General features: G+C 39.8%; 1 long non-coding RNA gene across 1 annotated transcript; it reads left to right on the top strand.

Annotated features, from left to right (window-relative positions):
• Positions 1–14,946: 14,946 nt before the first annotated feature.
• Positions 14,947–46,258, top strand: LOC138164781 (uncharacterized). Its single transcript, XR_011169175.1, has 4 exons — positions 14,947–15,137; positions 41,091–41,186; positions 42,208–42,383; positions 46,125–46,258. It is a non-coding gene; the product is annotated as an uncharacterized lncRNA (long non-coding RNA).
• Positions 46,259–66,643: the final 20,385 nt, after the last annotated feature.

The raw sequence follows: 66,643 nt of genomic DNA on the forward strand, positions 1-66,643 counted from the left end.
TGTGTGAGAGAATGTGTGTGTATGTGTGTGAGTGTGTGAATGTGTGTATGTGTGTGTGAATGTGAGAGTGAACATGTGTGAGAGTGTGTGTGTGAATGTGCACACATGAGTACTATTATCTTTCTACAAACACTGAACTAATTTCCTCAGCCCGTCCAAATCATCTGGAAGTATTGATGGAGGAAGCCAAGGCAGCATCTCTCTTTTTGCCTCACCCAAAGGCAGGCACCGATCTGCAAACACTAAGGAGCCCTGACCTCCTTCCTAGTCATTGAGGGGCTCCAGTCAGACCTGATAGAAGGAAGAAAGTCACTCGGTGAGTCAGCTCCACTGCTTCCTGTTCCTCCCAGTTAGCTGGGGATGAACATACAAGAATTATCTTCCTTCTAAAAAGAGCTTGCTAGAAATTCAACCAGGTCAGCACTAAGTCAAGAGGAGTTCGTGGATCTGCAGATGGAAGGGACCCCGAAGGCATCTAGTCCAACTCCCTAATCTTAGAGAGAAGGAAACTGAGAACCCCTGAGGGGCCTCTCATACCATTTTCAAATTATTGCTGTTTTTCTCCATCACCAGAACCAAATTTGTTTAAATCAAGTAAACTTGGAGCTGCCAGAGTTCAAATTGTTTTTTAGTTCCTTTGCCTGTGGCAGGGGATAGAGGTCCAAGGCACGCCTGTCTTCTAGGCTCCCTGCCACCTCCACCTCCACGCCTCCATACCCTCGAGTCTCTCTCACCAGTCATGGTGGGCAGGAAGCTTAGGTGTTATTTGTGGAGTGTTGAACTAACCACATGAAGACACCAAGGCAGGAGCAGTAGCTTGACAGGCAGGGATTACAGGAAGGAGCATTGTGACTCGAATATTTTCCCCAGAGTTTAGGAGCGTAAAAATGAAACAAAATCATGGGTGGAATCCAGAATTTCTTCACTTCCAGGCTCTCTCTTGTCAGCGCCATTGGACTTGGTCCTGCCCTACAAATCCTTTAGAACTGCCTACGCTTCCTTTCAGCTACTGCCCCCAGTTTCTCTGTCTGGAGACAGAGCATGGCCAATGAATGAGATCTGTTGTCAGACACAGAGATGGGGAAGCAGGAAATCAATGCTCCACCGCTGCAGGGAAAGTCTGGCTTCTCTTGGGGAAAACCATTAAATTAAAAGAAAATTGAAAGAATGTGATGGAGTAGTATCACCCCACTAAACAATGATAGTTTCAGGGGAGCCCCAGCTCACTCCAGATGGGACACCAGAAGGTCAAGCCAACCAGACCCACTAATACTAGTGATAAAGATGCCTAAGATTTACACGGATCTTTTGAGTTTGCAGAGCATCATACAGATGTTGCATCATTTTATCCAAACGACAACCCAGGGAAGTAGATGGTAGTGTTTTACACTATTCCTGCTTTACAAATGGGGAAAATGAGGCAGCTAGAGGTTTAGTGACAAACACAGGTCACAAAAATTATTAAGCAGGATTTGAACTCAATTCTTCCTGACTGTTCTTGCCACTGCATCACTTAATTACCTAAAACCCTTCTTCGATTCCCCAGCCTTCCTTTTGCTCAGATCAGACCAGGCTCTCCCCTTCCCAATGGTCAAAGGAGAGGCTGCTCCAGGATACTCACACTCAAATTGCTTTGATGAACGAGAGGTGGTAACTAGCTCCTTGTGGTAGGATAAAGAAGTATGTGCCCTTGCTATTTGCTTGGCCACCTTAGGGATGGAAATTAATGGATCCTGCAGGCAAACTCTCCTTTACACATTGTCCCCCTCTATTGCCAGTGGTGTGGTCATTAGGCCTGGAGTCAAGAATGCCCCAGTTCAAATCCAGCCTCAGATACTGGCTGGGTGACCCTGGGCAAGTCCTCTGTCTGCCTCCATTTCATGTAAAAGCAAGATAATAATAGCACCTGCCTCTAGGGTTCTTGTGATGGTCCAAGGAGATAATAAAGTGCTGGGTACACAGTAGGTGCTGTATTGCTAGTTATTATTGTACTAATGTTAAGTCTTGACAACCAATAAAACGAGTCAAACCCTGATTAGTGGTGTCTGTGGATTTCTGCGTTGAAAATGTTACTTCTGACAATTTAACAATTGACTCTTGAGAGCTGGTGCAAAGTAACTGCATCATATCCCTTCTCCATGGACATTTCCAATCCTGAAGAAGTAAGCCAGCCTTTCTCTAGTGCTAACTTGAAAACGTAGTTATGAAATCTCAGCCCCAAAGAGTCCTTAAGCCGACCAGAAGGGAACTCTCTAGATTTATCTTACGTCATTTAGGATCCAGCTCAAACATTCTATTATTCTGTGATTAGTCTATAATTAGGCTTTATTATGCCCCATTTCTTCCCAGGGGATTAAAAGATTAAATAAACAGGTTTATAAAAAAGCCTTTCTTAACCTCAATCAGGTTGCTGATTCTCTGCCTTCTCTCCTTTGCCAAAGCAAATCAAAACTAGCAAACTCCATCTGGACACCCTTGTTTACAGCGCTGTGGTTTACCCTCTCAGGTGAAATGCTGTGTTTTCACTGCTATGGTATTGTGAAAGGACTTTAACCCTTTCTATGCCATGGACCCCTTTGGCAATCTGGTGAAGCATGGTTTAAAATAAGGGAAGGAAATCACAAACTTCAGTTAGAAGTTAGTAAAATTCAAGATCCAGTTTTCTTCCCATTCAAGTTTACAGCCCCCTTCAATCTGTTCAAAGACCCTGGGGCACAGGGACTCCAGATTAAGAGGCCTAACATAGGGATATGGCTAACCCTGAGGACCCTCACGCCTTACTTGTCTCATCTGTACAATGGAGATGCTGATACTTTCGTGATGTCCCATGCCGAAATATTGTGAAGAAAGGTCTTTGTAAAGGGCTGTTTGAGAGTGTTGTAGGAATAATAAATGAGGGGTGTTTTAAGGTGCCCCTTTTCTTCCACTGAGTCTAGGACTTAGGAATTTTCAGGAAAACATGAAAATGATTTGGCAGTTGTAGGATTGGTACTCAGCTAATGCCCAGAGGATCAGAGGGAAGGGAATGATGGAAACTAAATAAACTAGGAAATACTTCCTAGAGCTCTCAGGGGATCTTACCCAGGTTACATTGACCTTTTGCAGTGGGAAGCAAGGGCGTGAAGATTCAGTAATGGCAACTTGGTCTTAAGTAGAAACAGATCTGGACTCTTATAATGTTCTAATGCCATAGACTTTGAGCTGGTAGGTACCACCAAGATCATCTAGAATACCCCTCTGTAATGATAATGGACATAAGGTTTTCCTTACCCATCAATAGGCCTCCCGTGGAGCCCATTAAGGGAAGCTTGCTTGCAGGAAGGCTTTCACACCTTTTGCTAATTTCTAATTAGTCCCCAAGTCACAGGCTTGTGATGCCTTCTGGCTCTTAGAAGGGCATGTATACCTTGAGCTGGTATTTTGCTTTGGGGGCTCGCCCATGAGAAGGATCTTGGGATTTCCACTCTCCACAGTGCCTACTTCAGCCCCCTTCATTGCTGTTGGTACAAATTCTTCTCACCTGCCCATTGTACCAGAAGAAGTCTTCACATGCTTGGGGAAGATAGGCCTATGGGCTTCCCTAAATCTGATTTAACCCATCTGCTAAGATCATTTACCAGGTTGTGGCCACTGTGCATGCTACAGCTTCTTGGGAGCCACAGGTGAGTGTCGGATGGTCAGGTGGGCACCAAAGATGGACGAGTAGCCCTGATAAGGGGTTGGTAAACACTCACACCAGAGGAGCTAGTCCTCCTGAAGACCCCAAACACCCCAAGAACAGCTGGGGGCAGCTAGATGGTACAGTGCATAGGGTGCTGCTCCTCAATTCAGGAAGACCTGAGCCCAAATCCAATCTCAGATTCTTGCTAACTGTGTGACCCTGGGTAAGTCATTTAACCCTGTTGGTCTCCGTTTCCTCATCTATAAAATGAGCCAGAGAAGGAAAGGTCAAAACACTCCAGTATCTTTGCCAAGAAAACCCCAAATGGGATCATGAAGAGCTGAACATGACCGAATAACAATAAAAAATGAACTTATTAATATACAACCTTGGAAAACAATCACTGTCTGTCGTCAGAACTGTACTGAAAGTCTTTCTTGCTTGGTAGGAGATTCTTCATGATGCTATGCTCACCTCCACAGTGTGATGAGGCATTAGAGAAAGCCAGTGGTAACGGCAACAAATGAAAAAACCAAGTCGAGAAGGACAAGCAGAATAGTGAGGATGTCGTTATTACTGTGGCAAAATCAACACTTCCAGCTTTGGGGTCAAGGTTAACAAGGAGCAAACAAACAGAAGTTACAGTCATGTGTGAGATCTATTACAGGCCCTTGGTGTTTCTCTGTTTCTACTTACATTTGTGTTCTTATTCCAGTTGCTTTTCTTCTTAGTCATTTATTTAAATATCTGTACTATCAATGCAAGTAAAAATAAAATTAGTCTTAGCAATAAAAAACAAATATGTTCACCTAAGTTTACTAGTCTCATGTGATATTTCCTGAGCGTAAGAATTCTGAATGAAGAATTTTCCATTTCATGGCAAGGTCTCCAAATATTACTATTCTCAGGTGGCATAAATTGATGTTTCTTCAAGCCTTGGAGCATGACAAAGCATCCCCAATGAAATCCAATCATTCAAATGAGGGCCACATAACTATCTACACTTAAAAAGCAAAGCAGATTTTTAAAAAAAATGTGTTTCCCACCCTGTTTTTAAAATAAATTTCAGTTTCATTGATGTTTTGTTGCTGTATTTTATTTATTTATTACATTATATTTACTGATTACTCCATTTCATGAGAAATCTCTTCTTACAAAGTAAAATAACACAGTGCCTCATCTGAAAAGTGCATGCAACATTCTTCATCTGTAGCACTTACACTGTGTTCATTTTCTTTTTAATTTTCTCCCTCCTATCCCTCACTCAAATGGGAAAAAATGGGAGAAAAAGCAAATTTCTTGTAACAGATTTACATAGTTAAGCAAAAATAATTTTTTTTCCAATAGCTGAATCCAAAAATGTCCATGTTTTGTTCCACACCCTAAATCTGTCACTTCTCTGTAATGGATAGGATGTTTCATCATTGGTCCTCTGGAATCACAGAGTTCGTTGTAATAATCATAGATCTTAACAGCTTTACAAGTCCTATGTTTTTACATTGCAATTATATATTTTTTTCCTAGTTCTTCTCATTTTGTTCTTCAGCTTATAAAAAGTCCCCCAAATTTTCATTTTTACATATTGCTGTTATACTATAAATTGTTTTCCTGGTCCTGCTCACTCCATTCTGTATCAGTTCATATAAGTCATCTGTGTACTCATTTCTTACAATACAAAAGTTCTCTGCTTCATTTATATACTACAACTTATCCAGCAATTCTTCAATTGTGAGACATCTTAGTTTCCAGTTTTTTGCTATCATAGAGTTGCTATAGATAACTTTGTACACAGAGGACTTTTCCCTCTTTGATCTCTTCTGGGTATAGGTACAGCTATAACTTTCTGTGTATAATTCCAAATTGCTTTCCAGAATGATTGTAACCATTCACAGGGCCACCAATAGTGCATCAATGTGCTTTCTCCCACACCCCAAAACCCCTCCAACATTTATAATTTACCCTTTTTTGTCATCTTTACCAATGTAAGGGGTATATGGTGGAATCTCAAAATCACTTTAATTTGCACTTCTCTGATTAGTAGTAATGAATAAGGTGTTTTTTCTTAATCTGCTATAATCAGCTAATTTTAAACCTAGAGACAATGTAATAGCTCTTAAGGTTCTGTGTGGTTCCCTCCTTCCCATCATTAGGAAATTTATTTTAGACCAAAAGTTATTAATTCAATTACCATTGCTCCAAGCCCCCAGGTAGGAAAATTCCTAATAGTTAGACAGAAGTTGGGCTCTGTAACCAACTTTGCATTATATCCATACATACATGTATGTGTGTATGTGCATGTGCATTTCTTGTTAATTCTTGGTCCCTTTGAGGTTGAAGCAAAAATTCAATTTAGTGAAAACCATTTGGACAATGAAAGAGTAGATTATCATGTAGCATCTGTGGATAAGTAGGAATCAGGAAGGAATGTTGAGCAAAGAGCCAGCTTTTTCATAGGACTTCCCTCAGACTAGGTCTTCTGTTCCAAGACACCTATTGAGCCAATGGTCCTGCTCATTATTTCTCTTCTCTACCACAGTCACACCTTTCCTCCTCAGGGATTTGCAATGACATTATGCTTACTCCCACCTTTCAAACAAATCTCTTCTCAACTATCTTCATCACTTATAGGGGCATAGTCAAGTTTTCTCAGCCTATCCAAATACAATTTTTATGCCATATTATTCCAGTGGGAACTTGGCCTTAAGTCTTTGTCTCCATATGTAGCTGAGGTGGGATGGAGGAGTAACTTGCCATGGGGAATGTGTAAGTTAAGGAACTAGGTGAGGATGTTTAAGGAAGTACCAATATCTATTCTGAAGTCCCCTGGCATAAGGGCACATTGTGAGCTAGGTACTGAATTCATTGAGGAAAGAAGGGAAGTGTTCTAATGGTCACTAGACCACAGTTACCAGGATTTAGACTAGGATCGAGTGAACCTTTAAAAAGAAGAGATTAGTGAGTGATGAGGGAGAGGCTGGAAGTGTCGTGAGTAGTATTCCTACTTCTCTACCCCAGCCATTGAATATAGAGAATAACAAATTGCACATTGTGCTGGAAAGTTTGGCCAGGGAGGTTGTTCTTCAGGAGGAAGACAGGTCTCAGTGAGAACTGGGAGTGAAAGGAGAGGGAATAGAAAAGATTTAAAGTAAAATCAAGTTTATTACTTACTGAGTATACATTCTCAAGAGCCCAACGGGAGAGATGCGGAGCTTTAGACATGGGATGAGTTATGTTTTTGATGGGTGGAATAAGGGAGCAGTGAGGGATGGAGAATGGGATTTGTATGAAGACAGCCAGGGATTTGGGATCACTGAGATGGGGAGTATATGACTGAAAGGGAGTTTATTAATATTTTGAATGAGTTCAGGAGGCTTATTATCATCTCTTGGCATTCAGACTCAAGATGACGTCCTTCCAAGTTGTGAGAGGGCTCCTGGGAGTATATCAGTGGGGGGCAGGTAGCTGTCGGAATAGTGTTTCTATCTTAGCCCTGCAGGCAGGCCAGGCCAGGAGAAAGGTGGAAGGAGCAGAAAGGAATGGCTTCTTTCTGATCCCCTACTGGCAGGAAGAGATCCTTGCAAGAAGGGAAGGGAGGGGGGTGGTAGGGCATCTATAAGTGTATTGAAATCCTCTATGACAGCTGGTTAGGGTGAAAAGACTCTCAAGTCAGACATTGAATTCACTGAGAAAGAATAGAGCACATCCTGGAGATTAAGTAGGGAATTGTCACCATTGGATGGTAAGTCTGGCTATTGTGAACGTGAAAGGAGCAGAGATGTTCCATGTGAGAGTCAGTTGAAGGGCCTGGAGGTAGAAGCTAGGCTAGAAACAAGAAGATTTAGGAGGCAGATCATCTCTGTTTTCAAGTACTTGGAGGACCCCCATGGAAGAAAAATTAGCTTGATTCTGCTAATCATAGTCCAGGACCAAGAACAAAGGATGTATCTTATGAGACAAATTGAAGCTTAGTGCCTGGAACAGCTTCCTAACTAACATTCCAGCTATGAAGGAGAATGGGCAGCACCATTCTGTTCTGGAGGCTCTCACCAGTAGCCTGGTCACTATGGTATATGTAGGAGCACATGGCCCTAACGTATCTTTGGCAGTGAGGATCCTTTCATGGGGGGGAGGGGTTGATTCCCCAGAGCCCAGTAGAGTCTCGGTCACCTAGCTGACACAGCCACTGCTTCTTGATTGATTCTGCAGGCTTATCTACAAGCATCAGGGGACAGAAGGGGGGAAAGAGCCACCACCCAAAAAGCACTAAGGCACAGGTGCTTTTTCATTTCTTTTAAAAATTCTTGCATACTCCCTTTTCCATGGTTCCTTTGTCTTCAGCCTTCTCCAATTAGTTCATTTCCCTCAGGCTAGTGTTGGGGCTTTGGACAATGTCTAAAGCAGGGACCCTTAAGGTTTTTGTATGTGCTGGGCCCCTTTGGAGGCTTCAGAAGCCAAACTTGAGCGAAGGAAGTTTTTGGGAGAGGATCGGAAATAGTGAGAGAACCTTCTCAGAATCATCACTTTAAATAATTGAAGGAAATACTAAATTTCACTTAGAGATCAGCGCAAAGAAAGGTACAATTTATTTCCATCCAAGTCCACAGACCCCCTAAACTCTCACTGTGGAAGAGGTCCATGGCCTCCAGGCTAAGAACCCCTGGTCTAAAAGCATGTGGTTGGGGAGAGAGATCACTTTCCGGGCCTGATGCCCGGAGGACTGACTGACAGGGAGAAGCAGTCCCTTCCCTTCACCACAACCCACGGTTGGGAGGAGCCCAGGGTCCCTTTCTATGGGCTGGCAGCGGCTGGTCCTGTTGTTCTTGGTGCTGAACTGAGCTGAGCTGGACTGGTGCGACTAGAGCACACACCAGACACTGGCCGCGGATGACAGAATGGGCTGCGTTTATTGTTCCTGGAGGGGATGGAATGGAGTGGGGTGTGGAGGATATTGTAAGGGCTGGAGGGCAGAACGTAGGCTACTTAACTTGTTTCTCCTGAGCCCCAGGTAGGGGGGGCCCCATAGCTGGGACACTGGAGGGAACCAGGTCTGAGGATGAGACTGAAAGCCCTTTGAGGGGGTCCAGCAGTCTGCTGCAGCTGCTGGAACTGGCTGCTGTCTCCAGCCCCTCCAGCAGTTAACTGGCGAAGGAGGAACACTGCGGAATTACTACTACCAGCTCCTTTAAAGGTACTAGCTGGAACTCGGGTGTGTGGGGCTGACGATGTGGGGAGGAAGTGATTTATGATCCTTTCAGAAAGTAGATTTCGCGGCGGCTAGGTGGCGCAGTGAATAGAACACCGGCCCTGGAGTCAGGAGGACCTGAGTTGAAATCCGGCCTCATACACTTAACACTTACTAGCCATGTGACCTTGGGCAAGTCACTTAACCCCAACTGCCCTCCAAAAAGAAAACAAAAAAAAAAGAAAGTAGATTTCCACGCTGCCGTAGTTCTGAGTCTGCCCAGGATCATCTCAGGAAGAAAAAAAATAAGGATGCGAAGGTTTACATTCTCTTGCCGTCTTAGAGAAGTCTCACTCATTTCCTCAACAAGAACTCTCCCCTTCCCTGCTTTTCCCCTTCTCTTTCCCCCCTTGCTTCCCTTTCCTTCTCTTCTGCGTTTTTTCTGGCTTCTTGCTCGCCTCCCTTGCTTTCCCTCACCATTTATTCACTCCTCCTCCTTCTCCCTCCCTCCTCCCTCGCTCCTCCCTCCCTTCCCCTCCATTCTTGTCTTTTCCCTCTCGCCCTCTTCCTCCATCGTCCTCCCGTCTTTCTCTTATTTCTTGGCCCTACATGGTAAGGACCAGAAGCTATGGGTGTGAGATGCCAAGAGGCAGAATGAAACTAGCCACCAGGGAAATCGGAACCAGTGGAGCTGTCCAAAAATGGAACGGCCGCTTGGGGAAGGTAGAGGACGCCTGTCATTGGAGGTTTTCAAGCAAAGACGCGACGCCCCTTGGAGGGTTTATGGTCTTGGGGATATTGTTCAATATGTCCAAACACTTGGCCTTTGAGGTCCCTTTGAACTCTAAGATTCTGCAGAGATCCCCTTCCCTTCCCCTCCCTAAGCTCTCATCCCTTCAGCTAATAAAGGACAAAATCTGCCAGCGCACAATGGGCCCTAGCAACAGTCTCCCCCTTGTTCTTAGCCCTAGCCTTTTTCTTTCCGCGGGGCGGGTGGAACCAGAGATTGGGCTCAGGAGCGACGGGGTGAAGAGCAAGACCCCGGGCCAGGCAGAAAGATCGGATCCGGGGGAGGCTTGGGGGAAGGGAGTGGAGGCTGCCATGCCCTTGAAGAAAAAATAAGTAAAATTTAGGGGAGGGGGCACCCAGGAATTCCATCTGAATAAAACTTCTGATTGTAACGATCTCATCCCTCTGAGAGGCATTTTACTGTGGGGTAAAACAAAACAAAGTAGCAGAGTGGAAACAAGACCATATTTGGAGGTCACAGAATCTGAGCTCAAATCCTAGCTCGAAGCTTCAAAGGTGAAGAACGCGAACTGTTTGAGGCTTGGGGAGGCGTGGGGGGTGGAGGGCGCTGCCAAGGTGAGCTCCCAGGGAAAGGGAGGGAGGAGACAAGAGGCAGGAAGTGGCGGAACGAGATTGGAGGCTAGCTCTTTCCTCTCCTTTATCTCATATAAAGCATTTGTGAAGAGAAGCAGTCAACTAAGATTGCAAAGGGAGGTTGGAGCCAGATGTTCAGATGCCTGCATTTTATGATATTAATCAGTCAATCAGCAAGCATGTCCTAAGTGCTTACTACTATATGCCAGGCACTGCCTTAAGCCCCAGGATAAAAATGCCAAAGGGAAAGGGCACCTGAGCACTGGATGTTTCTAAGCGTGAGCTGGAAGGGAACACAATAACCATAGTACAACCCATCTCTGAAAAGGAATCTCCTTTACAGCCTTCCCAATAAGTGGTAGCTCCTGAGGGGTACCAGAACACTTTTGACAGCTCCTCTCCTTAGACTGTGAGCTCCTAAAAGCAGGGATTAATTTTGCCTTGCTTATTACTCCCAGCTATTATTAGCACAATGCCTGGGGCACGTGGAGGATTCTTAAAAAAAATGCCTGTTGACTTGACTTTGGAAACTTTTCCTGATAACCACTCTGAGCAACTTCATCCAATGCCCCTAGTTTTTCTCTCTTTGGCCAAGCAGAAAAATTCTAATTTCTCTTGCACATAACATAATAACATACACACATACATACACACAAATACTATCTTATTTGAACCTTACAACCCCGAGAGGTAGGTACTATTACTATTCCATTTTACATTTGAGGAAACTGAGGCAGACAACAATTAAGTGACTTGCCCAGGATCACATAGCTCGTAAAGTCAGATTGGAATTAAGGTCTTTCCTAGTTCAGCACAGTCAGACCTGTGCTTTAAAAGGATTACTCTGGAGTGACAGAAACTACTTAAGAGGCTGGTCAACTGGTCAGCCAAAGAGTATTAAGTCTATTATGTGCAAGGCCCTGTCAAAATTCTCCAGGGGAGAAATGAGAAGAGCTCCTTGCAGGCTTAGTGGTGAGGACAAGTTGGATTCAAGAGTGACAGTGGGAGTAGGATGATTGGGCTTGACTGGAGGTAGGAGTTTAGGGAAGGGATTGAACATGAACATGTTTTGACTCAGGGTGATTAGGAGGAAGGATGTGCTGCCATCAATTGAAAATAGATAAGTTGGCCAGGTTTGTGGGGAAGGGTAAATTTAGTTTGGAATGTGTTGGGTTTGAAATGTTGGCAGGGGCTCTGGACTGGAAATTAAGTAGCATAGGAATTTTGGGAATGGAAGAAGATCAACAAGGAAGAAAAAAGACCAAGGAGCACTCATACTTCAGAATGTATCTCTGCAGAACACAAATTGACTTAGGAAACTACACATTAACAGTATCTGCCTTTTATTGCATTTTAAATTTATTTTGTTTCCCAATTACATTTTCATCTGGTTGGGCTGAACTGGGGAGCTTGGGGTGGGGGGTGGGAGTTTTGGGCTCTCAGGGCATGAGCCTGACACCTGGTATAGTAGAGAAAGAGCAGGCTTTGGAGTGAGGAAAAGCTGAGATCCAGCTCTTCAGCCTCTAACACATACTGACTTACTACCCTTGACCCTCAGTGCTCTGGGCAACTCTCAAAGATGCTAAGTTAGAAGTAGTTTCCTCATCCGAACTTTCCCTGTGTCAGTGAGATCTCAAGTCCAGTCCCCATTCCTCATCTTATCTTATTTCATAATACTTCCCCCAAGCTGTCTACAGGGTTTAAAATCACCATGGCATCTCTTACCTCCATGACTTTACAGGTGCAGCCCCCCATGCCTAGAATGCCCTCCCTCCTCCTATCTTCCTCTTAAAATTTCTAGCTCCCCAGTTGATTGGTCACTTCCCACTTAAAACTACTTTGAGTATGCTTTGACCTGAAATCCCAGTTAATTGAGAGAAATTTTATTTTTGGTCTGAATTATTGGGAGAATGTCAAAGACCTTGATTCATTCTGTGTCAGCTTCTCATGCTCAGAACCTATTCTATGAATGGTGACTTCATAAAAGTGCATTGTGGGTATGGAAGTTTTTGTTGTTGTTTTTACCTCAAAGGTGTTAGAGTATTCTAAGGAAGCCACAGAATGATCACTGGAACACTAGGTTTTGCTTCGGTCATTTTGGTACTGATTGAACCTTTAATCCATCAAGGACTATAAAATTGAAGACCTGAAATTATAATTATTCAGTGTGATTGGTACTTTCCAACAAGGTACTTTCCTGGATGACAGATAGAGCTGAAATGTGAGTATTTGTGAGTATAGAGAGACAATATAGTGTTTTGCTTTGGTCATTTTAGTACTGATTCAACCTTTACTCCATCAAGGACTATAAAACTGAAGACCTGAAATCATAATTTTTCAGTATGATTGGTACTTTCCAGAAAGGTACTTTTCTGGATGACAGATAGAGCTGAAATGTAAGTGCTTGTGAGTATGGAGAGACAATAATATAACAGTGTAGTGGATAGGGAGCTGACCTTGGAGTAAGGAAGACCCGAGTTCAGGTCTCACCTCTGACACATATTGACTGTGTGATATTGGCAAGTTACTTGAAACTCTCAGGGCCCCAGGCGACTCTTGGGACTCAAGTTTCAGGGAAGGTATAGATCTACATCGGTAGAGAGAGTTTCTTCATGTGGGAGCTTCCTTTACTCATGAAATCATCAATTCAGTCCACAGCCCTATGGATATTTGACAAAGCATTTTCTTCCAGAGATGTTAGAGAATTTTATTTTTTATGTTCTATTTCCTGTTACCTTTAAGAAGTTAGGGTCCATTGAGTGAGAATACAATTCTAGTTTCCTTTGAATATGATTCTTAATGAAATGATAGTCATTCAGTTGTTGTTGAGTCAGCTGTTTCCTACTCTTTTTGATCCCAAAGACCATAGCACTCCAGGCCCTTCTCTCCTATTTCTTGGAGTCTGTCCAAATTTGTGTTCATGATTCTATCTATCCATCTCACCAACAATGATAATATTTAAGCTACTCACATTTAATTAGAAAAGAATGAGAAAACTGATGGTGACTAGAAAGTCTTCGAGGTACTTTCAACAACTTTAAAGATTGATAATATTCATCTTTAAATTTTATTTCACTTCATAATTTATAACATTCCTTTTCTTTGATAAAGGTAAATCACAAGCTCTAGAATTAAACTTATTTGCCATATTTAAAGCTTGGGTTTTTTTTTTTTTGGTTCAAAGATGGAATGGAAAAAGAGAAAAGGAAGACAATTTTCCTGAAATAACTTTGAAAGTAAAACAAAAAGGAGATTGTATGAGGCAGAATTAAATGGACCATCAGTAACAAGATGAAGAAAATGAGGAGGCTCATGTTAAGTCTCAAAAGAGTAAGAATAGAAGTTATAGGGAAGAGAGAATGGGCCAAAAACCTGTCTATACCAGCTACCAACTTAAGACCATTTTCCTTCATTGATGCTTTCTTGAATCAGGGAATGGATTAGACTTTTTTATGTACATGATATTAAAAAGTCAGGCATATGTAATTTAGTGGGGGCCTGATCAACATTTCTTAAAATAGGCTAGTTTATTGAACTTTCTCATTGTTTCATGCTATAAGATATTTGTGGTCAAGGACATTTTCTGCATGTAGAACATTGAGGGTGAAAGATGAGCATTGAAAATGACAACTAATGGCTCACTTATATTAGACTGTGCCTCTGAATATGATTCTATATGTGTGGGAAGGCCCCAAGATCCTTCTCATGGGGCATCAAAGTACTGGAAATAATTAGCATTAGTTTTTCCTTTTGAGCTAAAATACAGTCCATCTTGGGGGCCATCACCAGTCATCCCAATCTGTATCTCACCACTGGACCCAGATGGCTCTGGAGGAGAAAATGAAGCTAGAGACCTTGCACAGCTCTCCTCACTTAAACACAATTCACTTGTAAGCTATGGCATCACCTTCTTAATGTTTTGATCCTCTTCAAGAATAAAGGAAAAAGAAAACAACAACAAAATATTGTCCTACTGCCAACCTAAGTTGTATCTTAACAAAGTGGCAAACTGAGGCAGGTGTCTACACAAGATAACATTTATTAGCAGGGGCATGCTGCCTATCAATAAAGGGGCCTATGGTTTGCCTCCATTAATGCCAAAGACCCCAAACAAGAGGACAATCCCCCTTATGTAGAGTTTGGGGGAGCACAGGACAAAGAACAGAGCAGGACAGATGACAGAGACATCATGGAAGAAAGGGTAATATGATTGGTTGGAAGTTTGGTAATGACTGGTATAACCTTATATTGAATTGCTTTCCTTCTCAATGTGTGGCAGGGAGGGAGGAAGGGAGAGAATTTTAAACTCAAAAGTTTTAAAAAGAGATGTTAAAAATAATTTTTACATTCAACTGAGGAAAAATAAAATGCTACATTTAAAAAAAAACAAAAAGAAGTTTGGTAATGGGGGCTAGCTATGAACCCCCACTCCCTTCTCTCATGAAAGTAAGAAATTCTTGTCTAGTTTAAGTGTGAGATAATGACCTGGACTTCTGGATAGTCACCCAGATATCCTTGAAGGATATTTGGTGGAATAAAGCTAGCAGGCCCAAACTCCCACATTCTCCAAGGTGAGTTAAATACTTTGAGACAGGAGAGTTAGATTTATAAACTTAATGCATTACAGGTTGTAATGGGAATGTACATTTTTAAGATCTTCCCTGCCCCTAGGCTTAAGTGCACCTGGAGTAGGATGCTTGTTTTTTCAAGAGATACTTTGTGATTGAGCAGTGCATCAAGAAGGTTGTTACATTCTCTGAGCCAGGAGAAGGCTAATAAGCCCTGGTGTGAGGCTTTGCTTTGGGGCTCACTTTGAGAAATGTTGTGTGATTTGACCAGAGGAGACTCTGAGCAGCCTTTGTTGAGAGCCCCCTGGCTTTGAAAACCCAGATGTTGATGCTTCCCTCTCTGGTAAGTGGAATTAGATATGGATATATGTAATGGTTGGACAATTTGGAAGCCTGTCTGCTGAAATGTCCTTGTAACTTATGCTCGTAACCTCTGTATAACACTGAAGTTTGGGGTGCTGACCTTTTTCCCCTGAAATAGATGAATGATATGTTTGGTTGATTAAAGAAAGATAGTTAACCCATTTTGAGTTGCTTTCCTTTAGCAAAGCAGATCCAAGAACCTGTGTTGGCAGCCACCCTGGGGATGCTGGGGTGCTTGCTGCTACACAGGCCAGCTGAACTCTGAACCAAGTTCAGAGACAAAGAATCATAACTTAAGCAGTTATAGGTCAAAATCAATTACTTGTGAATAAGATAAATAAGAAAATGATACAGGATCAATTTTAATCTTCTCAATTCCCACCATTTGATCATGAGAGATAAACATGTCTCTTATTGATAACTTATCTACAATTCAATCCATAAGATCTTTAACACAATCTTTAGAAACAGTAGGACACACAAACACAAATTTATCAGATGGAAATTCTGAACAGGCTTTAATGCAAAGTTGAAAAAGAATAACAAGACTGATTAATGATAGCACAAGTCATAGTAAAAATATCTAAAACAATGGACTGAATTTGGAAGGGAGATTTCCATGTCTCCAAGATAACTGAGAATACTCTGCAACCATAGATGCTTGTGAAGCAGAAAGTCAAAGAAATACAAAGATGAAGTGGGCTCTACTATCACCTGGGGGTGCTGGAAAGATCCAGGGGGTGAGAGGTAGTAGTCTTGGGTGTGATGGGTGGGTGTTACATAAAAATAAGGGGGCAGTGGAAGCATAGGGAAAAAAGAGAAGATAAGAACATTTTGAAAAAATGTTCACATGTTTCATCTGTTGTGTAATGGAGTAAGCACACAAAATACAAGTTGCAACAGATCAGTGGTCAAGGTTGTTAACAGGTCTTAACAAGCAAGTGTTGACAAGCCAAGGAGCATCATGCATTGTCCAGAAGTCCAGCATGTATCATCAGGAATATGTGTGTGTAATGACTTGTTTACAATATGATACCATTTGGTCATAATATTGCATCATTGAAATTTCAATGCAGGAAAAATCATAAATTTGCAATAAATTATTAAATTTAAGAGGAATCATTTAAAAAAAATTATATTTTTTGGAATGATGTAAATTTTTAAAAGCATTAAAGGGTTAAAGAAATAATTACAGGGGGCACTGAGTAATTTTTTAAAAGGAGGAGGTAGGTCAAATGAGTTTGGGAACCTCTGATGATCATTAGCATTAACTAACATCAAGTCTCCTAGTATCCCAGTAACCCACACCCAATGTCATTTTGAATCTCGGACATGCCATGTAGTCATCAGGTCCTGTAAGTTCTCATAAGTTCTTATATGTTCTCCAGGTCCTCAGGGCAGCTCTGAAGTGGCTTCCTCTTTGCTAGATTTGTTCCTCTGGTTCCATATTGCTTTTAGATCCTTAAATGTTATTGCTAAAATCACAAAACAGATCTCAACACAACTTAGTACAGCCTCTTAAACATTATTTCTCCAATAATTAGTTCAAACCAGTTCAAACCTTATGGTTCTGATAACACTAAATAAGAACCTAATTCTCTGGAAACTTCAGAGAATTTCAGTTTTAAATACCCCTTGCTGTTTCTATCTTTATCTAAACTTTGTACTTGATATAAACACAGCTAGCAACAGGCTAGAGGAAGAATCTTAAAAAAAAATTCTATGACAATCTGACTTGTAAATGAGTCCTTCTGGTTAAAGATTTAATTTTTACCAAATAAACATATAAACTAGGGTTGAGTGGTTTTCTAAATTAGCATTGACTCCATTATCATTTAACTTTCTATGATGTAAGTTAGCCAAGTTTTACATTGATATATTTAAGAAATTAAAATACAGACTGAAAAATCAAAAGCTAATTTTAAATAAAAAGGTAAAACTCTTAAAACCTTCCAAATTGCATATATATTTGATCTTGTTGTTTTCTCAAAAAATTTACTCAATTTTTTACTTTAACAATTAATGATTTAGGACTCCAACTTTAAATACCTCTTAATTGCAATTTGTTTCAATTCAATTCAATTTCAGTTCCCCCTTTGGAGAAATAGAGACTGATAAGGATCTGATCCTTACAGGAAAACACAGGTAGCAACACTTTTTATAAGAAGATGACCTCTAATACACAAATAAATTTACTTAAAGGTTAATAACTCCAATTATAACAAAAAGTCCTGGGATAAAATGTGTAAATTCACTAAGTGATTAATTTTAAAACAGTGCATATCAAATAAGTTGTCTATAGTGAAGCATGCTTGTAACATAGGACATGCTCTACCAAAAAAGGTTTTAATTCCAATTAAATAATAAACCCAAATCAAATTGACTTTGCCTTTGAGGTAACACAAGATATTTCACAAGTTACTCTCTTTTTAAGAAAACTGACTGTGCTGAAATTCTTTTCTTTAAAACAAATCTGAAGGTGTTTCTGATATCATTGTGATATAATTAGCAGTCATATTTTGGTCCCATGAATTATTATACATAGTTTAGTTGTTCTATGAAAACCTTAAGGACTTTTTCCAACATAAAAACATAGATGGCCATATATAGGCAGATGACAGGCCAAATACTATTTTACTTAGTTATTCTAGATATGGTATTGACTATAGTCTCAGACTGAAAACAGTAAGAGGTGTTAAGGAATTGCAGCAACAAAATTCATCATAAAATCACAGTTTACCTTGCCCCAATGTAGCGCCAATGCAATATTTACAGCTCCCACAATCACTGTGACTATAAGTATTGCATGACATTTGATTGCAAAATATACCAAAGTCTCCAGATAGAGGATAGAACTGAAGCATTTATTTAGACACCAGAAAACTGAATCCCAAAACCAGTAAGCCGATCCCATCACAGTACCAAAGATATTCAGAAGCCATAATAATACTGAGCACCAGGCCATCCTTTAGCCTTCCCACAAACCAATACAAGAGCAATATTTACTCACAAAACTCTCTATCTCCTTAACAAGCACCTCTCTCTACCCCACCGTCTTCTAACTCTGATCAGCTTCCTGTGGGCTCTGTTTCCTTTCAGCAAATTCCCTCCATCACAGGCTCCATGTGATTACATTCAGCCTGTTAGGAGGCAGAGTTTACTTTCAAAGCAAGGGAGGTCTTCAAACTCCCCCCTAGGAGTTAATAGGTCTGTTAAGAGGCCGGGAAGATCTTCAAATTCCCATTCCCATAACAACTGGACAGAGAGATTGGCCATGAGAGGAAGAAGCAGGGATATGATTATAACAGCATATATAACTGCATATATATGCAGCCCTCCAGGCCCAAGTTCAAGAGCACAGAATGACTGAGCATATGTAAGTCAGGGTAAAGTATCCTGTTTCACTGGATTTCAGGTAAGAATAGCATAAGCAGCCAAGTATATGGCAGGATCCCATAGCCAGGCTCAGCGTTAACCAGGTGGGAAGATTTCTTACATGGGAAACTGAATTAAGAGGGCCCTATCTTAGCCTTCACCAGGTCTCCCTCCCAACCTTATTCCCAAGGATAGGTATCTACTGGCCATCTCAGATGTCAGTCCCATTGAGCCAAGGGCATTTTTTTTTCTTGAAACACTGAAACATCAGTTCGAGGACACAACAAACCCAAAAATGAAACTCAAAAAGAAAATTCAGGGTCCCAGAAGGTTTCACTTCAAACAGCAAAGTCTCACTTACCACAGGAGGGCTGAATACAATGGTTATCCACACTATCAAGTTGTTGCAATAGTTGCTAGCAAATAAAAAGTTGTCAGGCCTTCTAAAAAAGCACACAAAAGATTTTATTTAGCATCTCCCCCTTCTAGCATTTCTCCTTCTCAAATATAGCTTAAAATTCATCCTGAAGCAAAAAGGCAGTCCTTAGAATTTAATAAAGTAAGCGCATTCTGGAAATTCATAAAAATAGTGCCTACATGGAAACTTATTAACCCCTTTAAAGCAAAAATATTTCTAATACTGGAATCTATTAAGAATAAACTGGTTAAAGATGTAACTTCAGTATAGACCATTCCAAGTATAACTTCTACTTATTATAACCACAGATCATTTCTATACTATAAAGACAATTAAAAATTTCCCCCGCTTTTTTAAGGAGTGTTTGTAATGGGGAAGGAGGATCCCTTTACCTCACCTTTCACAAGGCTGATAATAATTCATGATCTTGCTGAATCTAGCAGGTTTGCAAATAAAGTGTTTTTTTTTTTTTCAGTCAAGGTCTTGCTTCCATTCCTTTTTCTTTTTCATAAAGTGAACAATTCTTGTCTTTTTTTTGTTTGTTTTTTGAGGGGGGAAGGCAAGGCAGCTGGGGTTAAGTGACTTGCCCAAAGTCACACAGCTAGTAAGTGTTAAGTGAGGCCTAATTTGAACTCAGGTCCTCTTAACTCCAGGGCCAGTGCTCTATTCACCATGCCACTTCGCTGTTCCTTCTTCTCTTTTTAAAATATATTAAATACTTAATAGGGTTTTAACACTATGGAAATAGTCTCTAATAACCTAATATGTAATTCCACAGTTTTCAAATTAAAAGGAGTTAAAATATCCATTAACATAAAATTACTGTCCCCTTAACAGCATTTCTTTTATACAATGGTTTCTCAGAATTCACAATACAAGAAAATTTAGAAACATGATACATGAATTTAAAACATGAAACAAATCAAATGATATTGATTCAGTGAAATGTATTTCAAAATCACCTTCATACCAAGAAAACATTCTATACTCCATTCCATACTATCACAAGTGGCTTTTAAATCCATAATCCTCAAAGTCTAGAAAGTCATTAGCACAAAACACAGTTCATCAAAAACCCAATTAACAAATAGTAACATATTACATAAGCCAAATGAAATCACATAAGACAAAAAGGCTTTATCTGCTTAAATTCAGTGTTAGGTTAACTCAAAATATGCTGGGATAAATAGGATAAACCATTGTCATTTAAAAAAAACAACAATCACCTGGGTTCAGTTCCGGGCTCAGATACTTAGCACCCACACAAAATAACTGGCCATATAACCTTGAGCAAGTTACTTAACCCCAATTGCTTAGGGGTGGCCAGGTGGCCCCAATGTTGGAAGACCTGGGATCGGTTCTGGCCTCCTATACTTGCATCCACACAAAAATAATAATAACTGGCCATGTAACCTTGAGCAAGTTACTTAACCCCGATTGCTTTAAAAAAAACAACAACACCAACCTTATTTCATAAGATCTCAGGAGTTTGCATTTCAAATCTTAGAGAAATTTCTGCCATATAAAAATCACAGTAAATGCGTTATCATCGATCACATTTCCAAATTAATTAATCTTTACTTCACTGAATTTCTCCTTTAAAAGTTGAGCACACATAGTTGTTAAACAAAACTAATGACTTATTAAAGAATTTTATCCTCAAGGTGCAATATTGACTTTTAATGTGCCTGTAACAACTGTTGAATTATTGGCAACTCTGTTATTCACCAGTACATGGAAGCACCAAAAATCCTTTCAAATGGGCTTGGCATTTAGAAGTTTTTAACAGCTTATAAAAAACTTAGTTTATTCAAATAACATTGAAATGCGCAATTCACATGAAGATGCAGTTTGTTTCATTTTATTTTTTTTACTTCGCTGTTACTCCTTAACAAGTTTTCTCTAATCAGAAAAATGACCTGACTTTCTTGGCTGTAAAACAATAAATCTTTCATCAGGAGAGAAGTGCTTTTATTTTTCTTAAAACAAATCCTAAAAAAAATATGAAATCCAAAACTCATTATAATATTTCAACATTTATAAAAACATTTAAAACAAAAATCTGGAGATGGATAGTAGTGAGTTTACATTTCAATCATAAATTTAGTTTCTAATTAATTTAAAAGACCATGTAACAGAGACTCTTATCTAGATTTCTCTTGTCTCTCCCTTAGACTGTGACTGAAATCTTAGGGGGTGGAAGAGAGAGGGAAGAGAGAGGGGAGAGAGAGAGAGAGAGAGAGAGAGAGAGAGAGAGAGAGAGAGAGAGAGAGAGAGAGAGAGAGAGAGAGAGAGAGAGAGAGAGAGACTCATTCTCAAGGAAAAGATCCCTTTAAAAAGTAAATATAGCTAGTTTTAGCTCCCATTATATTAAAAACAAACAAACCTGAACACAGTCTCAGAACAAATTTACAGACAAGCACACAAAAGCATTCAAAGGTATATGAGGCAGTAATGATAATGTGAAGCTGCAGCTACTAGACTTCCAAATATTTTACCTGCTTGTCTAATAACTCACCCCTCCAGTTTGGAGAAGGTTTTTTAAGCCTCACTGACAACCTTCACCTAAAAAAAACTACATGGAATTTGCAAGCATGTAGCTTTATACTACAAGCCCTGGTGACTTATCAGATGTTGCCTGAGACCGCACTATTATGCTTCCCAAGCTAAAAGACTCATATACACAATTACTAATTTAAAAAAATTTTAAATTTGCTCTTTGATATCACATCCCCTTAGGACTTTTCTGACTAGGGTACCAAGTACCATATGTCACTGCCAAATCTCACAGAATAGAAAATATAATTTTCTCAACTCTCCAAAAAAATTATGGAAAACTCCACATTAAAAGGAACCACTCAGGGCCCACATTGGTTTGGAAGATAGGACTTCCTCAGTCCTTCACGGTCTAGGACACATGACTGGTACATCCTCCCACCATCTCCAAAAAAATGAAGGTCTTCATTGAAGGCTAAACCCAATTACTTTAAAAAGTAATCTCCCAATCCTGTTTGGAGGGATTTTCCTTGAAGGGACTGGTCCAGGAAATTCACCTGGGTTTTAAATATTGCCAGTGATTTCCAATCTTAGAGGCTGCAACCTTCTAACATGAACTAGGACACAAGACAGATACAAAACAGGACACCCAGATTCATTCACTCACCCTTTCCATAAATTTCTGTGGTTTGAGAAGGAAAAATTCTTCTCTTTCTCTCCCTTTGAAATCCCATGAAGCATCCTCAGACTGCAAGAAAGACTCATTGGAAAGGCTTAAAGAATTAAAAAGCAAACAAACAAAATCTGGCTTACAAAACACAGAGAGGTTTTTCCTTCTATGTTTCATGTACACAATTTTCTAACCGCAATCTTAATAAAATGGGGCAGACATACCATATACAGACACAGCGGTAGGTACACAGACACCAACAAACAGACATACTTCTCTGAGAGACAGTGACCTAATGATTTCCTTCCTGGTGAGGCTGTACTCACCAGCTTTCCAAATAGTTACTTCTGATCAGTTATGGCCTCTGCTCAAAGGTATCTTTGACCATTATGATTTCATTAAATGCTACTGATGGTCTTTATATATTTCCTTACTTGATTTAGTCACTGAACGTTGTGCCATCCCCCTCCCCCCCCCCCCCCAACAGAAGTCAAATTTTGGCAATGCCTTAACTCTCTGTAGCCAATTAAGTCCATATTCAAAATCTGCAGCGCACACAAAAAGAAACACTAAGAACAGACATAAATCATACAACACTCATCCTTTTTGCCTGGAAAAGATCTGAAACTGTTGTGAATAAGGAGGGAGTTCATCTACCCCCAGAGTCCCTAACATAAATTCTCCCTGTGTGGAAAATTTGTTCCATGTGGGCCCAATGGAATAGGGGGGGGTTGTGATAAGTGTGTGGGAAGGAAAGTGCTTATATCTCTATCTCATCGCTGCCACCATCAGTCTTGATTGAGATTCTAACAAAAGGGTAAACTGAGACATATGTCCAGCAAGATTACATTTGTTAGCAGGAACATGCTGCCTGTCAATAAATGGGTCCATGGCTTGTCTCCATTAATGCCAAAGATCCCAAGCAAGAGGGCAATACCCCTTATAAAGAGTCTGGGGGAGTATAAGACAGAGAACAGAGCAGGGTTGATGATATCGGGGAAGAAAGGGCATGGGAGCTAGCAACCATCTCCCTTCTCTCATGAGCCTAAGAAGTACTCATTGTCTGAGTGAAGGTGTGAGATAGTGGCCCAGACTTCTGGACAGCCAATCAGACATCCTTGAAGGATACTCGGCGGAATAAAGATGTCAGGCCCAAACTCCCTTGATTTCTCCCACATTCTCCAAGGTCAGTGAAATTCCTTGAGACAGGAGAGCTGGATTTAAAACTTAAGGCATTGCAAGGCAGCTGAACTCTGAACCAAGTTCAGAGGCAAAGAATCATGACTTAAGCAGTCACAGGACAAAATCAACTACTTGTGAATAGGTTCAGTAAGAAAGTGTTAGAGGATCAATTTTAATCTTCTCAGTTAAAATCCCCAAGGGCAGAGTAATAATAATCATGAAAATGGTAATAATAGGGGGAGGCTAGGTGGCACAGTGAGTAAAGTGCAGGCCCTGAAGTCAGGAGGACCCGAGTTTGGCTCTGGCCTCAGACACTTAACACCCACACAAAAAAACTAACCGTGTAACCTTGGGCAAGTTACTTAACCCTGATTGCCCTCCAAAAGGCAAAACAAAAAAAAGAAAATGGTAATAATGGCAGCTCATAATTATGTAACATTTTGAGGTTTGCAAAACAGGATTTATTTATCCCCATTTTACAAATAAGGAAAGTGAGTTTCAGAGAAGTGAGTGACTTGCCCAACATCACACAAACAAGTGTTAGCGGCAGTATTCAAACCCAGGCCTCTTCTGGCTCTAAGTGCTATGTTCTTTCTAATCCATCCCCAAAGCATTTATTAAGCAATGATTTTGTGCCAAGCACCACGTTGTACATTGAGAATAAAAGGGCAAAATGACAGTCTCTGCCAGCAGCTACATGCTGATGTGGGACAGGAATAGAGTGTATAAATGAGCTACATTCACCCATTGGCACATGAGACAATTGGGCTTCCCAGAGGAAGCAACCACATAGCAAAGACCAACGGTGAAAGGACACAGGAGCAGTAAATTATAAGTATTTTATCTATTCATCAACTATATTAAAAGCTACTTGATGGCGGGAACCACATTGTCCTTTGTATCCCTCTCCCCATCTGGCATCCTAGACACATGACTTCATTATTTTCTGATTTTGATCATTTTTGATAATATGAAGAGGGAAATGTTTGGTACTCAAAGTGCCGAAGAGAGAACCTGTTCACAATGATAGGACATTAAAGATAGTCTTTGAATACTCAGGGTTCCTTCCAAAGTAAATTTTAGCTCTATATTTTAACTTAGAAGGAAAAGGAGTTGAAGATGTCTTTTTATTTTATTGACTCCTTCTGGTTTTACATCACAGTAATTTCCTACTCATCCTTTCCAGAAGTACCAAGTAAAAAATTTAAAAATCCTCCAAACATCTGATACAAAAACCTAGTCTGATGATGCACATACTATTTTGTTCTAATTGCCCCCCTCACCTCTGCTGGTAAATTCCCCTCCAAAAGCCTAATTAAGGGAGAAGGTATAGTTTGTTTTGTTTGTTTTGTCCCCCCCCCCTCTCCAATTTCTAGAACTTTTCCATTACTCAGGTTTCAACTTCTTTTTGGTGATTTTTTCCCTTTATATGATTATAGTTGTACATGTTATTCTCTATGAGACAGCTAGGTGGCGCCACAGTGCACAGAGTGCTGGACCTGGAGTCTGGAAGACTCCTGAAGCCACTCCAGTATCTTTGCCAAGACCCCACTTGGAGTCACTTGGAGTCAGACATGACCGAACAATGATATTATTCTCTGGTTCTGTTTCTGTTTCTCAGAATCAGTGCCTAAAGATCTTCCCACTCCCCTCTTTTCTTCCCTCGTATTCTTCTTTTTGGTACATTTTTAAGGGTGAGACGGCATTACCACTCTAATTAATCACCCCAGCATCCTCATATATCTTGATCAGATCAATCAGTCCAAAGTAAGCAGGATATGAAGAAGTCCTTGCCAGAACTGAAAGGACCGTAGGGGCTCTGAGCCTTTTGATGAATGTAGGTGACGCTACATGTCTTGTGTTCATTTAAAGAGAATCCTTCATGATTTGGGGGCTTTGGATAAAACAGCCAGTTAGTCTCTCAAAAGTAAATTTTCCTTAGGGAGGAAGGATGGAGTTTTCCTCCTAACTTCCTCCACCACCCCCACCCCCACACTGACCAGGTGATAACTTTGTGAACTTCAGGCTATCTGGCACTGACTTCTACTGGTGTCAGTGGCCATATTCATCAGAACCAGTGGCACTGTCCCTTGAGTTGCAGTGGCAGATGGCAGCGTCTCCATTGGGAACTAAGAGATACACTGAGAATAAATTAGAAACACTGAGGAAAGACAGATTCAGGACTCTACAAAGGCACCAACCCTCAGAGCCCTGCAGAAAGCAGCACCTAAGGGGCATTTCATGTGGATTGCACAAAGGGCTGAAAGGAATTAGAGTTAACTGTTTGACCACATGTGTTCTCTAAGTTTGAACTCATTCTTCTCAGGGACCTTGGGAATTCCAAAGGGGAGTTCATTACCCAGTTTGGGAGGATTTTTCTGTAACAACTGTCCTTGCTATACTTGAACAGTAAATACTTTTGTAGAATGCTAATAAAGTCAGGCTGATAGTCAATGGGAGCACACCGATGGGGGCTCAGGAAAGACTCCCTCTGGGTTTCACATAGAACCATGAGAATAAGAAGCAGTTGCCTTCTGAGGACTGACTTTATTTATTTGAGTGGGAATTGAGAAAGTATTCCAAGAGAAAAATGCTTCAAAATCATATCCCATTACATTCATATGACACAATTTTTAAGCCCTTCCCCAATCAAATTCTTTCTATCCCATAGGGTACTACTATGAATATTCTGGTATATGGATTATAGATTAACATCTGGAAAGGACCTTAGAGAGATAAGTGAGACCTCATCATTTTCTGCATTAGCTCGTCTGAGGTCACACAGAGCCAGATTCCTAACCCAGGATTTCAGACTCCAAATCTAATACTTTTTCTGTCACACTACACTGGAAATTTTTTTTTTCTTTTGCCTTTTTAAAAAAAAAACTTGCCTGCGACATATATGTATGATCATTGTTTTTAAGGAGGGAGAGAGAAATGACTAGTTGAATACCCTAGATTAGGGTTTCTTAACCTATGGTGTGTGCGTGTGTGTGTATGTGTGTATATGTGTATGTGTGTATGTGCATATGTGTGTATGTGTGTATGCATGCCCTGGACCCCTTGGAAAATGGCATATGTAGACTGCTCAGAATAATGCTTTTAAGTGCAGAAATATATATATATATAGTTGTTGTTCAATGATTTTTCAGTTGTGTCTGTTTCTTCATGACCCATTTGGCTTCTTCTTAGTAGAGATACTGGAGTGATTTGCCATTTCCTTCTCCAGGTCATTTTACAGATGAGGAAACTGAGGCAAACAAAGTTAAGTGACTTACCCAGAGTTACATAGCTAATAAGAGTGTGGGACCAGATTTGAACTCAGGTCTTCCTAACTCCAGGACTGGAGCTCTATTCACTGAGCCACCTAGCTGCATACACATACATACACACATTTAGGTATATATATACATACATACATATGCACACATATTATATGTTATATGTAAGATTAAAAAATTGTGTTAAATTCAATTATAAAATCATTTTTAAATTTAAATGACATTAACATATTTCCATTAAAAACCCTTATCTTAGATGGATTTTGAAGCAAAAATTAATATATTATGCTTAATAAGAAAATTCAATAAATAAGTTTTTATTAAAACCTAGAGTACCAAAAGTGGATTCAGGATACCTGATTTTAGATCCTATCTTGGAAATTTACTAGATAAGCGATCATAGGCTACATCCTTTAACTTTTCTGAGTCTTAGTTTCTTCAATTGTGAAATGAGGATAATAATACACAACCTAGATCAGATAGGGTTTATTATAAAAACATTTTGCAAACCTCAAAGGATCATGTAAATGTTTGCTATTGTTAATATTATTTTAATTACTATTTTCATGATACATATAAGAATAGGAAAGGGGATCCAGGTGTTGGATTTGTGCTGGGCTATCTAATTATATTTTCTTTTTCTTAAATTACATATATTTTTAATAAAGAAATCTGTTTTCTCTCTCTTCCACCTATAACCTTCCCTTCCACATTAAAAAAAGGAAAACAAAAATCTTGTAAGAAATATACATTAGTTAAGCAATACTTATTCCCACATTGGTCACTTCTACAAAACGTATTCCTTAGTCTGCACCCTGACTCCTATCACCTCTCTGACAAGAGATGGGGAGTATGTTTTATCACTGGTCATATGGAATTGTGGTTGGCCATTGTGATGATCAGAGTGCTTAAGTCTTTCCAAGTTCTTTGTCTTTATAGTGTTGTAGTTACTATATAAATTGCCCTCTTTGTTCTACTGATTTTATTCTGGAGCACTTCCCACAAGTATTCCCAAGTTTCTCTCAAACTCTCCCCTTCACAATTTCTTGTGATATGATTCTGTTCCATTACATCCATATATCATAATTTGTTCATCCATCATCAGATTGTAACTAAGGGTACCACTTAGTTTCTAGTTTTTGCCCCCATAAAAAGAGCTGCTATAAATATTTTTGTGAACAAGGGTCCCTTCCCCCTTCCTTGTGGTATCGATCTAGCGATGGCACCACTTAAAGAGGATGCCCAGTTTAATAACTTTGGAGGCACACTTACAAATTTCTTTTGAGAAACCAGTTCATAGCCCCACTAACAGTGCACTAATGAGTCCATTTTCCCACAACTCTTCCAACATTTGTCATTGTCATTTTTTAAAAATCAACTTTGCCAATCCAGTAGGAGTGAGGTAGAACCTCAGAGTAGTTTTAATTTAAATTTCTCTAATTATTTTTTTTGCTTTTTTTCTTGGAGGGCAATTGGTGTTAAGTGACTTGCCCAAAGTCACATGGCTAGTAAAGTGTCTGAGGCCAGATTAACTTCTCTAATTATTAGAGATTTGGAACATTTTTTCACATGGCTATTGATAGCTTGAATTTTTTTCTCTAAAAACTGCCTACTCATATAGCCTTTGACCATTTATCAATTAGGGAATGATTCTTGTTCAGATAGACTCAAGTCAATTTCTTAAATATGTTAGAAATAAAATCTTTATCAGTGAAAGAAACTGCTAGGATTTTTTTCCCAGGCATCTGTTTCTTTTCTAATTTTAGCTGCGTTGGTTTTGTTTTTGCAAAATTTTTTAATTTTATGTAATCAAAGTTATCTATTTTACCTTCTGTCATCCTCCCTACCTTTTGTTTGATTGTGAACTCTTCCATAATTTCTTTATGATGTCACCATTTATGTCTAAGTCATGTATCCAATTGGGACTTTTCTTGCCAAATGCATGAAATGTTGGTTTGTTTCTAGTTTCTGCCCAACTGCCTTCTAGTTTTTGTGAAGTTTTTGGTGGAGAGTGAGTTCTTATGACAGTAGCTGGGGTCTTTGGGTTTATCAGACACTATGCTACTTATGCTCATTTGTTTCTGTATAACTTTTACCTAATCTATTCCACTGATCAGCCTGTCTATTTCTTAACCAGTACTATTTCATTTTTATAGTTATTGCTTTGTAATATGGTTTGAGATCTGGGACTATTAAATCCCCTTCCTTCCCACTTTTTAAAAATCGATTTCTCTTATGGCTTTTGACCGTTTCTTCCTCCAGATTAATTTCATTATTATTATTTTTCTGGTTCTATAAGGCAATCTTTTGGTAGTTTGATTATTATAGTACTAAGAAAATTAATTTAAATAATATTATCATTTAAATTATATTGGTTCAGCCTACCCAGAATAGTTGATATTTTTCTAATTATTTAGGTCTGTCCTTATTCATGTAAAGAATATTCTATAGTTTTATTCACACACTTCCTGTGTGTTTATTGATATGTAAATTCCCTTCTGTAGTTATTTTAAATGGGCATTGTCTTTCTATATTTTCCTTTTGGGTTTCATTGATAATATGTAGAAATGCTAATAATTTAGATATATTTCTGTTATATGCTGTGAGAACCAGGAAAATAAAATTGATTCTACTTATTGATTTCATCCAGTTATCACTGCAAACATATTTGTAACTGTCCAAGTAATGTTTCATTTGTCTCAGAATTAAGTTTGGAAATTCAGCTCTCCTGTAAATCTCTCATCGTCTCTGAGTTCAATTTAGAAGTTCAGTTCTCCTGCTAACCACTGTTCTATTCTTGCTTTGAAGAAATTTGTACCCTTGAAGGATACAGCTGGATGCCTCAGACAATGAACATTTCGTAGCCACAGGATGGAAGGAAGAGTTGTCGCTAGCCTCTCATTCCCAATTTCCAGCCAATCATTGTTCTTCATGTTTATTATGCTCCAAGCTTTACAACCAATCATACTGTTTTCTCTATCTACGACTCTACCTTCTCTTCTAGATGTCCCTCCTTTTGTCCATAAAAGAAAGCTGTCCCATTGATTCAGGAGCTTAGCTTTTCTGAGGGGACTGGGACCCTGTTTATTAGCAAATTTTCTCTTTGTTAATACATTAATAGTTCTCGGAACGTTGTGCCTCGGTTTACCTTTATTTTGATCCTAACAGCTAGGATCTGTTGAAGTTATTGTTTCAATTCATTTTTAGTTCTCTAGGGTTCTCTAAGCATGTCATAATATCATCTGCAAAAGTGATCACGTTCTCCCTCTGTTCCAATGCTTATTACCTCAGTTTCTTTTTGTTTCCTTCTTTTATTCTTTCTTTTCCTACCATCTAGCACTATATTAAGCAATAGTTGTGATAATGAACATCCTTGCTTTTCCCTGATGTCATTGGAAAGACCTCTATTCTATCCCAATTGCATGTCATTCTGGCTCTTTTTTTTTTTTTTGGAGAGGGGGAAGGCAAGGCAATTGGGATTAAGTGACTTGCCCAAGGTCACACAGCTAGTAAGTGTGTCACGTGTCTGAGGCTGGATTTGAACTCAGGTCCTCCTGACTTCATGGCTAGTGCCCTAGTCACTGTGCCACTCAGCTGCCTTTGGCTTTTTCTTTTAGAGAGAGATTATTTATCATATTGAGAAAATATTCATTCATTCCTATATTATCCAGTCTTGTTTTAAAAGGAATGGATTTGTATCTTGTCATGGGTCTATCTCATTTATTTTTGTTGCCAAAATTGGGACATAGGAAGAAAAAGTTGTGGTAATTCTGATATACTGAGAATTTTGGAAAGAAATAAAACATGTTTTCAAGGACAATAAGGAACACATCCCAGAACTTTGCATCTGACAAAGCTCTTTTGTTCACATGGCTTCACTTAAAGCTCACCTTGACTTTCTCACTAGATTCTAGTGATATACACCAGATAGAGAGATTTGGGCCATTATTTGGGGGCAGTGTCCCAGAAATGAGATCTAAGTAATTTAATCTTCATATTCAATTCCACATTTTTTGTCTGCCAGATGAGAACAACTGTTCCAGGTGTTAGGGATTCAGAGACAAAAAAGGAAGTCCCTGTCCCTCTGGAGCTTGCAGTTTATTAAGGAGACAGAATATGTTTGCAATCAAGTTAATACAAATCGTGTGTAAAATAATACAAAGTAATTTCAGGTGGGAGAGAGCATTAATAACTGTGGGGATCAGGGAAGTTTTTGTGTTGGGAGTGGTTCCTGAGTTATTATGTTGAAGGAAGTTAAAGATTCTATGAAGCAGAGATGAGAGGGGAATGAAGAGAAGATGTATGTGGGATGTGGGATTTATGAAATGGACTGGAATGTATGGAGAACAGGCTAGAATCAATCAGCAAAGCACATTCTAGGAAATCAGATTGGGAAGGGAGGGAGGGAGTGGATTAGGTATGGATTTAATCACCTGATAAGGAATATGTATTTTATCCTTGAAACCATTGAAACCCATCCAAGGTTTTGGAGTAGGAAGGTAACATGATGAGATTTATGTTTTAGGAATATCAGGAGAAGATGGATTGGAGAGAAAATAGACTGGAAACTGGAAAACCATTTGTGGGGTTTTAATATTGTAGAAATTTAGTAGGGAGGTAGTTAGGGACATGGAGATGGAATAGAGGCTGAGTAAGTGGAGAAAAGAGAGGAGAGAAATATATGGGGGAGAGGAGAAATCAAATAAATCTCTAGATTTTTAGGACAAAGCTTAAAACTCATAAGAGTCATCTTAAAGTCATCTTCCTGAGGTCAGATCCGGCCTCAGACATTTCCTAGCTGTTTTACCCTGGGCATGTTACTTGACCCTGTTTGCCTCAGTTTCCTCATCTGTAAAATGAGCTAGAGAAGGAAATGGTAAACCACTCCAGCATCTTTGCCAAGAAAACCCCAAATGAGGTCATGGAAGAGTACCGTAGTACATAGCTGAAAATAATTACGCAACAATAACAACAAAATACACAAACACATTTAACAAGAATGTATGCACTTCATGATAAAGATATCCCCCATTTTCAATAAGCATATTGTATTTTGAGTTTATAGAATTTGCAATGGGTCATTGACTCAATTTAGAAAAGCAGAAAACTTTGGTGACATAAAGCTTTTAGAAGTGGAGGAAATTTTGTGTTAGTTAGGGGGCCATCTCCTGGTGAACTGTGATATAGCAACACCCTTTTATTAGAGATAATAACCCAGAGAAAAGGATTCCAAAAATATGGGACCAGAGGACCTCTAACATGGGAACGGTTAATTAACACTGGCAGATGGTTAAAACTGGAGGCAAGAAATGGTGGCAAATAGGAAATCCCAGGGTCAGATAGTGGTTCAGGGTGTTCCTGGTAATGTAACACCAAGCTTTCAATTCATTCTGTTGAAGGGACTTATTGTAGGCAAGTCTCCTATTGGCAGAAAAATGGGAAAGTCCCTGTGCAGTTTACTTTATAACCACCGATGTCTAAAGGCATTTTTAATTTTCTCTGCAGATATAGATCACAGCACCTACAAACTTATTTATCTTGTGTGACTTTTTTCCCCTATATTTTGCCATAAATTCTCCTATGACCTTTAACTTAAACCTCAAAGTTTTCCTTTTCTCTTCTTTTCTCTCTTATTGTCCTTTTCCTTGTTAGTTTTCCTGTAGCTTATTCCTTTAGAGGGGTGCTGAGAAGTTAAGTGAGCTGCCCAAGGTCACACAGATAATATGTTTCGGAGGCAAGATGGACTATTTACTGTACTCCACGACCTCCCTTTAAATATTTCAGGGATGATGTGATAATGTTTAGGCTGTCTGTGGTTGTTCATTGTCATTGCATCTTTAGTCCACCACCTATGATGCCTCCCCCACTCACAATCGTCCCCCACCACCATAGATCAGTGAGAGCCATCAGAGCTCCCACCTCCTTTAGTCTTCTGGCATGTGATTGATCCCAGCCTAGTGAATGAAGTCACTAGGAGCACCCAATGCCCTCACCATCTCTTCACACCTTCGGAGTGTTGACTTTCTATTTGCCAGTTTTGTTCTATCCTTCCTTGAAGAGAAAACAGGACACTTATGCCATCTTCCTGTTCTTCATATTGTCACCTCTATGGGTCTGGCCCTTCCTTGATAATCTTTTTGCCTCAAACATAGCTGAAAATGGAGTTTTTCTGGTTACACCCTTAGGTCATTCATAGTATTTGTACAGAATCCCATGACTTTTTTGTATTTATTTCCTGTTAATTTGTTCTTCCTTCCATCTTCTCATTGTTGGAGTGTGTGTGTGTGTGTGTGTGTGTGTGAGAGAGAGAGATAAATAGAGAGAGAGAGAGAGAGAGAGAGAGAGAGAGAGAGAGAGAGAGAGGAGAGAAGGAATCCAGGATAACTCATAGACTATGAACCTGAGAGACTGAGAGGATGGTGTTGGCCTCCATGCTAACAGGGAAACAATAGGGTAGCTAGATGATTCCCCTACTCCTTTCTCTAAACTCTGTAATCTGCTCCCCCAACATCCATGATATTTGTTTAAAAATGCCCCCTTTTCTTTTTTCTATCAAGAACTCTTGGAATGATCATTTCATCCCATAATTCCCATCATTTCTCTTTCATCAATTCTTTGTGGATTGGAATAAGGCTCAAAATTTCAGTTATCCTTATTCTTGATCCTTTTTTAATTGGGAAATTATCATTAAAGCAAGTCAAAAATGTATTAGCTTCTTTGCTTTTGACAGAGGCAGGGAACTCCAGCAGGTGCCCAAATTATTGAAGTTCCCCATAGCTACTCTGTCATGCTGTGTGACAGGTTTGGGATCTGTTTCCTGAACTACTTTTTCTGTTTCCTCCTTCTGTCCATGCAGTCTGTAGAATATATATGCTGGACAATATTATCTCTATACTGTTAATTCTTCCTGATTGTTTTACACCATGCTTACTCATTATGTTTCCTGAATTTCCTCACATGAGTATATCTTCTCAGTATGCAATGCTACTTGACTTCCCTCTCCCTTCCATTTATTCTGTTCTTTTAAAATATAGTATATCCTTCTCAATCTCATTCCCCTCATGAGGTCTGGCTCTACCAAAACCTCAATGAGATTGAATTTACCTCCTTGCATTAAAATCTACAACTCCAATTAAAAAAAACACCTGTACTTTATTCTTTTATATCTGAGTCCATAGTTTTTATTACTGGCTTTCTTCTTGAATTTTGTCATTTGTAAATTACCGGTCTTTTCTCCGGAATCTCTTATTCCTATGTTTGCATGCTAGTCTCTGGGGGATTGAGCTTTGAAGATAAATGGGCAGTTTTCTCCTTTCTCCTCCAATTTCAGTTGAAAGTCTTCTTGATAAGATTTCCAATGTTCCAAGTAAATACATTTTAACTGGCCCTTGTTAGATTCACTCCATCCCTGATCAAGAACCAGTCATGCCTGTGTTTTATCTCGTGGTCAATAAATGAATCAAGAAACATTTATTAAACACTTACTGTATGACAGGCACTATGGTAGGTGTTGGGAATGCAAAGACAAAAAAACTAGTCCCTGTCCTCAGAGAGATTACACTATAATTAGTAAACGACATGTACATATATAAGGTGCTGCTGCTTTTGTATGTGAACAGTTTGCTTAAAGGAGCAGGAAAAGAGCTTTTGTGTAAAGAAAATTGGTAAAAAAAAATCAATTTGCAAAGAAACATAGAAAAGATAACTGCTGAAGAGAGACGTGGACTCTTTCTAGGAGCCGTGAGAGAAATGCCCTCAATTGAATATGCTGAGAGGACCTGTTTGAACACAGCAATCAGTGACAGAGCAACGATGGCTGCATGGCATTGTGGTAAAGATGAGTCATTGACTATAAGAAAGCTGTGATTGGAGACATTTGGAGATAAAGCGGTGGGAAGAAGATATAGGAAGGGAGAGAAGGAGCCATAGGGAGAGATAACCCAAATTAGAAATAGAAGTGCGATCTGAGAAGGGTGAGTCACCAAAAACCAGCGACAGAGAAGGCTTCCAGCTGGGAAATGACTTCCGACCAACAGGCTTCACAGCTGCACTGCTGGGAGAGCACAGATTTGAAGAAGCTGATTAGCTGGAGGACGGCTAGATCCCCTGAGAAGGCTCTTTGATGCTGGGCCTAGTGGAGGAGAGCTGAAAGCAGCTCTCTGGGCTTACTGTTCTCTAACACTAGCTATAGGCTGAGCAAGGCGAAATCTCTTAGGGTATCTGGTTACCATCTACTTCTCGCTACACTTTGAGAGAGAGAATCAGATGGGAAATACAGCTTTTGCTTCTGTTTCACTGTGAGCTGCTTATAGGAGAAGAGCTTGGCTTTGCTAGAAGCTGGAGAAAGCAGAATCCTGTTGAGAGAAGAGCTGGTTGGGCTTGTCTGTATTACTTAGAGACCCAACCCGAGCAGCATCACAGTTTCCTGACTTAAGGGAACTGTTTATCATTAAGCAGATGCCGTGTTGATATTTCTTTGGCTAAAAAGCACAACATTTCCTTGTCATCCTGTTAAGAGTGGTCGTAAGGTAAAACAGCTTGTGCTCCTCCATCAGTTTAAGAGGAAAAGAACTGCTTTGCCCAATGGCAGAGTGGTAAGGGGGTGGCTGGAAGAGACGTAGGTCCATGTGGTCCTTATTGCTCCCGGAGGATCCAAGGATATCAAAGACTGACAGTCCAGAGGGCGAGATGCCCCATTCATGTGTCTCCTGATAGGTTTCTGTAAGTGTGTGCACGTTCTTCCCCATGGATCCTGTGTATACTGGTGGGAGAATATGACTTAGTTTGTGGGGGAAGGAAGCTGGAGTGTTTTGTTTATTCTCTCTTTTACTTTCTAGTGAATAAATGTTGTCATGTTTGATGTTTAAAAGCCAATAGTGTTGTTGTGACTGATTTTGTGAAGATGGGCAGGACAGCAATGGTGGCTTAGGGATAAGGAGGCAAGCAGTAGGATTGTATATGCACACAGATACACACAGATATGCACAGATACGTGCAGATACGCACAGATACGTGCAGATACGCGCAGATATGCACAGATACGCACAGATATGCACAGATACGCACAGATATGCACAGATACACAAAGATATGTACAGATACGCTCAGATATGCACAGATACGCGCAGATACGCACAGATGCGCACAGATACACACAGATATGCACAGATACGCACAGATATGCACAGATACGCACAGATATGCACAGATACGCACAGATACACGCACACACGTCAGGCTTACCCTCAGGATCCTGATAAAAGTGCTTGAGTAAGTCATGGCTGTAGCTAAGCACCACCGGGAAAATACCCAAGACATATAAGCATTAGTGAATTAGCCCAGAAAGAAAGAATGATGTTCCAGGTGTCATATTGGGCAGCACACCCACAGGCTCTCCTACCAGGGTCAACAGGTCTGGGCTGTGGCCACCTCTTGAGTAGACACACATGTAAGTATGAAATATATGCAAAATTAATACATAGTCATATTTGTCAGAGGAAGGTGAGCACTAACAGCTTAGATGATGAGAAAAGACGTGTATAATTTTGTCAAGAATGACAAATTATACGTCATGTTCTTGATCATCTGTTCAATTTCCAGCTCTCTTTGTCTTCTGAAGCCATACCCTCCTATGTAATCAAAATGATCCATTTTACCTTCTGTGAATGTATATATCTCTTGCTTGGTCATAAATTCTTCCCTATACATTGGTCTGACAGGTAATTTTATCCATGCCCCACTAATTTGCTTCTCATATCACCCTTTATGTCTAAATTAAATACCCATTTTGAGCTTATTTTGGTATATGGTGTGAGATATTGGTCTATGCCTAGTTTCTGCCAGACTATGTTCCAGTTCCCTCTACAGTTTTTGTTGGGTGGTGTGTTCTTATCTAAGTAGCTGGGGTCTTGAAATTTGTCAAACACTATGCTGCTATGGTCATTTTTTCTGTATATGTATATATAGATACAGATATATAATTGTACACACACACATATATTTAACCTAATCTGTTCTTCTGCTTCACATCATTGTTTTCTGTGTTTGTGTTTTAACTTTCCCTGTCACTGCAGCAGCATTTTATGGTCAGTTTCTTTTCTGTTGTTTGTCATTCTTCCAGCTTGTTTCTTGACTCTGGCCTTTATGTTAATGTTAAACTCGTCTCACTTCTAGGGGTTTTGTCTGACCTGAGTTTCTGTCTTTTATGTCCTTCTACTGTTTTCATAGATAAGTCAGGGCTGGGTCTGAATTTTTGGTGCTTCCAAAGTTGTATGATCTGGGGAGAGTCTATTCACTGCCTTCATGGTCTGAGCTCTTCAAGTTCTTGACTCAGGTTTGCATCTGTTGACTTGTGTGTAGTTGAGTTTTGGTAGCCTGCTGCTGGACTCAGTCACTGATAACCACTGGAAGGTTGTATAGCTTGAGAGGGAACTATTGGATCCCTTTGGTCTTGGTCTCCAGCCCTGGGTTTTCCATTGTCAGCTTATGTGCTGGGCAAAAGGTTAGAAAGGAATCCCTGCTCTGATCCTGGGCTCAGCTAAGTTTCCAGAATTTGTTTTGTGTTCAGCTAGGGCCCCAAGTTTGGTAGCAGTCACCCCTTTCTGCCCTTGATCTGTGACTCAGAATTGGGTAATGACTGACAGAGCTGCCAGATGGTACCAACTCATGCTCTAATTCAAGGGTTCCCTAGGAACTCATTCTGTCCTGGTGCTTCCCACTCTGAGTGTTAGAATGACCCTGGCCCAGTATCTGCTGCTTTATTCACTACCTTGCTATGTTACTTGTCAGCTCCCATCCCACTGTCCACAGACCTCTTTCTGTCTTCCTAAGCTTCCTTGGGCTGGAAAAATAACTCACTGTGACTTTTTCTTAGCTTTCCCAATCAGAATTCTGTCTGGCTCTTTTTTTAGGTTGTTATGGAAATATGCTGGGAGAGTTAGGCAAAGATGTTTCTTCTCCCCCCACCATTTTGACTCTGCTTCCCCATCTTTCTTTGTAGCACAGGAAGCTGCCTTACTTTAGAAACATGTGTCCTCTAAGGGAAGAGAATCACATATGCTGTTACTTAGTTACACATGTTCACTAGTCTTTCTTCTTTCCTCTTTCTCCTCCCTCCTCCTTTTCCACCTTCCAAACCCCAACAGGTTAAGATGCTCTTGGGCCACTTTGTTTCCTCCTCACACACACACACACACACACACATACCACACACACTTTTAAGATGAGCAGTAAGAGTAACCATGGGCTGCCCAGCATCTATGAAGGGAACAGAACATCAGAGAAAGGAAATGGGTGTTGCCATAAGACTCGATGACCCTACACACTGACCCATCCCTCTTCTAGCTGGGGTTATCCCTGTGGCCAAGGGCACATGGGCACTAGACTCTTGATTAGGGACTCCCACAGTTGTTGGCCAACAGAAGAAAGCTAGTTCATGCAGACATGGAAGCCTCGGTCTTGTTAGCAGCAATTAATCAGACTGCATGTATGCCCACCTGAGCCTCAGTTTCCCCTTTCCATAAATGGGGATAATGATGCCTGTGCAAGAGGCAGCCTGGCCTAGTGGGGGCAGGGTTTGGAATCCCAAAGACCTGGGTTCGAGTGCCTCCTTTGACCCATATGGACTGTGTCACCTTGAAACAAGTCACTTCACCTTTGCTTCAGTTTCCTCATCTACAAAGTGGGAGTAATAAAAGCATCTCCCCCCCCCCCAGGGTTGTTATGAGGATCAAAGGAGAGCTGAATGTAAAGGGTTTTATAAACCTGAAAGTGTCGGGTAAATGCTGACTATTGTCATGAATGTCAGCCTGTGTCCTTTGGCCTCAGAACAGAAATTCAATGCACAGCGCCAACACAGAGACTCCAAATAGAAAACCCAAGGAGGAAAGCTGGGAGGGGAGGTGGCCAGTTGGCACCGTGTGGAAGCCACAACAGATGGCCCAGTTTGGCTGAATCTGTTCTGGTTGCTTTTCTAAGGTCTAAATTCGTACATATACTTCAGTGGAAGAAATATATTTTAATGAAAGTAAGAAAATTACTTTGTCAGGATCTTAGACATATGAAGAGAGGTCGTTACCATAGCATCATAAGCAGCAGACATTTATTAAGCACCTACTATGTGCCAGGCACTGGGGACACTGTTATTGTTCAACCATTTTTCTGTTGTGTCTGACTCTCCATGACTCCATTTGGAGTTTTCTTGGCAAAGATATAGGACTGGTTTGCCATTTCCTTCTTAAACTTATTTTGCAGGTGAGGAAACTGAGGCAGAGTTAAGTGACTTGCCCAGGGTCACACAGCTAGTAAGTGTCTGAAGCCAGATTTGAAGTCACAAAGATGAGTCTTCCCCAGCTCCAGGCCCACCGCTCTATGCAACATGGCGCCATACTGGGGACAGAAAGTCCAAAGCATGGTGCCTGCCCTCAGGGAGCTCACATTGGAATGGGGGAGACAGCTTGGAGATAAAGTGGAGATGGTGAAAGCAGTGAAACAGAGAAGGGTGTGGGGGAGGGTCAGAGGCATTATGGAAGGAGCTAGGGATGCAAAGGTGAAGAAGAAACGCTGTCTTCCAGGGTACCAAAGTTCCCAGAGATAAGGGAGTAGAGAAGATATGTAAGATGATTGTGAGAGGGTGCGGGCTTTAACCTCAGGAAGGAAGGAAGCCGGGGGTGCTAAGAGGGAGGGTGAGGGGAGGACCGAGCACCTTCCGTACCTGCGCTGGGACATGGAGGAGAAAGATGGCACCCAGAGAGGAGCTGGCTTTGGCAACTAGGTGAGGCAGATGGGAGGTGCCCACACTGTGCTGGGCTTTAAATACCAGGCTGAAGATGCAGGTTTTATCCTAGAGGAAAGGGGGGCCACTGAAGAGTTGTGAGTGGGGAGAAAGGGGAGCACAGCCAAACCTGTCCTTGAGGAAGCTTAATGTTGGTATTCATTGAGGCTGCTGGTATCTCAATGAATGGTGCCCTGGACCTAGAGGCAGGAAGACCTGAGTTCAGATCTAGGCCTGGGAAAGTGACTTACACTCTTCCAGACTCAGTTTCCTCATCTGTAAAATGAAAATAATGATAGCACCTCCCTCTCAGGGTTGTTAGGAGGACAAAATGAGATGCTTACAGAGCTTTATAAGTGTTAGCTTTGTTACTGTGCAGAAGATGCTGGAAGCAGGGGACCTGTTAGAAGGCTACCATTATAGTCCTGGGCAGAGATGATAAAGAGAGGAGCCAGGACAGAGGAGAGACGTCTAGCTGTGACAAACATTGAGCAGGTCTTGTGGGGGAGACCTGGTCTGTTATGAGGGGAGAGGGAAGGTGAGTAGAGCAAGGCCGGCTCTGACATCTCTAACCCAGATAACTAGACAGATTGTGATGCTTTTAACCAAAATCAGAAAGGCTGAAGGAGAGATGAGCTTGTAGGGGGGGAGGAAGAAGTGAGTTCTGTTGTGGACATGTTGAGTGTGAGATCTATGGGCTATTCAGGTGGAGGGGTCCTGCAGTAGAAGTGATGTGGGATTCCATTTTTTTTTTTGCTTTTTTGGGGAGGGCAATTGGGGTTAAGTGACTTGCCCAAGGTCACATGGCTAGTTTTTTTTTTTTGCGTTAACTGTCTGAGGCAGGATTTGAACTCAGGTCCTCCTGACTTCAGGGCCGGTGCTCTATTCACTGCGCCACCTAGCTTTCCCTGGGATTCCGTTTTCAGGAGAGACTTTAGACTGATTTGCGGAGATTGTGGAATCATCTGCCTAGGGAAGATCATTGAATCCATGGGAGGCAGTGTGGAGCTTTATAGAACACCCAAGCAGAGCATTGGGATCCCATCTCAGGCAACACTCGCTTGTCTAACCCTGGACAAGTTAATTGAACTTTCTGAGCCAAAAGAGGGGGCTGGGCTTGATGCCCTTCCAGCTGATGAGGTCACCTCGGGAACGAATGAAGAGAAAGAAGGGCCAGGACAAAGTTAACAAAGTTAACAGGACCCCCTGTTAGTGGGTGGGGGTGAATGGTGGTCCCACACAGGAGGCTGAGAAGGAGCAGTCACAGAGGGATGAGAACACAGTGCTAACTGGCGTTTACATCGGTTTATGGAAAGAGCCTCCCAAGCCACACAGCCAAGGGCCAAGAGGGGTCCAGGGGACGCGGTCAGTGCCAGACTCTGCCTGGAGACAGCTGCCTTCAGCTTCAGGATTCAGAGGTAGACAATGGAGAAGCCAGGTGATGACTTGGTGCACAGACTCTGGGCACAAATTTGAGCTCTATCACTTCAAGGGACCTCTGATCCCAAAATGCATGACTGTGGACAGATAGCTTCACCCCTCTGGGTGTGACTTTCCTCATCTGTGAAATGGGCCAGATGTGACCTGCAAGCTTCCCTTCAACATCCTGTAATGAGGAATTTTTCTTGCCTTGGGCAAAGTATTGGGGGAAAAGGAAGGGAAGGGGAGTGATGGGGCAAAATTCACAAGCTGACATTTTTGCTATTTTTTTTCTGAATTTTTCTATGTTTTTCTTTCAGTTAAGAAATTATTAAACAAAAATGACCGAAAGACTTTTAGAGAAGCTAACAGTCCTGGACAAATGTTCAGAGAAGATGATGGATATACGGACACTGGTTAGTATGAGGTGAAGGGTAAAATAAATTTAATGTGAATAAAAATGAACACTCTGATCTGAGGAGCTTGCCCCCTATTTGACTTATTAATGGGGCTTTTGTGTGACTGGGACTGAAATAATTTTAATTTGTAAAATCAGATTGCTTTGATTCATAGGCTATTTATAGTCACAAGTACCATGGGAAAAGTATTTACTCTGAAGTCAGAAGCTCTGAGTTCAAATCCTGCCTCTGACACATAATACTTCAGCCAAGTCATTTTTATGTCCCTGGACCTCAACTTCCTCACCTATAAAGCAAGAGGGCTAAATGAGATGGCCTCTGAGGTCACTTATATCTCTAGATTTATAATTGGGTTACAAGTAACCAGTATAACTACACATATTTTAGACCACAATAGATCACAAACGAAATTGAGCAGTATTTTATACGAGTATTAATCCCTCTATTTGCGATGTACAATGCAGTTCTGATTTGATTAGCCTGTGAAACTCCCAGTGTGAGGAATCCCCCCACCAGTACAGATCTCGACCCATCTGTGACTTAATAGACAAATCCAAGGATCTATTGAGGCTCTGAGAGGTGAGAAGTGGCTCCAAGGTTGGCCCTCCTGTCACTGTACCACCTAGCTGCCCCACAGGATGGTACCTTTGGATCCCAGAGGCATTTTGGTTCAGCCTTTTCATATGAGAAAACTGAAGCCCAGAGAAAGGATACACCTTGGCCAGGGGCACAAGGGTGGGATTTGAACCCAAGGCCTTTGACTTCTAATCCAGCACTCTTTCCTCTCTCCTCCAGTCTGGCAAGGCTGGGAGCCTTCCAGTAGAATGGACAGCCCCCGAGGGCAGTGCCCATTGGATTGTTGTCTCTATTTTCCCCAATGCCTGGCCCAGTCCTGGCATGCAATAGGTGCTTACTACATGCAGCTTAGGCTCAACAGAAGTGAAGCCTCAATTGTGCCTTCCAGTAACAAGAGATGGCAAGTCCTCTAAGGCTGGTTTTTGTTGCCCCTTCGTCACAGAAATGTCAGATGCAAAATATCAGCGTGAAGAAGAGTTTGCACATCCCTCTGACCTTCGACTTCCACACAGGCTTTGAAAAATCCTGTCCCAAAAGCCTGGCTGCCAAACTCAAAGAGTCCTCCCAAAAGGAACAGTCTTCAGCAGATGACCAAAAGACAGACAGCAAGCTAAGCAGGTATGTGGGAATCCAAATGGCCAAGCCCGCCTGGGCTTTGGGTACCTCGGACCTGCCTTGAACTTTGGGTCCCTCATGACTCGCCCCATGCTCTGGGTCCCTCACGACCCGTCCTGGGCTCTGGGTCACTCACCTACCTCCAGGACTTCTCAAGGGATCATACATTGAAAGCTGGGAGGGTCATTCTAGACCCTCAGATCCAACCCCTTCATCTTACAGGTGAACCGCTGAGTCCCAGAGAAATCAAATGCTTTGCCTGTGGTCACAAAGCTAGTGTAGGTGGTGCTTGGATCCGAGGTCTCCCTAACTCTGAAGCAGGTGCTCTACCCACCCTGCTACCATGACCCTCCTATCCCCATTTCAGATATTCCATATCCCCATGTCATAATTGAGGCTCGGAGAAGTGCCCAGAGTCAACCAGCCAGGATGTGTGGAAGGTGGGAACTGAAGCCAGGTCTCCCTGACTCCAAGCCCAGACCTTTAATCCTGGTAACATCATCCTGTACTTTCACATACGTGTGATTATACATACCAGTGATCCCAGTTTGGGTGTCATTAAACGAGCATCATATTTATAAGGTTTGAATGCACCGCCCAGCTTGCAATAAGGACTTTCCCCCAACCCAAAAATTAGACAGGAAAGAAAAAGAACGCTGAAAGAGCATCCTGTGGCCTTGATCTTCCTGCTTTTAAAGCAAGAGGTTTGAGCTAAATGCTCCCAGAGAGTCCTTGTGCTGTTAAGCCAGGGTCCTAAGGGCTTCCCCCTCTACAGGGGTGGAGGGGATCTCCACAGCAGACTTTCCTCACATAGGTGAGCCTACAGGTTCAGACCAAAATAAAAGATTTGTAGAGATACTGGTGTTAATTAAAATCAACTTTAATAAAATAGAGAAGAAATTTCATGTAAAAATGTGTTTAAAAATAATAACTAGAATGTATATGGTACTTTAAGATTTACAAGGGCAGTTAGGTGGTGCCATAGAGCAGACTGCTGACCCCAGGATCACGTAGATTCCTCTTCCCGAGTTCAAATCCAGCCTCAGACACTTACTAGCTCTGTGACCCTGGGCAAGTCACTTAACCCTGTTGGCCTCAGTTTCCTCATCCGTAAAACGATCTGGAGAAGGAAATGGTAAACCAGTCCAGAAGTCTCTGCCAAGGAAATCCCCAAATGGGGTCACAGAGAGTCTGAACTGGCTAGACAACAACGAAAAGGTTTGCAAAGTGTTTTACATGTTGTCTCATTTGATTATCATCTGCATTTTCCAGATTGAGAAAAGTAAGGCTGAGATTAGTCAAATGACTTGCCCAGAGTCACACAGCTAGTAAATATTTGAGGCAGAATTCAGATTCAGGTGTCCTAATCTGAGTTGGCATCTCCAGCTGGGCTTTCTGCGCCTGCCTTGGGACTTTGTCTGCACTCTAGCACACCTGAGAACGGACTTCTGCAGCTGGTGGCGCCTACACAGAGCCAGGGGCCTGGAGTCAGGATGGCCTGAGCTCTGAGATACCTCATGGATGTGTGACCCTGGGCAAGTCACTTCTCCTCTGCCTGCCTCAGTTTCCTCAACTGTAAAAAGGGGGTCACAATGGCATCTCCCTTGCAGAGTTGTCATGATCAGCTGAGATAATAGTTGCACAACGCTTAGCCCAGTGCCTGGCATGTCGTTGATTGACTATTGTCCTTTGTGCCCAAAGAGGACCAAAATGACATCTGTGTGTGAGGAGCTATAAGTGAGAGGGGCATGGCGCCAGGGTGGGAGGGTCCAGGCGCTCCCTGGCCAGACCATAGCAGGATTATTGCGCTCTCCTCCTGGGGTATGGGCAATGCCCTTCAGACTAGGGAGATAAGCTGGAGATAGTGAACAGGGGGATGAGAACATGGACCATTGGGAAGCCTGTTAGAGCAAGGGGGTGTGTAGCCTGAAGAGCAGACAGCAGCAGATGCCCGTCAGGGACCATTGCCTGCTTGAGGGTGGAGAAGCTTCTGCTCAGACCTGAAGCTAGGGTTCTTTTGCCTCAGGGCCCCCTTGGGCAGCGCAAAGTGAAGCCTATAGACCCTTCTCAGCCATCTTCTTAAAAGCATAAAATAAAATAGGTAAGATCACAAAGGGAACCAATTATACTGAAATACGGTTACCGATTTTTTTTAAGCTCCCAGAAATCCAGGTTAAGAACCTTGGCCCAAGAGGGTAAAACATGAAGAAATGGGTGGAATGGAAAAGGGTATTTTTAGCCATAATGGAAGCATAGGAAAAATTGAAGAATAAGAGATTTGCTGGGGGTGGGTGGGACAGTGACGCCTCACATCAGAGAGAACATAGGGTTACTCAAGCCTTATTTCTGGGGTCTCTGGCAAGGAGAGAAATCACTAATAAGGCATGCATACTCGAGATCAGTAAGGGAGTGAGTGGCCCTAAATGAATCCAAGTCAATGGCTGAGCCCAGTGTTGGCAGTCATCCCAGAGATCAGGAAAGACAGAAAACATACCAAGGTGATGGAAGGCCAGTTATTTCCTCTGTTTATGAAACAGAGAAGAGAACAGAGTCTGCAAACTAAAGGCCAGAGAGCTCAGCTCCGATTCCAGGGAAATTCTAGAATACTTCATTAAGGAGATGGTCGGTGAATGTCTAGAAAAGAGAAGGGGAGCATCCCCAGAGCCAGCCCAGTTTCACCCAGAACAGGAGGACCCTGGTACCTTTTTTGGATGGGGATACTAAGCTAGGTGATCAGGAAAATGTGGTAGCTACCAGTTGCTGGGTTTGTTTGTTTTATTTTTTAATCAAATTAAAGGCAGCTAGCTGGTCCAGTGAATTAAGTGCTGGACTTGGAATCGGGAAGATCTGAATTCTAATCCTGCCTCAGGCAAGTCATTTAGCTTTTCTGGCCTCACTTTCCCCATATGTAACATAGGGATAATAATAGCACCTACCTCATAGGATTATTGTGAGCATTTAACGAGATAATATACATACTGATGTGCCAAAAAATTTACAAAATATACTTTGTAAACCTAAAAGAACTTTATAAATGTTAGCAATTATTATGAAAGTATATGATATTCTTGTGAAGAAGCTGGGTGTTGACTAGACAATAATACAATTAAACGGCTTAGAACTGACAGAATGGTAGCACTCAAGGATGGATTGATAATGCTTCAATGTCAATGTGTCAGGGAGGGCCCCAGAAATCTGTGCTTGCTCCTCTGCTAATGAACATTTTTTAAAAACATATGATTTAGATAAAAACAAAGAAAGCATGTCCATAGGATATGCCATTGACACAGAGCTGTCATGGATAGTTTTATACACTGCTTCATAGTTGAGATTCAAAAAGAGTGCTTAGCTTTCTTCTGCTTGGCCCCAGAGGGCAGAACCATTTTCCAGTGGGTGGAAGATGCAGGTTTAGCCTTGAAAGCCTCACACACTGGAACACAATAAAACCGCCTTAATGGAGCTGTCCAAAAGTGGAACTGGCCACCTCAGGAGACTGTGGGCTCCCCCTCATAGGAGATCTTTATGTCAAGATTGAATGACCATCTGCCAGAATTGGAGTTTGGATTCTGGATCAGGTAAGGGATGGACTAGAGGGAGCCTGAGGCCCTTCCAATGTGGAGTTTCCGGGATCCTTTGAAGCTATTGAATATGTTTTTTCTTCCTCAAAATTCCTACCCTGTCCATTAATAAATGCATCTTTAATAAGTTATCTCTAATTTATTGTTTATTTTTCTTAACTTACAGTGGTTTAAACCTACAGAAACCCAAACTTCTAACATCTGGACTTTCGCCCAGAAAGTATCACTTTGGGAAGGCAAATGTAAGACCTTATTCTGTTCCGGGCAACCTGAAATATCAGCCTTCAGGTAATTCCTTATGAAATATAAAGTTTACTTGGATTCTGGAAGTCATGTAGTGTTAAGCTTCCTGTGTCTCTGAAAAGCTCTTGAGAGGTGTGGGAGTCTCTCCCCACTGAAGTACGATAAGATAAATCAAGCTAATGAGACATCCCGATGAGATTCTTTCTAATGTGCTTAACATTTTTTTTTATCAAGGATATAGATTATTATTAACAATAATAATATGAGTTGATACTTAAATAGACAAGGTTTTAAAACATTTTCTATATTATGTCTTTTGGTTTTTACAGTAGCTCCATAAGCTAAGTACTATAGATATAATAATTCCTTTTTATATTTGAGGAAACTGAGGCAGACAGAGGTTGAATGCAAGAACTAGTAAGGATCTGAGGAGAGATTTGAGTACACGGTTCTCATAACTCACAGGTTCAGCTCTATTCACTGCACCAATTCCTCTATGTGGCAGAGATCACAATCTGATCACATTTACAATTAACACAAAGCATGGAGAAATGATTGTCATACTCTAAATGACAGCCAGGATCCTACCAGATCCTGAGTCTGGGACTGGATGGACTAAGATGAAGTTTAATGAGGTAACATGGAAAGTCTTCTACTTGGACTACTCAGCCCAATTTCACAAGAGCAAGATGAGCCTATGAGTACAACAAGAAGGAAGATTTTTGCCTTTAGCTCTATTTCCAGGGCTTCCTAGCACATGCCTTGTTGACTGACTGACAGCTGTGTCTAGAGGGCAGTTACCCAGAAGATCTGGGCATTCTGATGGATTGAAAGCTCATTGTGAGTCATGAGGTGAAAAGGAAGCCAAGAGACCTGGGCTGGATTCATAGGACCAGTGTCCAGAAAGGAGGACTTGATGGTCTCCTCCACTCTTTCCTAGAGATCTAACCTAGAATATGGTTTTGGGAGCCCTGGAGAATGTCTAGAAGGGTCAACAGGATAGCGATGGGCTTCAGGACTAGACCATATAAGAATCCATTGAAGGAGCTGGGATGTTTAGCCTGGAGAAGAGAAGACTTAAGGGGATTGTTATTATTATTAGGGGGAGTGTTATTTGAGTAACATTCAAGTATTAGATCTTTGAGTATATCACACCTGGAAGAGGGTTTCGATGTTGTATGGCCAGCAAGCTCAGAATGGCGCTTGTGGGCTGTCCAAAGCCAGGTGACAGGCTAGCTTCGTCCCTCAGTTCTGTGCTCTGCTGGGGTCTGAGGCACTGTGCTATATTGCAGTTCTGGCACGTAGCTGTTGTTCAGTCATTTCTGAGACCCCATTTGGGATTTTCTTGACATAGATTCTTGGGTGGTTTGCCAATCCCTTTTCCAGCTCACTTTACAGGTGAGGAAACTGAGGCAAACAGGGTGAAGTGACTTGCCCAAGGTCACACAACTAGTAAATGTCTAAGGTTGGATTTGACTAAGGTCTTCCTGACTCCAAGCTCAGCACTCCATTCAATGCACTACCCAGCTGCCTCTGGCACATAGCAGGTACATGTAAGGAATGCTTTTTGTCTGAAATCGAGTTTTGTGTGTGTGTCATGAACTCCTTTGGCAGACTTGGTGAAGCCTATTGACTCTTTCTCATAATCATATTTTAAATGCATAAAATAGGTTTATAAAATAAACTAGTAATATTGAGTTATCAAGATGTCTATATTTTAAAGAGAATTTTTAAATTTTAAAAAGAATATTTAAAAAAATATTTTATGGAGCCCAGGTGAGTACCCCTAATAAAAGGATAGGGTGTTGGATTTGCAGTCAAGGAAATCTGAGTTCAGATCCTTCATGAGATGTCCGTGAGTGAGTAAGTGACTCCAGCTCCCTGGGCCTCATTTCCCTCATCTATAAAAAGAGATAGCTGGACTTGGTGATCTCTGATTTCCCTTCAGTCTCCAGATTGGTCATCCTATGAACCTTCTGAGTTTCTGTGCTTTCATTAGTAGTAGGGAAGGAAGAAGAAATTCAAGACAAAATCTTGAGCTTGGATGTTGTTAAAGGTATGAAGGCAGTTTAAAAATGAAGAAAAAATGAACCAAGCTGCTAATGCTTTAGGGATTGTCACCTCAATAGTGAAAACTAATGGGGAGATGTGGGGGAGATGTACTCCTTCTCAAGTGATTTCTGAACCTGTGCCAACTGAGTGTGCCCTGCCTTCAGAAAACCATTAGATAAACATCTATATTCTCATTCTAAAGTTGGGGAGTGATTCTTCACTTTCTCAAAGAAGTAGCCAGAAAATGTCTTTAAACCATGTTACCTTAAGACATTTCAAATGTGACTCCACTTTTACAAACATTTCCATTTCTATCCCTTTCAGGAATACACCTACTGTGTAAAGAGAGGGTCACTCGGTTTTATTTCATTCTCAGTGTTTTGATGAATTTGGTTGAATAGCTACTCTCTAAGTTCCAAGTATTGTCAATATTTTGAATACTACTTTTCATACATTTTCTGAATGCCATTTTTCCTTTTAATTTCCTTTGATCCACTTTAAGTATAATTTTAGTTACATTGCGGGGTGGGAGGAGATTTCTTTTCCTCAATACCTTCTGTTTTACAGCAGAAGGTGACGGAAAGTTATATTCATCTAACAGGAATGGGCTTTGATATCAAGGTTTTTTAAATTAAATTTTATGTTTATTTTTAGTTTACATCATTCATTTCCACAAGATATTGAGTTACAAATTTACTCCCCATCTTTTCCCTACCCACCACCTAAAAACAGCGATCCCACTGTATGCCCCTTCCCTCAATCTGCTTTCTCCTATATCCTCTCCTATCCCACCTCTGACTTTCCAGTAGGACAACATGGATCTCTATACCCCAGTGCCTGTATATCTTATTTCCCAGTTGCATGTAAAAAAATTATAACTTTTTTAAACATTTAATTTTAAAACTTTGAATTCCAGATTCTTTCCCTTCCTCCCTAATCACCCACACTTACTGGGAAGATAAGCAATTCAATATAAATTGTACATGTGTAGCTACACAAAACATTTCCATAGTGGATATATTGTGAAAGACTGACTATAATTCCCTCCATCCTATCCCACCCCCACTTGTTCTATTCTGTACTTTGACCCTGTCCCTTTGCAAAAGTGTGTGCTGCTAACTTCCCTCCCCCCCCCCAACCTTCCCTCCCTTCCATCATCCCCCCTTTCATCCCCTTCCCCTTCCCCTCTACTCTCCTGTAGGGCAAGATACACTACTTAGTGTGTATGTCATTCCCTCCCTAAGCCAAATTCAATGAGAGTAAAGTTGACCCATTCCCTTTTGCCTTCATGTTCTTCCCCTCCAATGTAAGTTTTCCCTTTCCTCTTCCACATGAGATAATTTACCCCATTCTGTCTCTCCCCATCTCCTCTCATTATATTCCTTTCTTGCCTCTCAATTTCACCTTTTAAGTATCATCCCTTCCTATTCATTGGTCCCATACCCTCTGTCTATGTATACCTGTACCCATATATACACACACTCACATATGTATTCATATGCCCATATACCCTTCTATATTGACATATTTATGTATGTATACATATATATACATTTATATTCCCTTGAACTATTCTCATACTGAGAAAAGTTTCATAAGTTACAATTATCATTTTTCCATGTAGGAATGTTAGTAGTTCAACTTTGACAAATTCCTTATGATTTCTTTTCCCTGTTTACCTTCTCATGCTTCTCTTGCTTCTTGTATCTGAATGTCAAATTTTCTATTCAACTTTGTTTTTTTCATCAAGAATGCTTGAAAGTTCTCTATTTCATTGAATAACCATATTTTCCATCAAAACATGATACTTGGTTTTGCTGGGTAGGTGATTGTTGGTTTTAATCCCAGCTCCTTTGACCTCTGGAATATCATATTCCAAGCCCTTTGATCCCTTAGTGTAGAAGCTGCCAGATCCTGTGTTATCCTGATTGTATTTCCACAATATTCAAATTGTTTCTTCTTGGCTGCTTGTAAAACTTTCTCCTCTATCTGGGAACTCTGGAACCTGGATATAATATTCCTAGGAATTTTCTTTTGGGGATCTTTTCCAAGAGGTGATCAGTGGATCTTTTCAACCTCTATTTTGCCCTCTAGTTCTAAAACATCAGGGAAATTTTCCTTGAGAATTTCTTGAAGGATGATTTCTAGGTTCTTTTTTAGATTGTGGCTTTCAGGTAGTCCAATAATTTTTAAATTATTTCTCCTTGATCTATTTTTCAAGTCAGTGTTTTTTCCAATGAGATATTTCACATTGCCTTCTATTTTTTCGTTTGTTTGGATCTGTTTAATAATATCTTGATTTCTCACAAAGTCACCAGCTTCCATTTGCTCCAATCTAATTCTGAAGGAATCATTCTCTTCAGTGAGCTTTTGAGATTCTTTTGCCATCTGGAAAATTTGGCTTTTTGAGGCATTCTTCTCCTCATTGCCTTTTGAGCCTCTTTTGCCATGTGAGTTAGTCTATTTTTTAAGGTGTTATTTTCTTCATTCAGGTTGTTGACTCTCTTTTCATGATTTTATTGCATCATTCTCATTTCTCTTCCCAATTTTTCCTCCATTTACCTTACTTGATTTTAAAAATCTTTCTTAAGCTCCTCTATGGCCTGTAACCAGTTCATCTTTTTTGGAACCTTTTGGTGCAGGAGTTCTGACTTCATTGTCTTCCTGCCATTCCATGCTTTGATCCTTTTTGTCCCCAAAATAGGAATCTAAAGTCAGATTGCTGTGCTTGCTTTGCTTCTTTTGCTTGCCCATGTTGCTACTCTATTACTTGACTTTTGAGCTTTTTGCCACAGTAGACTCTGCTTCCAGAGAGGGGAGTTTTGTCCCAAGTTGCTGGGTTTTCACAGCTGCCAGAGCTATTAGTTGGGTGCCCTCTCTGAAGCCTCCATCAGCTCTGGCACCTTGTCAAACACCCTAGGACCTCCACTGTAGACAATAATCCAGATCCAAGCAGGTTGAAGCAAGCATGATTACCCCTCAAAATGGCCGCTTGGTCCCTCTACACTCTGCAGGCCAGGAGCTCTGAAGCAGCCATGCATTGGCAGTCGCTGCTCCTCAGCCACTTCTCCCTTTGGGGGCAGAGGCCCAACTGCACTCCCGGACCCCCTGTTCCCAAGTTCCACACTGACCTCTCATTTTGTGTTTGGCATTTATGGGTTGATAATTCTGGAAACCACCACAACTCCTGGTGATCCACTCTTCTAAAGTCCCTCCAGCTGTGGCTGGTCAGGGCGCCCTGAGGCTAAAACCAAGGCTCATGTGGGGCTTGGCTGTGATCCCAGCATGCTGCAATGGACCCTTTCTGCCAGCCTGCTGGGTTGCCTTCAGTGGGAGATATGTTTCTCTCAGTCGCTTTGTGGGTTCTGTAGCCCTAAAATTTGTTTAGAGTCATTTTTATAGGTATTTGAGGTGGTTATGGGGGGAGCACATAGAGTTTTCCTGCTTCTATGCTACCATCTTGGTTCCTCCCCCCAGTATCAAGCTTTGATACCCCTTGAGTTGTTGTAAGGCTCTAATGAGATGGAGTCAATGTGACACAATGCAGTACCCATGAGAAATATTGGTTTCTAGGTGGAGTATTTTGACATCCAATTTTCTATTCTTTTCTTTAAAAATTATTTTACCTATTGTTAATTTTTTAATTTTAAACTTAAATAAAAAATGAGAAAAGGAAAAAAAAAACCTGCCCCCCCATATATATGCCACCATAAGAGAGGATTCAAGATAAAACAATAAATTTCTATTTCAAGAAAACCTATATACTAAATACTAACACATTGTTTTCAAAGATGCCCAGCTTTTCTTTACTTCCTTGGTGGTTTCCTTTTGTTTTCTGCTGAGCACTTTTTACCTTTTTTTTCCTTTCTACCCTTCTCCCCAAAGAAGACTACAATTAAACATAGATAAATATATAATATATATGTATATATAACATGCATTATATATTTGTATGTATACTACATACTTATAGATAGTATATATTTATATGTACATACATACACATATACACACACATACACAGATATCTATAAATATACACATAATATAGTCAAAAACATATATGTAAAACTGTACGATGTTCCTATGAAAGTGGATGGCATCTTCCTTCATAAATCCATGTCTTTCCATGTTTTCCTCAATCAATCATCCCATCATTTCCAATATTCCAACCCAATCACATCCTATCTGATAGATTGTCTATAAAAGTGTCCCCCCCTCCAATTTTCTGCATTCCTTCTATTCTTGGCTGCTTAGGTTTTATTTATACAAGAAAATTATAATTTTAAATAATTGAAATTATCCTTTTTATATTCCAACAGTGCTCTCACCTTATAATAGAGTTTTAAAACCTGATAGTGATGAATCTATTTCCTTTCCATCTTTTTTCCCTGTTTTCTTTAAAGTTCCTGACATTTTGTTCTTCCAAATTAACTTTGTTTTTATTTTTTTCTAAAGCAGTAAAATAATGACATGAATAAATAGATTAGTTAGGAAAAATTATCATTTTAAAAATTATATTGGCTTTATCTGCCATGAACAATAAATTGTTACTTCAATTATTTATGTCTGAGTTTATTTGTATAAAAAGTGTTTTATGTTTATGTTCATATAACTCCTGTGTCTGTTTTGGCAGGTATGTGCTCAAGTATTTTAGATGGTCTAAAACAATATTGAATAATATTACTGACATATAGTCTAGTTTCTCTATTTTTCACTTTTGATTAAATATATTTTATCTTTGTCTGAGATTATGATTACTATCCCTGTTTTTTTTTTTTACATATGAAATTTTATTCCCGTACTTCACTTTTTCTTTACGTGTCTTTCATTTTTATAATGTTTCCTGAAAGCAACATATTTTTAAATTCAAATTTTTAATCTGTTATCCATTTCCATTTTATGGATAAGCTCATCCCACTCACAGTCTAAGCTACAATTACTTGTGTATTTTCCTCCTTCCTATTTTTCCTCACTATCCTTCTCACCCTATTTACCCTATCCCACCTCACTCCTCTGCTTTACTTCTACATGCTACCTGCTCTCTCTCTCCTATGCCTTAACCTACCCACCATTATAAGAGTCTATTTTATAAATCCTTAATATATATAGAGATATAGATATATTCTCTCTCTATGTACTTATGTGTGTATATGTATATGAGAGTAAGGTTCCAGCACTACCCACCCTTTCCCCTACTAGCTTGTTCTGTATCAATTTTTCCTTCTATGCCTCATTTTTATGAGATAATTGCTCCTTTTTATTTCTCCTTCCACAATTTTATTTTTTTAGAATCACCCCCATCATACTCACCTCAGCCTATGCCTTTCTTTCAAACCACCCAAATAATGACAACAATCATAACAGTACTGCTAATATTTTCATATATATGAAGTAAATGATCTGACTTCATTGAGTCCCTTATAATTGGTCATTAATGTTTGCCTTATATTTCTCCTGGATCTTGTATGTCAAAATGTCCCCTAAGTTCTTGTACTGTTGTCACAAAAACCTGAAAGTCTTTAAGTTTGTTAAATGTCCTTCTTTGTTTTCCATCAGGATTATACTTAACTTTGCTGGGTCAGTTACCCTTGATTGTAATCCCAACTCTTTTACTCTACAGATTTTAGCAGTCCAAGACCTACAGTCCTTAAACATAGCAGCAGCTAGGTCTTGTGTAACACTTATTGTTGATCCATGACATTTAAATGATTTTTTTCTTGTGGCTTCCAATATTTTTTTTTCCTTAACCTGGGAGCTTTGAAACTTGTCGATCATATTCCTGTAAGCTTTCCTCCTGAGATCTCTTTCAGGTGGTGATCAGTGGATTTGTTTTTCTATTTCTCCTTTGTAGAACTTCACAGAAATTTTCTTTGATAAATTCTTATAATGTTGTACCAACATTCTTTTTTTAATCATAATTTTCAGGTAGTCTGACTATTCTTATGTTATTTCTTTCTTGCTTTGTTCTCCAGATCTGTGATTTTTCTGATGAGTTGTTTCACTTTCTCTCCTGTTTTTTATTTTTTTGATTTTGTTTTATGATTTCTTGGTATCTTAGAATGCCATTATCTTCCTCTTGCCCAATTCTAGCTTTCAAGTGATTATTTTATTCCTTAAGCTTTTGATTCTTTATTTCAAGTTGGTTAACTTTCTTTTCATAATTTTCTTGATTTTCTTAGTTTGCTCTTATTTTTTTTTTCTATTTTTTCCTTGATGTTTCTAATTTGATTTTTAAAGCCCTTTTTCAGTTCTTCTAAGAACTCTTTTTGTGCTTGGGACCATTTGGCATTTCTCATTGAAAAAGGGGTGATATTTTTAGTTCCATTATCATCTCCTTAATATAAACCCAGATCTTCTCTATTCCCATAGTAACTATCTATGGTTGGGTTCTTTCTTCTTTGCTTACTCATTCTATTTATTTATTGTTTTAGTTGCTTGTTTGTTTTGTTTTAGCAACTATTAGTGTAATTAAGTTGTAGTCCCAAGGTATGGAGAATGATGCCCTAAGCCTCAAGTCCTTCTGTTATTTTCTGAGGTCTGTTTCAGGGCCCAAACTTGGGGTGCCCTCTTTACTCCTAAGCCACAGCTATGGCCCCTAGCCACACTGTTCTGCTGAAACCAGGGACTCTACCCTCCTTCCCACAGCCCAGCAGGGTTCCTGTTCCTTACTACTGCATTCACCAACCACGTGCTAGCTTTTCTTCCCACAGTCACAGCCTGAGATGCATCTGGTCAGCAAAGTTGTGCTTGGTGTCCTTCCTTCCTCCACAGTGGAAGGTCTTCAATCTTCTCCTGCTCAGCCATTGTAATGGCAAGCACACAAGTAGTTCACACCTTGTTTCAGCTATTCAATTAGCACCTTGTTTCAGTTCAAGTTTCTTTTGAGCTTTGTATCAAGTTTTTTAAGAAACAGAACATGTGAATCCCACAACTTGTGAACCCTAGAACTTATGAACTCCTGCAACAGGAAGGGGAGGAGCTAATGACCAGATATAAGGAGAGGCCCAGGCTAGAGACAGCAGAACTGAGAAGAGGACCCTTGTGGTGGCAGAGTCAAGAAGAAAACTTGTGGTATCCCAGCACCCCGTTTGTCTGCTCTGTATGTGTTGACGTTTGTTTGTAATATTTTGTACAGAAGCCCTGGGACCTTATTGGAAGCCCAGAAAGAGGATTTTCTGGTTGTATATTTACAGAAGTCCTGGAGGAAGGTTGTCCTGGGACTTTACTGATGATTTGTGCTGATCTCTTGGACCTTGTTTGTGGGCCTTTGTTGATTTACATGTTGATGATTTGTGTTGAGTTCTCACACCTTGTTGGTGGGGCTGAGTTGATTTCACAGGCAGATAGTGAATTGATGATGGTGTCAGCAATGTGTATGAATATTATTGTGGCTCTGTCAAGCTTTGTCTTCCCAGAAACAGGAGCTGTGAAGGAATTAAGGTGGACTGGACACTGTGAGCTTCAATATGGCATGGGAGCTGGATGAAGAACTGGACAAGGAGTTGGACAAGAAACTGCGAGCTGCCTGCCTTTGAATCCAGGTGAAAGTTGGAGCTGGGACCATGGAGGAGGAACCATCAAATCTGAGAGCCAGCCTCGAGTCAAGCTGAAAGAAGACTTTACTTGGATACTGTTTACTAACTGAGAAGATTATGATTTACTATGATCTAGGGGTGGAGAACTTTGACTTTTGTACTTTGTGATTGAATTAAGGATTTTGTGATTGACTGAATGAAATACTTTGTTTAAAACTATGTGACCACTTTGGTGAAAACTATGTGGTCATTTTAGTAATAAGTTGTTGAGTTGTGACATGGTGAATGCTGTATTTTGATTTCCTGTGATAAGTTGTAACATTGTGAATGCTGTATTTTGATTTTCTATGAATGTTTTGCTTTGATTTGTTATTGAATAGAGAGCTCACTATACTATGTAATCAGAACCTTGAAAGCTGTTCACAGCAGCAGTCCTCTGGAATGCTGCTCATGGGTGGCTTTACAGCCATCAGACTCCCATGCTATCTTCCAGGTGTAAGTTTCTAAGGCTGAGGCTGCTCCCAGGGCTTGTTATGTGTTGAATCTGCAGAGTCAGCCTGGAGGTGTTTGCCCTTCACTTAGGCCAAACTTGGGCCCCTGGAGGGTCTTTCCTGGGGTCTTCTCAAATGTCTTAGTGCAGGCCTATACAACCTGCAGCCTGTGAAACACTTAAGCCTCAGGTTGCTTGCAGCACACCAAGGATTTCTTCTACATATAAAGGATGTTTTCTTTCATATTTCTCTGGGCTACCTTTGGTGCTACAAGCAGCCAGACAGCCTTAAGCAGTCCATGGGCTTCAAGTAGTGCAGGCCTGTCTTAGGAGGATGATTGCTTTACCCTGTGTTTATTTCTGTTGCTCCACAATGATGTTCTGTCTTTTTCTGTGGAGGAAATGTGGAGAGCCAAGAGTTTTCTGACCAACTCCACCAGCTTCCCAGAATACTCTCCCTTGGCATTCCTTTTTAAGTGAGTCGTACTATGCTCAAAGGGCTATAAAATCATGCATACCCTTTGACCTAGCACTACCACTACTAGGTCTGTATCCCAAAAGAAATAAAAAAAAACAAAAGGGAAAAGGACCTATATGTATAAAAATATTTGTAGCAGCTATTTCCTGGGGGTAAGAATCAGAAATTGAGGGGATGCCCATCAATTATGGAATGGCTAAACAAATTATGGTATGTGATTATGATGGAATGCTATTGTGCGATAAGAAATGGTGAGCAGGATGCTCTCAGAAAAACTTGTAAAGACTTACAAAGTGAAATATACTGTGTACAAAGTCACAGCAATATCATAAGATGATCACTATGAATGACATAACTATTCTCAGCAATACAATGATCCAAGACAACTCTGGAGGACTTATGATGAAAAATGCTACCCATCCCCAGAGAAAGAGTTGATGGAGTCTGAATGTAGATCAAAGCAGACTTTTTTTCAAACTTTATTTTTCTTGAGGGTTTTTTTGTCTATATTTTCTTTCACAACATGACTCTCATGGAAATGTTTTGCATGACTGCCCATGTATAACCTATGTTTAATTGCCTGCTGTCTCAATTTGGGGGTAGAGTGGGGAGGGAGGAAGGGAGAGAATTTGGAACTCAGAGTTTTAAGAATGAATGTTAAAAATTATTTTTGCATATAACTCAGGAAAAATAAAATACTAAATCAAGTACAAAAAAATGAGTTCCAAATTGTATCCCTCCCTCTAGTTCTTCAACTACTCATTGAGAAGGCAAGCAATAAGATATCAATTATATATGTGAAATCATGCAAAACATACTTCCATATGAACCATGTGACAAAAAATAAAGCGAAAAATAATATACTTCAATTTGCACTCAGAGTTCAGTAGTTCTCTCTTGAAGGTGGATAGCATTTTTCATCATGAGTTCTTTGAAATTGTCTTGCATCACTATTGATCAGAATAACTAAGTCTTTCATAGTTGATTATCCTTACAATATTGCTGTTACTGTGTACGATGGTATCCTGTTTCTGCTCATTTCACTTTGCATTCGTTTATGTCAGTCCAGATTTTTCTAAAATTTTCCTGCTTGTCATTTCTTATAGCACAATAATAGTACTCCATCGCAATCATAACTACAACTTGTTCAGCCATTCCTCAATTGATGGATACCCCATGAATTTCAGTTCTTTGCCACTATAAAAAGAACTGCTCTAAATATTCTATGATATAGGTCTTTTCCTTTATCTTTGATTTCTTTGGGATACAGACCTAGTAGAGGTATTGCTGAGTCAAAGAGTAAATTCAGTTTTATAGCCCTTTGGGCATAGATCCAAATTGTTCTCCTGAATGTTTGGACCAGTTCACAACTCAGGTAGAGTATTTTCGAAGATGTAACTCAATTAGCTGGAGCCCCTAGTATGGATCATCTGATAAGCTAAAAAAAGTCATTTCAAGCTCATTTTTTATCTTACTAACAAGGCAACAGCATGCATTTAAAAATAATAATTAAAAATAAAATAGATAGCCAAAGAATAGAGAAGCCATCTGACAAAACTCCTGAAGGATTAAAATTGAATCCCATTCTGATCCCCATTGTGTATATGTATTTGTGTGGAGGGTACTTAAGGGGAGGGAACTGATGAATAACAATCATCACCAGGACTCATGTTGAGGACTCATGCTGAGTTTGGAGTAAAGGTCGTATAGAATACCTTCCTACCAAAAATCACTTGAGGCAGGAGCAAGGTTGGTGAAATGTGAATTGCCTAGTGTAGGAGGCGGCTGAGACAGCTTTGATGTCTATCCTTCAAGGTAGCCAAAATGAGAGGAAAAGGAGTCAGAAAGTAAACTATAGAGAACTATAAGAAAGAAAAAGACTGAAATTACTAAATATATCAGGAGGAAGAAAACTCAAATAAAAACTTTGAGAATAAGCAGATAAACCAACAGGAAAGAATTAATAACAGAAGGGAATATGACCTCCAAATCAAGTAAAAGAGTCCAGACACCTATGAATAAAGAAAGCATGCAATCAAAGTAGGATGTTAATGAATGGTTTAAAAGAGAAATAAAAATTGTGAAATTATAATTTATGATCTGCACAGCAGAAATAATTGGTAGGTTAGAAAAATTTGAATCCACAGGAACAAGTGTCACCAAAGAAATAAAAAAGAATAACTGATTGGGAATATAAAAATATCCAGGGAAGTGAAGGATGAACTGAATAAAGAGAAGCAAAAAGCAATGATGTTAAAATAAAACTTTACTGACTTGAAAGACAGGATGCATAAAGTTGATTTAAGGATTATCAGTCTCCCAGTAGAGCATGACCAAAAAATTCATGGAAATCAGGAGATGGACTTTAGTGTACAAACAACAGCTACCATATCCCATTCTTCTCCAGGTCTCAACTTTTCTCTTCACCATGGTAAATATGCCTTGTTCCTTCATAGGATCTTCATACAACATGAATGCAAGACCCTTCCCTATCTTGATTGCCCTCATGATCTCAGTATTATCAATGTCCTTCTTCAACTGTGGTGCATAGAACTGAGCACAATACACCAGAGGAGGACTGGTGAAGGCAGAGGACAGTGGGATTATCACCTCCTTATGCTGGGAAGCTGAACCCCTCATTGCAGCTCTAGTTTTGCCTGCCATATATCACAAGGCTGACTTATATTGAGCCTGCAATCCATTAAAATCTCCAGCTCTTTTCCAGACAGACAACCATCTTACCATACATGATTCCTTCATTTTATACTTGGGATGTCACATTTTTAACCCAACTATAAGATTTTATATTTTTCTCTACTAAATTTTATCCAATTAAGTTTAGTTCAATACTCTAGCCTGTCAGAATTTTTTAACCCTATCTCTATCATCCACCACTTTGATAAGCATGCCATCTGTGTCTTTATCCAAATCATTAATAAAAATGCTTAAAAGCACAGGGCCAAGCATGGATCTCTAGGACACTCCAATGGAGACTGTCTGCTAAGAGGACAATTAATGGCTCCTCTTTGAATCTAGTCATTCAACCTGTTCCAAATCCATCTAATTCTATTATTGTTTAGTTAACAGCACAGGGCCAAGCACAGGTCCCTGGAGACTCCCCTGGGGACCTACAGACACATTTGCATTGAACTTCTCATCCTGTTCAGCATTCAAAGACTCGTTAATCTTCTTGCACTAGTCAGATTCCATGCCTCCTACATCAATCACCCTACATTACAGGAACTCACTGATATGGGAAATGGAGTCCTAGAAAACATCTATCAATGAAGAATCGCTCTGGACCCAGGCATCATGGAAAATGCAGCCCTCCATTCACCACCTCAGCCATGCCATTCATAGGTATCATAGATATAAAATATTTTGAAACCTTTAAAGCAGAATACTAATACAGCTATTGCTGTTATGATGATGATGACGATGATGGTGATGATGATGATGAAGGATCAATTCTGAAAAGCACACAAGTAATACAAATTGGAGAAAAATTATCATGACAACTTGAAAAGTTTAACTTAGTGTCAGTGGCTTTAGAAGATTACAACAATAGCTAGAATTAATATGGTGCTTTAAGGTGTCTGAAGCATTGTAAATGAAGGGATTTATAATAAGCAAATACCATTTAGTCCTAACTTTTTTTTTCCATTAGTAGAGAAACCACAACTTTCAGAAGCACTGGCACAGTTGAAGTCTGTTAAGCCTTTTCTTTATCCAAAAAGCAAGGACAAAACTGAGGTAGGTTATATTCTTAGACTTTAGATTTGACCCAATCAATGAAAATTCCATATAACTCTAGGAAATTTAACATCCAAATGATAACCCAAGATTTAAAGAGTTCTCATGATGAAGAAGGGAGAAAAGGAGATAACTTTATTTTTTAATTAATTTTTTTCAATTACATGCAATAATTTTTAACATTCTTTTTTTTAATTTTGAGTTCCAAATTCTCTTCTTCCATTCCTCTCATCACCCATCCTTGAGAAGGTAAGCAATTAAAAATAGATTATATATGTGCAATCAGGCAAAACATATTTACTTATTAGCTGTGTTGCAAAAGAAATCATAGACCAAAAAAAAATGCAAATGCTGAGAAAACATTAAAAATAAAGAAAAATTTAAAAACAGTATGCTTCAATCTGCATTCAGACTCCATTAGTTCTTTCTCTAGAGGTGGATAACATTTTTCCTCATAAGTCCTTTGGAATTGTCTTAGATCATTGTATTGCTGAAAGTAACTGTCATTCACAGTTGATCACCAGACAACATTGCTGTTACTGGGTACAATGTTCTCCCGATTCTGCTCACTTCACTTTGCATCAGTTCATGTAAATTTTTCTAGGTTTTTCTGAAATCATCCTGCTCATAATTTCTTATAGCACAATAGTATTCTATTAAAATCATATACCACAAGTCATTCAATCATTCCCCAAGTGATGGGAATCCCCTCAATTTCCAATTCTTTGCCACCACAAAAAGAGCTGCTATAAATACTTAAATATTTTTTGTACTAGAGGTCCAGAAAAATGGAGAACTTAAAAACTCACCTGATCTTCTTTGTTTAGATAGGACACATGATGCCATGGGTCAAAATATCCCAACCAATTCCATTATCATTCAAAGGACCTGCTTTGGGCTCTACAGAATTCTCTACTCCATATTATCAATCCGGTTATAGAGAAAGAGAGAGGAAATATGCAAATTTCCCAGGTATGTAACTTATATCACCATTGGTCTGGAATTGTTAAAACTTTCTGAATCTAGAAATCAGAAAGAAAGTTGAGGGAAAAGTGTGACAGAAGGCTTACTGCTATGAGCATGCATGAGTGGATTAGTTTAATGAAATCTAAAGGATAATCTGTTTTTAGGATAATCTTAATAGTGAGAATTTATGAAGTACTTTAAGGATTTCCATTTTTTTCAATTACATGTAATAATTTTTAACATTCTTTTTTTTTATTTTGAGTTCCAAACTCTCTTCTTCTCCATGAAACTGAGATTGAGAGAGGCTGTCAATCAATAAACTTTTTTTCATTTTTTTTAGAACTTTATATTCTCTCTGCCCAGGCCCTCCCCACCTATTGGGGAGCCAAGTGATATGATATCCATTATAGATGTGAAGTAACAAAACATTTTCGTATTAGCCATGTGATCAAAAAATTTAAAGCAAAAAAAATAAAATGAAAAAAACATTTTTCAATTTGGACTCAGAGTTCATCAGTTCTCTCTTTAGAGGATAGCATTTTTTTCATCATGAGTCCTTTAAAATTGTCTTGCATCATTGTATTAAGCAGAGTAGATAAGTCTTCTACAGTCAATAATCCTTGCAATTTTGCTTTTACCATGCTTTTTCCTGATTCTGCTCATGTCACCTTACATCAATTCATATAAGTCTTCCCAGGTTTTTCTGAAGGCAAATGATCATCATTTCTTATAGCACAGTAGTATTCCATTACAATCATATAACACAACTTATTTAGCCATTCCCTCATCCCATGTCCCCTCAATTTCCATTCCTTTGCCACTATAAAAAAAGGGCTGCTATTAATATTTTTGTACAAATAGGTCCTTATCAGAATTAATGGGAAAAATGTGAAGGAAGATGACCTAACCAGATCTCAAACTATATTATGAAGTGGTAATCATCAAAACTATCTGGTATTGGCTAGGAAATAGAGTGGTGGATGAGTGGAATAGATTGCATATATAATACATGGTAGTAAATCTAGTAAACCATAGTAATCTAGTGTTTGATAAACCAAAAAACTCCAGCATCTGGGACAAGAACTCACTATTTGACAAAAACTGCTGAGAAAATTGGAAAATACACAGAAACTGTGTATAGACTAACATCTTACACCATATACCAAAATGAGGTCAAAATTAATACATGATTTAGGCATAAAGAGGGATACCATAAGCAAATTAAGAGAGCAAGAATAGTTTACCTGTCAGATCTATGGATAAGGGAAGAATTTAGGACCAAAAAAGAGATAGAGAGCATTACAAGATATAAAATGGTTAATTTTAATTATATTAAATTTTAAAAGTTTTACACAAGCAAAACAAATGCAACAAATATTAGAAGGATAACAGAAAGGTGGGAAACAATTTTTACAGCAAGTATCTCATAGAGGCCTTTATCAAATACATAGATAGTTGATTCAAATTTATAAGAATATAAGTCATTCACCAATTGATAAATGGTCAAAGGATAAGAACAGAGCAGTTTTCAGGTGAAATAAAAGCTATCTATAATCATATGAAAAAAATTCTCTAAATCACTATTGATTAGAGAAATGCAAATTAAGACAACTTTGAAGTACCACTTCCCACTTGTCAGATTGGCTAATATGACAGAAAAGGAAAATGATAAATGTTAGAGATGATGTGGAAAAAAAATTGGGACACTAATGCACTGCTGGTGGCATTGTGAACCGATTCAACCATTCTGGAGAGCAATTTGGAATATGCCCAAAAGGTAATCAAACTGTGCATACCCTTTGACTCAGCAATATCACTACTAGATCTGTATCATAAAGAGATGAAAGAAAAGAGAGAAAGAAAAATACCTATTTATACAAAATTACAGCAGCTCTTTTTGTGGTGTCAAAGAATTGGAAACTGAGGGGATACCCCTGAACTGGGGAATGACTGAACAAGCTGTGTTTTATAAATGTAATGGAATATCATGTACTTTAAGAAATGAGGAACAGAACAATTTCAGAAAAACCTGGAAAGACTTACATAAACTGATGCAGAGTGAAGTGAGCAAAACCAGAAGAACATTGTACACAGTAATAGCAACATTGTACAATGATCAACTATTAATGACTTGGCTATTTTCAGAAATGATCCAAGACAATTACATGATGAAAAATGCTATCTATATCCAAGCAAAGAGCTGATGGAGTCTCAATGCCAATTGAGATATACCATTTTTTTCACTTTATTTTTCATGGTATTTTCTTTTAGTCTATTTCTTCTTTAACAGAATGACTGATATGGAAATGTGTTTTGCATGATTATACATATATAACTTAAGTTACTTAACATCTCAGGGAGGATTGAGGTGAGAAAAGGAAGGAGAAAATTTGGAACTCAATTTTAAAAAAATGAATGTTAAAATTCTCTTTACATGTAATTGGAGAAAAATACTATATAAAAATTTTTAAAAGTTTAAAAAGTAAAAAAAAATAGGTCCTTCTCCTTTTTCTTTGTTCTCTTTAGAATACAGACCTAGTAGTGGTATTACTGGATCCAAATTATGTACAGTTTTATTTCCCTTTGAGCATAGTTCCAAATTACTCTTCAACATAGTTGGATCAGTTCACAACTCACCAACAGTTCTTTAGTGTACTTATTTTTCCATATCACTTCCAGCATTTATCATTTTCCTTTTATTTTATGGTAGTTAATGGATTGATTTGAGGTTGTACCTCAGAGTTGTTTTAATTTTAATTTCTCTTAATTATTAATTTATAATTAGTAATTTATAGCATTTTCTTCATTTGACTATTAATTTCTTCATCTGAAAACTGCCTGTTCATATCCTTTGGCTATTTATCAGCTAGGAATGACTCCTGTTTTTGCAAATAATGAGACTTTTATCAGAGAAACTTGCTATAAAAATATCCTCCACTTTCTTGCTTTCCTTCTCATTTTGACTACATTGTGCTTTTTATGCAAAACCTTTTAAATTTAATTTATGTAGCAAAAATTATCAATCTTACTTCCCATGATCCTCTTTGTCTCTTGTTCCATCATGAACTTCTCACATCCGTAGAACTAATAAGTAAGTTTATTTTCCCCCCAGGTTCCCCTAAATTGCTTATGATATCACCCTCTATGTCTAAGTCATGTACCAATTTTGACCTTATCTTGGTACATAGTATGAAATACTGGTCTATACTTAGTTTCTTCCTAACTGCATTCCATTTTTCCCAGCAATTTTTATTGAATAGTGAGTTCCTGTCCTCAAAGCTGGGATCTTTGGGTTTATCAAACACTAGATTACTATGGTCATTTACTACTTCGTATTGTGTATTTAATCTATTCCACTGATCCACCACTCTTATTTCTTAGCTAGTACCAGATTGTTTTGATGATTATCACTTAGAAAAACAGTTTAAAATCTAGTCCTGCTAGTCACCGTACTTCACATTTTTTTTCATTGATTCCCTTGATATTCTGCAAGATGATTTTTGTTATTATTTTTGCTAGCTCTTTAAACTAAATTTTTGGCAATCTGATTGGTATGACACTGAAAAAGTAAATTAATTTAGGTTGGATTGTCATTTTTATTATGTTCGTTTAGCCTACCCATCAGCAATTAATATTTCTCCAATTGTTTAGATCTATCTTTATTTGTGTGAACTGTTTTGTAATTGTGTTAATATAATTTTTGTGAGTCAATAAATGTTATTAATCAATAAATATTTATTAAGCTCCTACTATGTGCCAGGTACTGTGCTAAGCACTAGGGATATATTAAAGAGGCTAAAGATAGTCCCTGCCTTTAAGGAGCTTAAAATCTAATAGAAGAGACAACATGCAAATAAATACATGTGAATAAACCCCACATGAGATAAATAGAAAATAATTAACAGAGGGAAGGTACTAGAATTGAGAAGAGTTGGGAAAGTCTTCCTGTAGAAGATGGGATTTTAGTTGGTCTTAAAGGAAACCAGAGAGGTCATTAGTTAGAATGGAAGAAGAGGGAGAACATTTTAGGCCTAGGAGACAGCCAGAGAAAACAACCACAGCCTAGAACTATATACTCCATTGTTTATGAAACAGTTGGAGGCCAATGTCAGTGGATTGAAGAATATGGGAAAATAAGGTGTAAGAAGACTAGAAAGTAGAAAGGCCCCAGGTTATGAAGGGGTTTTAATGCCAAGTAGAGCGTTTTGTATTTGATCCTGAAGGCAATAAGAATCACTGGAGTTTATTGAGTAGGGGTGGGTAGATGGGGTGTGTATGATATGATTGGACCTGTTCTTTGGGAAAATCACTTTAGTGGTTGAATGAAGGATGGATTGGAGTGGGGAGAGACATGAGGCAGATAGACCCACCAGCAGATATCACAATAGTCCACAAATGAGGTGATGAAGCTTGCATCAGAGCAGGAACAGTATCAGAGGAGAGGAAGGGGTATTTAAAAGATGCTTCATGATGAAATTGAGGAGAGATGTTGCAAAGGTATGATGGGCAGGCTTGGATATGGAGGTGAGAGATAGTGAGGAATCCAGGATAACTCCTAGGTTAGAGCCTGAGACTCTGGGAGGATGGTGCCCTCCACAGTAATAGAAAAGATAGGAAGGTAGAAATTTTAGTGGGAAAAAGGGTTCAGTTTTGGATATATTGAGTTTAAGATGTCTATGGAACTTATTCAAGATGTCTGAAAGACAGTAGTAGATGCAAAACTTGAGATCAACAAGAAGCTTGGGGCAGAGGGTGCGGAGTCAAGATGGCAGAATAGAAGCAGGAACTCCCCGCTGCTCCGGGGAATAGAAGCAGGAACTTCCCCAATCCATGTAAAAAGGGGACTCTGAACAAACTTTGGAGCTGCAGAACCCACGAAATGACACAGAGAAGCTAACCTCCCGCTGAGGACATCCCGGCAGGCTGACAGGAATTGAACAGTGCAGCGCTCTGGGAGCTGAGCCCAGCCCAACTCCGAGGCTTTAGCCCCAGGGTGGGTCTGAACAGCTCCCTGCAGGAGGGACTCCAGATCAGCAGCAGCTGTGGCCATTTCCAGATTTATCAACACATAGATTTGAAGGACAAAGTGAGAGGTCAGTGCAGTCTGGACTTTGGGACCCAGTAAGTGGGAGTGCATGGCTCCTCCCCTCCCCCCCCCCCCCCCC

Source organism: Petaurus breviceps, unplaced genomic scaffold, assembly GCF_028583685.1.
Source record: "Petaurus breviceps papuanus isolate PSGF00001 unplaced genomic scaffold, PetGlider_PUasm1.0 207, whole genome shotgun sequence".
Lineage (NCBI taxonomy): Eukaryota > Metazoa > Chordata > Mammalia > Diprotodontia > Petauridae > Petaurus > Petaurus breviceps.